A 55,140-nucleotide genomic window follows, 5' to 3' on the forward strand; every position below is an offset into this window, starting at 1 on the left:
CTTTTGGCAATACAGTGTAGCTAACTACCTGCGACTTACTAACACCAATGGTGCTGTTCATGTTGCCTTTGTATTCAGCAAGGCAAGAGTTGCTCCATTAAAGCCTGTTACTATCCCTAGGCTAGTGCTTGCAGCTGCTGTCCTTGCAGCACATGTTGACAGGATGCTTAAGAGAGAGCTTGAAATCACACTCATGGTCTCAGTTTTCTGGAAAGATAGTACATCTGTTTTAAAGTACATCTTTAATGACACAACACGATTCAAGACATACGTTGCAAATAGAGTCTGCAAAATATGTGATTTGTTTGAGAAATCTCAGTGGCATTATGTGAACGGCTCACTAAACCCTGCAGATGATGCATCACATGGCCTGTTGGTTAATTCCTCTCTTGGTTCTGACAGATGGTTGAATGGTACAGAATTTCTGTCACTATCTGAATTATACTAGCCCAGTTTTCCTGAGAAACAAATGAAAATTTCTAGCGATGACTTGGAGGTAAGGAAAGAGGCTATGGCCTTCACTACAGCTCTGACAAGAGACTTTGATCCTGTCAACAAATTCATTGAGCACTCTTCATGTGACAGACTTAAAAGGGCTACTGCCTGGATCCTGAAGTTCAAGAAAGTGCTTTTGTTGTTGAGCAGAAAGCGAAAAGAAGCCCATTCTATTCTCCATTCACAGAATCCTGACCCCAACCATTTTGGACAGTTTGATGACAGGATAATTGAAGTTAAAACTTGACTCGGAGATGAAGAGCTTTCAGTCGAGGACCTTACACATGCAGAGAAGGCGTTAGTATGCTTTGTCCAGCAGTAACCCTTCCCATCTGAAATTATGTCACTGAAGAAAGGACATACTGTTAAGAAAACTAGCAGTGTCTGCAGGCTTGACCCTCGTCTCATGGACGGAATCTTGAGAGTTGGCGGAGGCTGCATAAAATTGCATTGCCTGAAGATTTAAAACACCAATCCATCTTGCCAAAGAACAGTCACCTGTCCACATTACTTTTAAATCATATTCATCAGAATATGCTCGGCCACACCCTGCTCGCCACAAAGCCCAGCGAGTGTTAATATGCAGAAGTTCGAGAAATGATATCAGACAATAGAACAAATTATGTGGGAGCAGAGTGAGAATTAAGAGAATGTCTTGCTCACCTGAATCACATTAAGATCAAGCATGCAGTGCTGAACGAGGGAATCAAATGGAGTTTCAATCCTCCCTCAGGAGCTCATCACGGAGGATGATATCACATAGGAAAGGCTTATCTGTACCATCAAGAAGGCTCTGTATTCTGTCCTTAAGCTACAGGCTTTAGGTGAAGAGGGACTACAGACAGCTCTCTGTAAGGTAGAGGCTATAGTCAACGATCGTCCTTTTACTACCTTATCTGATGACACCAATGATCCTGAGCCTCTCACACCTAATCATCTCCTACAGCTGAAAGGAAATCCTATTCTGCCACCTGGATTGTTCCAAAAAGAGGACTCCTATTCAAGATGAAGATGGAGACAAGTCCAGTAGATCTGTGATCTCTTTTGTAAGAGGTGGACTAGAGAAAACCTGCCATTAATTCAAGAAAGGCAGAAATGGCATGAAGTTAGAAGAAATCTTAAGCCGGACGATATACTCCTTGTCATATACGACACCTCACCAAGGAACTCCTAAAAGGAGTCTTTTATGGAGTTTATAAACTCTATCGACCATTTTTGCTGTTTTTCAATATTTTTCAGTGGATTACTTTTGAACTCTTCAATTTTGTCATTGGATTCTTTTTTCTGTGGATTATGTATTTTTTATTTATTTTTTTATTTTTTTATTATTATTGATTCTTATACAGAATACAAAATAAAACAATATAAATGAACAGAATCAGCTATTATCCCTTTTAAACCCCCATTATCCCCCCCCCTTCTAAAAAGGCTAAATAGCTGCCCCATTTTTTATTAAATAACTCTAGTATATATAATATATATAATAATTCTATATGACATCTATTCAAATGTCGCTATCCTGCCCATCTCTGTGTGCCATTCTTAAAATGAGGGCGCTCCAGCCGACTTCTATCCCCTAAAAATGACGTGTCTGCTGATCATAACACTGGCTAGGATCCAATTTTTATATATTTATCCCCTATATTAATGACCGCTCCATCGCCTAAAATACAAAGTCTGGGGCAAAATGAAATTTGAGTGCCCAATATGTCACACATAAATCTCTGAACCCTCAACCTAAATTCTTGGATCTTAACACACCATAAAAAAACATGGGTTGAATCCTCATCTTCTGATTGGCATCGCCAGCAGGTGGGTGTGTCTTTAAGACCAAGCCTATACAATCTAGAGGGGGTCCAATAGAATCGATATAAAATATTAAATTGCATAAGGCGCACCCTTGCATCTCTAGATGTAGACTTGATGTTTTTTAGAATCCTAGCCCACACTCCCTCCTCCAATACCAAGTTTAAATCTTTCTCCCATAATCTCTTGAGACGAATAATAAATAATAAACAGGGGGCCTGGGTAGCTCAGTGGTAAAGACGCTGGCTACTACCCCTGGAATTCGCTAGTTCGAATCCCAGGGCATGCTGAGTGACTCCAGCCAAGTCTCCTAAGCAACCAAATTGGCCCGGTTGCTAGGGAAGGTAGAGTCACATGGGGTAACCTCCTCGTGATCGCTATAATGTGGTTCGTTCTCAGTGGGGCGCGTGGTGAGTTGAGCATGGATGCCGCGGTGGATGGCGTGAAGCCTCCACATACGCTATGTCTCCATGGCAACGCGCTCAACAAGCCATATGATAAGATGCGTGGGTTGACAATCTCAGACACGGAGGCAGCTGGGATTCGTCCTCTGCCACCCAGATTGAGGCGAATCACTACATGACCACAAGGACTTAAAAGCACATTGGGAATTGGCCATCCCAAATTGGGAGAAAAAGGGGGGGGGGGAATAAAACAAATTATAATAATAAATAATAAAATATCATCTGCGTAAAGCAAAAGCTTATGCGTTCCCGCCACGACCCCTGGAAAATCAACCTCTTTTCTTATCGTGGCTGCTAATGGTTCCAGGGCAAGACAGAACAATAATGGGGAAAGAGGGAAACCCTGACAGGTGCTCCTATCCAGAGAAAAATAATCTGAAACTAATCCATTTGTTTGTACCACTGCTACCGGGTGTCTATAAAGTAATTTAATCCATCCATTAAAAGTATTCCCGAACCATACATTTCCAAAATCTTAAAAAGATAATCCCATGAGAACATGGACACCATGCGATGTTCGGATGTGTGAGCGGCAAGCTCTGTTAGTTTTGACACTACTAATATCATAAACCGGTGAGATTCGATACACTGTGTTCCATAACTGTTCTAGGAGGATAATATGTCAAAGAATTCAAAATCCTCAGGCTCTGGAGACATTAAAAGACACTTACGTGCTCAAGCTGACACCCCCAAGCAGCAGGCTCAGAGACAGGACTCGATTTGGTCGGGGAAGTGCGGGAAATTTGGCAAGAAATGTTGACATGACGGCAGTGCTGACATAGGTCGTTGCTGACTTGGAGGATCTTGCTGTAATACATCGATCGATCACTGCCATGGAGACGAAATTCACTGAGATGGTTACAAGAGTGGGGGATGTCAAGAAACGGATTGATTATCTGGAGTCATTGGAGAGGGAATTATCTGCTAATCCGCTAACGACTAAGGTGGATTTGGAGCATGTCTGGGAGAAGTTGGAGGAATTGGAGAAGTGTAACCGGTGGAATAACACCCGTATTGTTGGAATTCCTGAGGCCGAAGAGGGTCAGGATATGGTGAAATTCCTGGACGGGCTCTTTCAGAGTCTGCTCAACATAACAGGCCATAAGCTGTTATGCTTGGCGATCCGCTGAGGGAGACAGGCCCAGATCAATTATGGCCAAAGTAAAGGAAGTCTTTCTTGGAAGAACCACAGCATTTTCTTGTTCCCAGACTTTGCGAATTTGACAAGAGAGAAACGTGATTGATTCAAGGAATGCAAGAAACAAGTCACGTGGTGCCATGCGAGGGTCAGATGTGTGAACGGCGAGCTCTGCACACTTTGCTAGTTTTTAATTATTTTTGTATCATAAACCAGTGAGATTTAATACACCCTGCTACATAACTGTTCTAAGAGGTCAACATGTCAAAGAATTCAAAATCCTTGGGCTCTGGAGATATTAAATACACTTACGTGCTCAAGCTGATACTTCAGACAGGCCCGCAGACCAGGGACTCAGTTTGGACGGTGTGGTGGTAGAAATTCAACACCAGCTGTCCAACATGTCTGTAATGCTGATGAAAGTTGTAGCGGACCTGGAAGTTCTTGCTGTAATACATCAATCGATTATGGCAATGGAGGCGAAATTCTCTGAGTTGGTTACAAGAATCGGGGACGTCGAAAAATAGATCGATTGTCTGGAGTCATCGGAGAGGGAATTAGCTGCTAATCCGCTAGCAACCAAGACAGACTTGGAACGCATTTGGGAAAACTGGAGGATTTGGAGAATCATAATCAGCGAAACAATGTCTGAATTGTTGGAATTCCTAGATGAGCTCTTTCTGAGTCTGCTCAATTAAACAGGCCATAAGCTGGAAATCGAGCGAGCTCACAGAGTCCCTGCTCGTAGATCCCTGGAGGGAGACAGGCCCCGATAAATTCTGGCCAAATTTCTGAGATCATCCGATAAAGATCTCGTGTTACGCGAGGCGAAGAGCAAAGGAAACCTTTCTTGGAAGAACCACAACATTTTCTTATTCCCAGATTTTTCAAATTCGACAAGAGAGAAACATGATCGATTCAAGGAATGCAAGAAACTCTTACATCAATGGAAGGTTACTTTTGCGCTGATGTTCCCGGCCAAATTGAGAATAGATACTAAGGATGGCCGCAAAGTATTTACATGTCCACAGCAAGCATTGACTTTCATAGAGACAGTAAACCATTTGATGTTTCTTATGTGGCCCCCAAGTGAGCTTGACTCGTTGAACATATACTTGACTGTCTGAGGAAGCTGGTTGCCTTTTTTTGTTTCTTGTTGTGCTGGTTCCACCTAGCGGCTGGAGCTTGTTTTGTGGAATAACACTCCTTCAGGACAGTTGTGGATGAATCTGCTCATTCTTTGTGCTTATGCCTCCTATTGGCTGGAGTTTGTTTTGTGCAGTATTTTTTGCAGGACATTGGAAGGATTAGGGCATCTGCTGCACTCATGAACAGCCGGCTCACTAAACATTCATTTGACTGTCTGAGGATGCTGAAGGTTTGTTATTTATTATTTATTTATTTTTTATTTATATATATATTTTTTTTTTATTTGTGTGTGTGTGTGTGTGTGTGTGTGTGTGTTGTGTGTGTGTGTGTGTGTGTTGGTTCCACTAGAGGCTGGAGCTTGTTTTGGAGAGGAACACACCTTCGGGACAGTATGTGGATTAATCTACTCGTTCTTTGTGTTTATTCTGCCTATTGGATGGAGTTTGTTTTATAGATTTTATTCTGTTTCACAAAATTTGTATAGAAGCACCGGACTTGAGCAATCCGATGGCAAAGCTGTCGTGGGGGCTCTCATAGGTGTACATGGACTGTTTAAGTTTAGAGCGATGGACGTCAGTTGGCACTGTCATTCGGGGGTTTCGCACATTTTTCTTTTTTCTGTTTGTTTGGTTGGTTGTTTGATTGTTGCACTAATGTTGCAATGTGGTCTTTATTATCTTGTTTTTGACACACAATCTATTTTTTCTAATATGTCAAATGTTAATATGAGTGGATTGTCTCTCTCCATGTGGAATGTGAATGGGTTGGGACACCCCATAAAAAGAAGGAAGGTTATTACTTTTCTTAAACGTAAGAAATATGATATTGTGTTTCTTCAAGAAACGCATCTTTCTCCACAGGAAGCTGAAAAATTTGGGAAAATATGGGGTGGGCATGTTTTCTTTAGTGCTGGCTCAAGTAAGAGCAGGGGAGTCATTACATTGGTAAGTAAGCATCTACAATTCAAATGTCTCAAACAGATTAAAGATAAATTAGGAAGAGTCATTATTGTTTTAGCAGAAATTTAGGGGCAACGGTTGTTTTTGGCTAATATTTACGCACCTAACGCTGATGATCAGGGCTTTTTTATAGATCTTGAAGGGATGTTGCAAGCCGCTAACACCCCTCATGATATAATATTGGGAGGAGACTTTAATCTTTTGATGGACTCAGTGCTTGATCATAGTAAAGCAAAAGTGCACAAGCCCCCTAGAGCAACACTGACATTTCACAGGATGAGTAAAAATATTGGTCTTACAGATATTTGGAGATTTTGAATCCATCTGCTAGGGACTATACATTTTTTTCATCAGTCCATAAGATTTATTCTAGAATAGATTTTTTTTTAAATATCTAAGTCCCTCATTTCAACTGTTGTGGATTGCTCAATTGGAAACATTTTAGTCTCAGATCCCGCCCAGGTGAGTTTAGAGGTGTTGCCACATATGGAGAAAAGGAAGTCATATAGTTGGCACTTTAATGTATACCTTTTGCAAAATCCTGAATTCCAACAAATGTTAAAGGCTGAAATCAGTGTTTATATGGAGACCAACTGGTCCTCAGTATCCTCAGTGGCCATGGCTTGGGAGGCACTTAAGGTGTTCTTAGGGGCCGGATCATACAGTATGCCTCATTCACTAAAAAATCCAAAGCACAAGAGCACGTGGAGTTGGAAGGGAACATTAAAAGTGCCGAGGCAGAGCTGAAGCGGCAAATGTCGTCTGATGGCCTCAGAGAATTGACCCATATTGAAATACAGATATAATACTGTTTTGTCACGGAAGGTGAGTTTTGGCAATTCAGGGAAAGACAGTCATACTTTGAGTCAGGGGACAAGGCAGGAAAACTTCTGGCTAGAAATGTAAAACAGAGAGAGTCTTTTTCTAACATTCCCTCAGTGAAATCTGCTGGTGGTGAAATATTTACCTCAGCCATTGATATTAATAATGCTTTTAAAGAATTCTATCTTGATCTCTATAGTTCCACGTCTTCGTCTACTGATGAGGATATTAGAAACTTTGTGGAACAATTAGAACTCCCTAAACTGACGGCTGAGCAAAAAAAAATTTCTTGATTCTGAGATAAACTTGGAGGAGGTTGGCAAGGTAATTAAGGCCTTGCCTACAAGCAAGGCTTCCGGGGCCAGATGGCTTTGCCGCTGAATTTTTTAGATCTTATGCTACAGAATTGGCTCCACTTTTGCTAGAAGTTTATACGGAATCATTAAAGAATGGAAAGCTTCCCCCAACCATGACGCAAGCCCAGATCAGTCTGATTTTTAAAAAAGGACAAAGATCCAAGTGAGTGTAAGAGTTACCATCCAATTTCCCTGATCCAGCTAGACGTTAAAATATTGTCAAATTTTGGCTAACCGATTAAGTAAAGTTGACATCTCGGTAACACTTTATTTTGATGGTCCCAAGTAGATATTTAACTGACTATAAGTGACTTATCAACTGGCTTGCTATAGCTAGTAAACAGTGTTTCAACAAACATTCAGTAGACTATCAATAGCCTGTATAACAGCAGCAAAATAATAGCTTATCGACTGACTTGCTATAGCTAGTAAGCAGTGTTTCAACAAACATTCAGTAGACTTTCAGTAGCCTGTATATAGATCTCTATTAATGACCTACTTACATTATTGTTGAGAACATCAGTTCATTAAAAAGTGAATCTTATTGATTCATATAGATAACAAAGAAAAACAAAACAAATATACATAGAATCAATGAGCTCATGCAGAGGAAGTGATGTTGTTTTCATTTCCTCATTTCCACATCTAGAAATGTACAAATGAGATCATTTTATCTCAGTTCCCATTTACACTATAAAATGATATGACTTATCATGTGCAAGTCAATTTCAGACAGATTTGTCTAAAACAATGACAACTTTAACTAGATTTTTGACATTTTCTGAGGAAAATGTGAGTTGGTTTGCCTGTGCAAAACTCGCTGCCCAATGCTGGGATGTTCTGGGTGCTTGATAGGGTGCACAGGTTGCTAGGGTACTCGGGGTGGTTGATAGGGTGTTCTGGGTAGTTGCTAGGGTGTTCTGGGTGGTTAATAGCATGTTCTGGCTGATTGCTAGTGTTTTGGGTGGTTGCTAGAATTTTCTGGGTAGTAGCTAGGGTGTTCTGGGTAGTCGCTAGGGTATTCTGACTGATTGCTAGTGTTTTGGGTGGTTGCTAGAGTTTTCTTGGTGATTGCTAGTGTTTTGGGTGGTTGCAAGAATGTTCTGTGTGGTAGCTAGGGTGTTCTGGGTGATTGATAGAGTGTTCTGGGTAGCTGCTAGGGTGTTCTGGCTGATTGCTAGTGTTCCGGGTGGTTGCTAGAGTTTTCTGGGTGGTTGCTAGGGTGTTCTGGGTAGTCGCTAGGATGTTCTGGCTGATTGCTAGTGTTTTGGGTAGTTGCTAGCGTGTTCTGTGTGGTTTCTAGGGTGTTCTGGATAGTCACTAGGTTGTTCTGGCTGATTGCTAGTGTTTTAGGTGGTTGTTAGAGTGTTCTGGGTTGTTGCTAGGGTGTTCGGGGTGGATGCTGGGGTGTTCTGTGTAGTCGCTAGGGTGTTCTGGGTGGTTGCTAGAGTGTTCTAGGTTGTTGCTAGGGCATTCTGGGGGGTTTATAGGGTGTTCTGGGTAGTTGCTAGGGTGTTCTGTGTGGTTGAAATGGTGTTATTGTTGGTGATTGCTGTAGTGTTCTGGGTGGTTGATAGGGTGTTCTGGGTAGTTGCTAGGGTGTTCTGGGTGGTTAATAGTGTGTTCTGGCTGATTGCTAATGTTTTGGGTGGTTGCTAGAATTTTCTGGGTGGATGCTAGGGTGTTCGGAGTGGTTGCTAGGGTGTTCTGACTGATTGCTAGTGTTTTGGGTGGTTGCTAGAGTTTTCTGGGTGATTGCTAGTGTTTTGGGTGGTTGCAAGAATGTTCTGTGTGGTTGCTAGGGTGTTCTGGGTGGTTGATAGGATGTTCTGGGTAGCTGCTAGGGTGTTCTGGCTGATTGCTAGTGCTCCGGGTGGTTGCAAGAATGTTCTGTGTGGTTGCTAGGGTGTTCTGGGTAGTTGTTAGGGTGTTCTGAGTCTGACTGATTGCTAGTGTTTTAGGTGGTTGCAAGAGTGTTCTGTGTAGTTGCTAGGGTGTTCGAGGTTTTTGCTAGGGTTTTCTGGCTGATTGCTAGTGTTATAGGTGGTTGCTAGAGTGTTCTGGGGTTGTTGCTAGGGTGTTCTGGGTGATTGCTAGAGTGTTCTAGGTGATTGCTAGGGTGTTATTATGGGTGGTTGCTGGGGTGTTATTATGGGTGATTGCTAGGTTGTTCTGGGTGGTTGCTAGGGTGTTCTGACTGATTGCTAGTGTTTTGGGTGTTTGCAAGAGAGTTCTATGTGGTTACTAGGGTGTTATGGGTGGTTGATAGGGTGTTTTTGGTGGTTGCTAGGGTGTTCAGGGTGATTGATAGGGTTTTCTGGGTAGTTGTTAGGGTGTTCTGACTGATTGCAACTGTTCTGTGTAGTTGCTTGGGTGTTATGTGTGATTTCTAGAGTGTTTTGGGTGCTTGATAGGGTGTTCTGGGTAGTTGCTAGGGTGTTATGGGTGATTGCTAGATTGTTTTGGGTGGTTGCTAGGATGTCTGGGTGGTTGCTTACAAGCTCCAATTAATAGAGCCCACACCCAAATCTCTATGATATTCTGGTCCCTACATGTGGACCAAGTGTCTCTTTCAAAATAAATCTTTGAAATATTTTTGTCTGCCATACTGAAAATTGTAAGTCCGATCACTTAGAAAAGTAATCGCATACCTCTCCTCAACAAACTGCACAATTAAAGGCATGGTTTATGATGGTTTATACGCCTATGTTTAAAACTTATGAGCAATAATAATAATAGAGATGCCTGCCTTAACAAGCAACACAAATGTTTTGACAGTTTCATTGAGTGCTGAAGCAATGCAAAATTCTATGTATTCATGAGCAAACTGTGTGAAAGAACTTAATCATGGCTAGACCTTACAATACTTGAATTGTCACCATTAAACAAGGAAATGAAGACTTGATAGTTATAGAAAAGTGTGCAGAGAGAAGTGGTGGGAGGGAATGGTGTTCTAAATGGAATATATTTAGCCAAAACGGCAGAGGGGGAGGTGCTATTAAGAGTTTACTTCAGTGCGGTTTGTAGACACTGACTGTGAAAAAGAGAGAAGGAAAAACTGTGATGTATAAACAGTAGTAGGGATCTGATGTAACATATTGCAATAGGGCCACACACACACACACACACACACACACACACACACACACACACACACACACACACATTCGTACATACTGTAATTGCTGCAAATTAAAAAATGCTCACACTGATTTTACACATAACGAGCAACATAAAGAGAAATAAACACTTGGCAGCTGTAAATTCGATACTATTAATGGCTGTACAGAGCATGCAATGTACGCAACAGTAACGGTTAATACCCTGAGGACTCTACAAGCCGTCAGAGTGCTACAGAGTGCAGCAGCCACAGTGACGCCATTGTGGTTCAAAACGCACTTCCTGTCTGCTGCCACAATGTTTGTGTTTCATGTTGCCATAGCAACTGCCAACACATAAATACCAGTGAAAAGAGAGAGAGAGAGAAACAGAGAAAATCGAGGACAAACCCATATGACTAGCTGGAATGAAAAAGCAAATACATTCAAACTGGCTTTGTGTGTGTGTGTTTGTGTGTGTGTGTGCATGGATTAGCAGTGGCCCCTGAATAATAGTAGGACTACCTGTATTTTCCATAGGGTTTTACTGCCAATACCAAAAAACTCCAATAAATATATACAGTATAACTTTTTATATGTAAATGTTACTTCGCTTCACGTTTAACTATGAATAGCATTTTGTAAATTGATAAACACTAGTCATGTAAGGTGTACACCTGGGCCAACCTGTGCAAGGTATAAATCCATAAGGGTGTATCAACTGGCCACACCTTAACATTCAATCTTTATGAATCTTGCAAGTAATGGGAATTATATTGTTACATGCAGAATGTATACAATATAATTTTTCAGAAGCAGCATCAGTATAAAAAGTAGCAAAAGTGTATAGTAAAATATAGTATATTAAAGTATAGTATAATATAGAATGGTACATTATGGTATGTTACAGTGGGGTGTATTGTATAGTATAGTATAGTATAGTATAGTATAGTAAAGTATTTTGGAAATGAGTATACCACATGGTAGTATAGTATCTAGAATGTTATAATACAGCAAAGTACTATAGCAGTGCCTATTGTATAGTATATTATAGTACAATATAGCACTATAGTAATGTATATTGTACAGCATAAAGTATTGTTTATGCTATAGAATAATATAGCACTGCAGTAGTATATATATATATATATTTGTATATTATAGTAGTATATATTGAATAGCATATAGTATAGTACAGTATAGCACTATATTAGTACGTATTGTACAGTATAGTATTATAGTATTATATAATTTAGTGCAGAAGGACAAAGACAGTATATTCATTTATAGTAAATTTTAGTGTAGTACAGTACATTGTTGTCTATCTTTTTCTATAGTGTTAAATGGTATAGTATAGTATAGTATAGTATAGTATAGTATAGTATAGTATAGTATAGTATAGTATAGTATATTTGATACACTTACAAAGAGAGAGACCAAACACACCAGACAGAGGGGTGAGACACTGACTGGAAGAGCTCTTAAAATGAAACAGGAATAAAGAGCTAGATGTGTGTACGTGTTCGCGTGTGTGTGTCTGTGTGTGTGTGGATGTGTGTGTTAGGAGGAAAAAAGTCTCTCTCTTTTATGAGCTGTTGTGCAGTGTAATTGCTCTGCGTCTTCCTGTCTTTCAGACTCATAGAGTGAAGGCAGGCTCAACATCTGACGTTATACAAATAGGAATTCCCTTCACTGGTCTCTCTCGCTGTGCGTTCATTCACTCTCACCCTGTCTGGCCCCCAGACGAACTCTCTCTCTCTCTCTCTCTCTCTCTCTCTCTGTCTCCTATATAAACACTCTTAGCGTCTATACTGGAGTCGGGCACTCCCTCTGAGAAACAACTGCTGGAAGGTTCAACCTAGGCTTTATACGGATGAATGAAAGAAATATAACAAACCATTCAGGTAAGAGGCCAGGGTAACTATTCTTAGCTGTACACAACATCTGTGTGGGGCTTCAACAGTATCTATTACTGGTTTTAAAATTTGTGAGCTGTTTTTTTTTTTTTTCTTATTCAGCTTTCTGAAGATGTTCCTGACCTGAACTGTGCAGGAACTGTGTTGTAGTGGGTGATGGTAGCAAACTGAATGTTAAGAATGACTTTGAGTGTAGCCAGACAAGTGATCCACTTAAGTGTCCAGAGGAAAGGTCGCCCCTTGCCCGTAAATAGTTTTATTGAATGGGCCGTCTGTGTGTCTGTCTGAGCGATTGTGTGACATCTGTCATCCAGACATGAGTTTGGCGAGTGTGAAACAGAGGTCATAAAATCCTCTCAAAACAAGGAGTGTGGAGATGAGGCCATGGAGAAAAGCTCCAGCATTCTTCTCATTGTTCTCAAGTCTCGGAAGACTGCGCCAGACACAGCACAGCCAAAACAACTTTCAGAAGAAAGAGGGAGAAAAATGTGTGACAAAAACAGAAAGGCCAAAGCCGAGAGTGTCAGGAGAAGTGTCCGAGCCGGAGTAAGTGTGGAACTCCATGGAGAGAATGAGAGAGATGTGTAGATCAATACAGGAGAAGAACCCGCTGAGGTGATTATTCAAGTCATCATGTGCTGGTTAAGCCTCAGAATGAGAAAACGAAAGTGTTTAGTCAAATGCCTGTAACTATATTATACAGTGTAGTGTATAATATTGCAAAGTTGAGTAAAGTACATTATTGCATTAAATAGTGTATAGCAGGCTCAGTCAGAAATGTGATTTTGCCACTGAAAGTGACAAAAATGCCCCGGATATTTGTATGTGGGGGCAGAAAATGCTGCTGTAGTGAATTTCTTTGTTTTGATCTTTTATTTAGTCTATCAAGTTGCCACTGACATTTTGAACATAAATGAACAACACAGTATGTTTTATATGTTGGGGGGAAAAGGTTGCCTCCAAAAAGTAAAACTGCCCCACTAAATCATTCTCATCTGGCACATACGGCCCCTTAGAAAAACTTTAATTGCTGACACTGTAACCAAGAGTCAATTACATTTTTTAATCAATCTTATAATATTTTGCAGATCAGTGCATACTTGTTTTGTCATCTGGCTATAAGTATAATATAGTAAAGTACAATACAAAGTATATTGTAAATAGTATACTAAAGTGTGTTTTGTTGCAAAGTCTATAGTATAGTATAGTATAGTATAGTATAGTATAGCATTGTAAAATATAGTGCATACTGAATATAAAATATATTCTATGCAATTTATACTATAGACAATGGTATATTATAATGTTGTAAAGTATTGCAAAGAATATAGTAGTGTAGTAGAGTATAGCACTGCAAAATACAGTTCATCTTATATATGATATATACTATACATTACATACTATAGACAATTATATATATATTGTAAAGAGTATAGTACAGTATAGTATAGTATAGTATTGTAAAAATACAGTGGATTCCATATTTATATATAGTATAGTATAGTATAGTATAGTATAGTATAGTATAGTATAGTATAGTATAGTATAGTATAGAATAGACAAGGAACCCACTGATGTTCGTCTCAGGATGTGCTCATTAAGCATCTGGATGAAAAAACAAGACAGACATAGAAACTACAGAGACACAGTGCAGGTTCGGCTCCAGAAAGCTGCCTGTCCTACTTTTCAGTAAGTACAGGAGTACTCAAGACTGGTACATAAATTAGGAAACAGTGCACTAGTGGAACATGTTTGATGGATTCCTGTATTTGCTGCGTCCTCAAGTGTGTGTGTTCTCTGCGGCCTCCGTGCTGAAGTTAATGGCTACTGCTTTGGATTTGGCGTAATAGTATCTGGAGTTAGATTACAAACACATTACAGAGAGATGGAAAGATGATGACTTGTGAATATCTGCCCTATTTAAAACAGAATGAGCGTTTTTCTCCATAACTGTGAAACTACCATTTCAGATTTTCTGTTTGGTGTCATCCAAATTGCTTTTGAATAAAACAAACAAATGAAACATACATATTCCCATGGACTGGGTGGAGAACTACATGCATATTACTGAATTCTATTTAAAAGCTTCCTATTGTGTTTTGCGCTATTTTTGCTGAGTCATTAATTACTCTTAATCTGTATCTGTTTTACCGTTCTAATGGCAAACAACACATTTTGCTATTTAACAAAAATATATATATAAAAAAAAAAATAAAAATGGTGTTGAGTTTATCTTATAATATGCAACAAGATCATTAATTAAATGTATCTATAAAATCCTGGAAATAAAAGATCGATAGTGTAGATTATTTATGTATCAGTTTTAATTTAATCTATAGATGTTCTGTTTAAATATATAAATATTTATTGTATTAAAAAAATGTTGTGCTCTGTTACATGCTTAGGCCGAGCAAAAGTCACAAGTGTGCACATCCTGTTTGTGTATAAAGTAATTAATTAAAAAAACAAAAGTACTAAAAAGCAAAAACACAATTTGTCAAAACAATAATATTAGACCACTATGCCTGAAAGCAGCTGCTAAATGGTTAAATATAAATGTAATTAATAATTTCTTTGAATATTGAAATGATCTTAAACATCTCTAAGCGTTCCATCAGACCCCATATTCACTCAAACCTACGGGTATGTGGTTGAAAATCTTCATGCACACTCAACTGAATAAATACTGCAAATTTACAAAATATGTGTCATATGTGACTATGTCGGCCTGAATTGGTCATTACAAAAGATGTGCATCCATTCCTGTGTTAAAAAAGAAAAGAAACCATATCACATTACCCTAAATGGAAAAATGCTACAGAAAGTCAAATTTGCTGGTACACTGGCAGCTAAAGGTCTGGTGTGAGCAGAGCAAATTGGATATTACAGATATTTTTTCTCAGATCCCTAAAATTAGCTGTAACACTTCAGAATGAAAGTGTGACTTATCATGAGGACAGACGTAAAACTAATTCCTGCTCTTTTCATCTGTGAGTTGTAACCGCATCCACTGTATAAAGCCAGACAGTGTCATTAGCAAGAGGAAAGACTGAGATCATTGGAAGGAGAATAACTGTGTTTCAATTTAGGAAAAAAAGGAGAAAGGAAAGGTCTGATGGAAAGTATTAATGGCTAGAGGAAAAAAGTGAGAAGATCTTCCCATTTGCGAGGCATCACTCCATCAGGTCTAGATTCAAATTGATGATTTCAAGAACTCGTGAATATCAGGAAAACACATCAGAGCTCTTTTAACAATTGCGATGCCACTAATTAGCTTCAAAAGCAATATTCAGGCTCTGTTCCAAAACCTAGTAAGCTGCCTTGCTGTCTACTGCCTTCATAGGCAGCTCCCTTCTAAGGCAGCATCCTTACTAAAATTTAACCTCATAAGTAATATGGGAAGTAACTCTGTATGTCATAAAATAGAGCTCTGCCGTAGGAGACTCAACTTGCTAACTTTGTGCTATGCAAATACAGGTGTGGAGCATTTTGCTTCTTCAATCCTGGACACAACGCCCATCTAGCTGCTAAAATGTAGGATGTCTTGATTTCAGCCAAAACATGTGACGTACTGGCTAACACTGGACAGTTTGGAACCCTACTTTCAATAGAGTTTAGTGTTAGCATGTTGCTAAGCTACCAAGCAGTACTCACATAAGCATAAAAACATAACACAAACAAATATTGGGTACAACATTAAATTTCGGATTTTGTTTTTATTGATAATCATCAGTATTGAATGAATTATATCCACGATTGTGATGCTACCTTACATTTTAATATACATATTCACACAGCATGGTATGATGGTAAAGCATTTAACTCTCTTTGTAAGGTGCTGTCTTCACAAAAGTTTCGCTCGTTGCCATATTCTCCATTATTTACGATTGTTTTGCCAGAGCAGCATCGCTTATGGTAACTCCACCACTTCCGCTATGTACGGCAAGCTATGTAAGTGCACAAAGTGTCCAACATTCCACACTCCGTTTTGACGGTTGAAAACTGCATCATCCGGGTACTCGTAGTACACTTCTTTTTGTTGAATTTTCAGTGTAAACATACTACTCGCACTACTTACACTACAAAATGGCTTAGAATAGTGCATAAGTGTGTGGTTTTGGACGCACCTCTATTTTCAATAGAGTTTGGTGTTAGCATGCTGCTAAGCAAATAGCGCAATACTCAAATAAGCATAAAAAATAAGGGATGTCTTAATTCCGGCCGAAATATAGGATGTCCCGGTTAATACGACAAAGTTGGACACCTTGCTTTAAGTAGATTTTGATGTTAGCATGTTGCTAAGCTAATACTGTAATAATCAAATAAGTATTAAAATACAGAACATCTTAATTTCAGCCAAAGTATATGATGTCCAGGGTATTACGGGACACCTTGCAACCCTACTTTCAATAGAGTTGAGTGTTAGCATGTTGCTAAGCTAACAATGAATCTCTAAAATAAGCATAAAAACATGGCACAAACAAATATTGGGTACAATATACAATTTTTAGATCTTTAGAAATATTTTTTATCTTATGGAACACATCTCAGAGGTGTGCCTATGATGCCTTAAAATGATGCCTTGAAGGCAACAAAGCCGTTCTGTCATAATGCATCATTTCAGTTGCGACTGCACTTGGCAAGGCTAGTTTGAGAGAGTGGAAAATGTATAATGATTTATCATGGAAATGTATTTATTTATTTAAAAAAAATATATTTTTGCAGCTGTTTTGTTTCTGGTCATTTAAGATACTCTGAGTTGGATGTTGTAAAGATGCTACATAAGAACGACAGCACACATCCACTGCATCTAAATGACTGTCAGTCACACTCGACTGCTAAATCTCATCTTGCACGGTTACTTGGGAAAAACCCAGAAAGAATTATCCCACAAACCACTCAGATAGCAGAAAGCACTGGTGGTCTTTGTTTAAAGCATTAGCTCATGATTTAGCTCGTAGCATTATCCTGGATATTCTATGCAAGACGTAAACATAACGCAAAGGGTTTATGTAAACTTGGAGTTCCCCTCAGTCTGGATGCCATGGAGACTGTTTTCAAGACTGACATTTGTAATGACAACTGGAGACACTGTAAGGGACTGGAACGATTGTGTTGATTGGTTACGATGCTGTAAATGTTCTTTCAGAAATGTTTAAAGGGAAAACAGTTTAAAGCGAATGCAAAGTGACAAGTTACAACTGGAAAACATGTTCCTGCTGTATGAGGAACCTACTTAAAAACTCAGAAAAGATGAGTAACTCATAGGAAAGAAAAATCGTATCGTTGATTCTACTAGACAGCAATAAAATTAAATGGAGAGCAAATGGAGACTTCGGCCGATGTCTCCAGATAATTTTTCTCCTGAAAAAAGACCCCAATCTCACATGGGTCTCTTCTATAATTTCAGATGGGATCTCAACAGTGTCTCAAACTGTGCTCAGTTTTGCTATGATACCAAAGTCTGCAGTCTAAAGTTTTCAATATGAACCAACATTTTCTCATTAAATTCTTCCAAAAACAAATTATCTGAACTATGCTCTATACTCTTATTTTAAGATATGCTAGATATTCATGCTAAAACACTCATGCTTTAACTCCACAGGTTTTGTCTGATTTTTGTCACTCTTAAAATTTTACACCAGATGAAAGACGGTGTTTTGAACAGAGCACATATTTTGCGTTTTTTACGGTGCTCAGCAGAACTGCACGTCTTTCTGATCTCATTTCAAGCTGCCACTGAAAGCTATTTTTATGAGTCCACAGGAAGCCCAGTAACCCAGACGTTAGCAGAGGGAGGGTGCCAGATGCAATGACCATGGACTACATGACAAAAAATTAGGTGCTATTTGAACACCCACATTTCGTTCGAAAGCTGACACAAAAGATATTTAGCAGAATGATTGTGCTGCTCTTTTCCATACAATGAAAGCATATAGTGACCAGGGACTGATAAGCTCCAAAAAGGACAAAAAAGCACCATAAATGTTGTTGTGCATCCTTGAAGCACTATTTTGGAAGTCTATATTCAATTTTAATGGGTCTTTTTGGAGCTGCAGCCCCCGGTCACTATATTGTACGTTGGTTATTCATTGTAGGAAAGCAGCGTTGAGAGTCTTCAAAATATTTCCTTTTGTGTTCCAAGGAAGAAAAAAATGTAATTCAATGTAGAACGCCACGAGACTGGGGATGGGAATCATAAGGATTCCTCCAATTCATCTTACTGATTCCAATTCTTTAGCGATTTCATTCATGATTCTTTTAGTACTTTTTACAAACTAAGTACTTTGAAATAAGAAATGTCATTTTTATTGTATTTACTGCCCTCAGCATCCTGTACATAATCATGCGATCATTTCATATTTTAAAGCTGAAGTGTGTAACTTTTTCTGTGTTCAAATACTTTCTCATATCCCAGCTTAATTTGCAGAGACAACTGTAAGGAAGCCATTTGTTGGTTCATTTTCTCAAAAACTGCAAACACTGTGTCTCTGTGGCACTATAAAAAATCCTCTGTCTGTTTTAAGCAACAATCTTAAAACAACCATCCAGTCTGAAACAACACTGACTTAACCAATGACGTAAGTTGGGGGCGGGACTATCGGTTTGTTCGATCAACAGCAGACAGGGAGCGTATTCAGAAAGCTGTTTGAAAACAAACGTTTATTTTTGCAATTCCATTCGGTGGCGCTAGTGGCACAGAAATGACACACTTCAGCTTTAACTGAACAGATTCATACAAAATTTGTATACACATTTTGTAATGAAGACATTTTATTTGTTCATTCAATTTTATAAAATGCCACTAATTACAACAAAACTCATAATGTGTATCTTCTACACTTTACTCTTACTTAAGACTCACAAGTTGGAGGGGGCCTGGGTAGCTCAGAGAGTACTGACGCTGACTACCAGCCCTGGAGTCACAAGTTCAAATCCAGGGTGTGCTGAGTGACTCCAGCCAGGTCTCCTAAGCAATCAAATTGGCCCGGTTGCTAGGGAGGGTAGAGTCACATGGGGTAACCTCCTCGTTGTCGCAATTAGTGGTTCTCACTCTCAATGGGACACATGGTAAGTTGTGCGTGGATCGCGGAGAGTAGCATGAGCCTCCACATGCTGGGAGTCTCCGCGGTGTCATGCACAACAAGCTACATGATAAGATGTGCGGATTGACTATCTCAGAAGCAGAAGCAACTGAGACTTGTCCTCCGACACCTGGATTGAGGTGAGTAACCATGCAACCACGAGGACCTACTAAGTAGTGGGAATTGGGCATTCCAGATTGGGAGAAAAGGGGTTACAGTTGTTAAAAAAAATAATAAAAAAAGACTCACGAGTTGGGCATGGTGAAACAAATTACTTGAATGAGATTTTGAAGATTATAGAAGTGATTTGTTCCAAAGGTAGTGTGTTGTATGTTTTGCAGTGTAGATTCAAATGAACCGAGTCAAAAGTCATTCATTTGGGAACTGGACTACACTAGTCGCACTGTATGTTTTGCACTGTACATTCAAAAGAACCAGCTCATTAGAGTCATTTGTTCGGGAATCACGCTGTAGATTCAGGAGTGGTAAACAGAGCTGCATGAAACGCTGATTGAGTATTTTAGTGCAGTGTTCCATCCGCAGGCAGAAGCATGCTCATTTGAGAACCGTTAATGGAACCGAAAGTCACAAAAATAATAATACAATTCCGGTGTTGTGCCGAAATCTGACTGCTCGCCAGATTCTGACTCCCTGCTACCTGACTGGCCCTTATCCCTAAAGCCCACCCCTAACCCTAACCTTAATTAGTCCTGACCCCTAAACCCCATCCCTACACCTACCCCTAAACATAAGGTTACTAGTAAGTCAGTCGGTACAGCACTACCATCATTTGATAGAAACAACTGAAATCGTTCTGAATGAGAAGGTTCTCGCTTCCCAAATCTACACCGGTCTGAGTAAATGATGACAGATTTGTAATTTTTTGGGTGAACTCACCCTTTAAAGTTTGTTCCAGCTCTTTGCTATCTTTCTGCCGTTTTGCTATGTTGTTTGCCAACCCTACTGGATTTCTTACAGTGTGCGATGGATGATGTGTTAGGACAGATATAGAATTGAAGGACACCATCTCAGACAGAATGACTTAAGCCCTTGTCCACCTCTTCTGCTTGCCAGGGGAATTCCTGGCAGAGTGATTTTTAAACCTAATGATTGAATCACATTGCCAGGGATTTCCAATGGCTTGTGTGAGGGACGCAACCTCAAGACGGCAGACACGGCAAATATTGCTGCACAGACACACTCATACCTGAACACACAAGACGTTAATCCTGAAGGAATGTGGTCGCATAGCAAACAGACACACATACACACACGTGAAAATAGTGACTGGAGTATTTATGCAAATGTATGTAGACTTCTACAGTATGTGATTTCTACATGGTTGTGCAGTGCCAGGACTTAATCCATATGTGAACAGTGCATTGAACATTCATGTTCACAGTGGTTAAGTTCTGCCACCCTGGGACCAAAATCAGCACAGGAGGCCAAAGAAATAGACCTGGCAACAATATGTTCAAACTGAGCATTGGGAATGCTGTTACTTTTACTCTCTTTTTTTTACGGAACACTTACAAAAGGAACGTGCAAGGGGATATTGTGTTGTTAGTTCTTTATGTAAGACATATCTGTTACAGATTTGTAGTTAACATGTTTCAGATCTTGGATGAACTGCTCTAAAGATGTTTTTCATGTTTGATTCTTGACTCTTGATGGCCTGTGAGGTTCCTCTGGGAACTGGTGCTTGTAAATAACAAATGATTGTTGTATATCTTTCTATGCATGTTGAGTTCTTTTTGAGCAATATTCAACATGGTATACAAAGAAAAAGCTGTTACTTTTAAAATAAAGGTCCCTTGATTAAAATACATTTTAACGTTACAGTTTTGTTATTTCATTTATGTCTTCTTATTTCACTTTGTTACTTTATGTTTTTTATTCTGTCCCATCTGATACAATTAGATCTTATTTAAAGAACTTCCTCTTCTGTGTCTGTGTATTGTTTGTTGTATATTTTCAGTAGATCAATGATGAATATTGTGACCATGACTTTATCAACTAATATATATAAAATAAAATAAAAATATGGCCTGTTTTTAAGATGTACGCATTTCCATTTCACAACAAAATTCCATCAAATTGAACTGTGTAATTTTTTTTTAACAAAATTAATATAGTAAAACTTAAAATATTTAGTTTTTTCATTTTATTTTATTAAAGATTATTCAGTTCAGTTTTATAGAATTTTGTTATGAAATTGTAATGCGTAAATGTAAGAAATATTTGGTATATATATATATATATATATATATATATATATATATATATATATATATATATATATATATATACTAATTATGTAATTTGTTCAATTAATGGCAAAGCAAATGTAGTTACTTTGCCATTAACCAAACTGTATTGATTAAAACTTGTACATTTTATTTACTAAGTTATAAAAGTTCATACTTTTCAACAATGTAGTATGCTACATTCAGTACATTTATTCAGAATTTGTAATATGTACACCATTTAAACATTACACAGTTTTATGGAATATTTTATGTAATTAAAATGAGTAAATCTTATAAACAGACTTATATATTTATAATTTTACCAAGCAGTTCCTGGACCAAAATTCCTGTCAATTCCTAACACTATCTCTAACCCTAACCCTAATTTAACTACCCCTAAAATCAGAGTGAAATTACATTTTAAAGATCTTTAAAGCCTTAAGAGTGGTTGATAGGAACGTTGGTCAAGTACCAAGAAAAGGAACACATCCAACACTCAAAATATTGATCATGATTTACACATTTCAATTTCATACCAAATTTCCATTAGACTGAATTGAGTATTCTTTAACTAAATGAAATGACTAAAAAAAAAAAACGTAGTTATTTTAAGTTTTATTAATTTAATTTTGCTCAAGATTACACAATTCAGTTTGATGGAAATCAGTTATGAAATTGAACTGCGTAAATCGTATAAATAGGCTTCATTTGTTTTAGTGAACTTGGCATATTTATAATCATGCACTGTAAAATAAAAATATTTTGCCTTTAATTATTGTAATTTAAAATGTAGTGTTAGAATAACAGCTCTGGACTGATTTTGTTGAGATAACTTAATTATCCAAGTTTTTGTTTTATCTGGATAACTTTTGATAAGATATTGAACTTAGAAAAACTATTCAGCTGAAATCAAATGTATGTCAACAGAACTACACACATCACGCTCACATATTCAGATTCCCAGCATGCTCTGCGGCATGAATAAATTATGCAAATTGAAATGTTACTGTCTAACTTTTCATTGTTTTACTGTTTGCTGCTTTTATTTATGCTGTTGATTGTTGTGTTTGTTGTTACTTTTGTTTCTTTTTACACAATGATGTGTTTGATGATTGTCACCATCACTGTGATTTGTGTGTGAAGTATTGAATCCCATGTGTGTCTCTTTGATGATTTTAGTTCTGAATATGATAGAGGGATCAAACACTGGATTGTCTCTGATCATCAACTGACCTTTTACCATCAAATGGAAGTTTATTTAATCTCTGACAACTGGGTTGCCCTAACTACTTATATAGTTATCATTAGTAATATTACTGTTAATGATAATAGAAGTGATTGAACATTTGTATTCACTTAGAATTGAATTAGAATTAAGGCAACTGAACTAAGAACGTCAAGTTTACTTAAAACGATATTAAGCTCATTTAACAAGTTATTTTGATTTAAGTCAACTTTATGTTCTGTTTAAACAACTTTCCCTCTTAAGTTGACACAACTTAACATTTTATGCCAACACGAACACTTACTTTTTTAGTTAAAAACCTAAAACATAACACTTAATGGCACACATTCCCAAAAAAGAGTCTAAGTAAAAACCTGTAGGTTCTCCATATTATCTAAAATATTACATGTGTTTTCGCTTAATTAAATTTGCAACTGTTAATCTTGCCAGTGGACCGACAAAGACAGAATAATGTGTGCATTGAAGTGAAATGTTTTTGAAAAATTGCACTTTAATATTGGAACTGCCAAAGTAACATGGTGCAACTAACAGCGTTTCAAGAGGCCAAACTGTTGGTGCCAGAACTGAAGGTGCAATAGTAAGCTGTCTCATAATGATGAAAGTATGATGTATTTAAGCAAAGCAGGAACAGTGATCATGTCAACGCTCAGCAACAGGGATGTAAGAACTCTTCTCAGGACATTTGCTGACCACAAATGTCCAAACTGCTCAAATGTGCACCTCAAAAAGATGGGATTTATCGCAGAATAGCCGAGTAAACTCACATGGTCAAATGAGTAATCTTTTACCGTATCTCCTGCATCTGCATGGGTTTACTGTACTTACGAGAATGCATGCCTGCAGGCGTCTTGTGGAAGTCATTAGGTAATTGTTCTGCAGGATCGTGTAACAGCTGCCCAAGGTCATGAACGCTGCTCAGCCATTATAGTCCCATATTCACAAGTAGAATTCAAGAATTGAATGGACCTTTGGATTCAATCCATGATTTGCCATGCCATTTCACCAGAACATCGTCAAACCATTATGACAAATTTTGAAGAATATAGTGCAAAAGAGATTGCCAACTCTTTACATTCTCAAAGAACTGAAGATGTTCTTGGTGAAGAACAGAGCAATATTCAATACCAACAGCAAAACTGGAAGTACTGAAGCTATTCTGAAGCAAATCGTAATTAAGGTCTTGATATTATTATAGTTTTAGGTGTTTCCAATTGTTAGGATTTCAGTCTGTCTGTTTCTGTTAATGGTAAACATTGTTGCTAATTTGGTTGGCTTCTTTATGACAATTTGAATTTTTCCTTATATGAAAGTCACTTTGGATAAAAGTATACACTAAATAAATAAATATACATCGGTAAATCTCACGAAATTAGTCAAGAATATGTCCAAGTCTTATACCAACACATCCATATTTCCATTAAGAAGGTAAAGCCTTTATAGGACTGCATTGTGACATTAATTTCATAGTAATTATACAATAACTCCCTCCCTCTTTTATGACCGTAATGAGAAAACAAACTTAAAAAAAAAACTAAAAAAAAAAAAAAAAAAAAAAAATATATATATATATATATATATATATATATAATGTATTTATTATTTAAATTGTAAATATATATATATATATATATATATATATATATATATATATATATATAATGTATTTATTATTTAAATTGTAAATATATATATATATATATATATATATATATATATATATATATATATATATATATTTACAATTTAAATAATAAATACATTATATATATATATATATATATATATATAATGTATTTATTATTTAAATTGTAAATATATATATATATATATATATATATATATATATATATATATATATATATATAATGGCAGTATTTGTTGTACTGCCTAATTTATGAAGATTTAAATGAAAAACAAAATTCTATTATAGTATTGATTTAATGTATAAGCAAAAAGAACCACCATTGAGGATGATGAGAATTACAAAAAATAAATAAATAAAAAAAATAAAAAATGTCCAGACAATTCAGTAATGATATTTTTGGTAGGACATTTTCTCAATTGTCATTAAAAAATAATCCGTATTTGCCTTTTAATTTTCTTCGTGCAAAATATAATCTCTTATTTCTTTCTTTCAATTAATTTCTTTTGCTAATATTGTTAGCTCTTTGTTGGCTTCTTAATGACAAATTGCATGTTGCTTTGGATAAAAGCATCTGCTAAATTATGAATTTTTTAGTTGATGTCTGGGTCATATTTCACCCCAAAATCAAAATAAAGAAATAAGAAAATTAAGCCTTTAGGACAACATTGCATATATATATACATACTGTATACTTTTTCCATAATTTGCAACACAAACTCTACAAAGACAGCGTAGCCACAACAAATGAGTAGGGAGTGGATTTTTTAAAATTGGAAGGGGCTCCATGACAAATTTAATAAAACAATGAAGCGACACAGCGCTAAAAGTGGCGGTCCACAGAGAGAAAAACCTGCATTATTGGCTTTACTTGTGGCTGAAACAGTACGATAAAAACTGTGACATCACCAAGGGCAAGGGTTACCTCCCCCTCATCCCCCTGGAATCTACGCCCATTTGGGGAATGAGTGATGACAGCAGATTAGGCACCGCCCCCTCCCGTCTCACCGGGAAATCAATAAAAGGGCAATGGATAATAGAAAAAGCAATAGGCAAATTAAAAATACAATTATCAATCACTCCGTAATCACACATTAACAATAAAAAAACGATTTCATCACAAATTCAATATTATAAATTGTTAAATTGAATATTGCATTTTTAATTAGTTTATGTATCTGTGTTTTTATTAATTGGTTATTTTTGATTATCAAATTGTTGATTCTTTTTATCTATTTACCCAAATGTATATAATTGATTGCTCAGTTGATTTATTGATTTCTCATTTGTATATTGATTTATCAAATTATCTTTATAAATGATTGCTCAAATGATTTATCGAGTTCTCAATTTATTAATTTATTTATCAATTGATTATTGCTTGTCACATATGGACCCCAGTATGTGCCAAGTTTGGTGGATGTAACTTTTGAAAAGTCCCTAAAGTAAGAGTAACAGTATGTTGGCTTCGTCAAGCCAACATAATAAGAATCACCTTAGAGTAAAACATACGATACAGTAATGAGCATTTTGAGGAAAAAATTTGCTTTAATGTCATGAAAATAATCTCACAATTCAATGGTCCTAAAATGATCTTCAAAATATGCTTTTCATTTCCTTTATGCAAATTAAAATTGTTCATATTTTTCTTTTGATCTTGGGGGTGAAATGTGACCTGAACATTCATTCACACATATTCGCTATGACTGTTTCTGTTCTTTTTCTCAGTCATTCTTTCCTCCTTATTTTGTCATAATTATTGGATCCTCATGTTTGTGTTGTTGTGTCTGTGCTGTTCTCCCTCAGTGGGCTGGTCTCCTGTGCCTGCTGTGCTGATAATCAGTGGATGGCTGCAGCTGGCTCAGTTCAGCAGGAACAGGGGCCTGGTCTTCTCTCTGTGGCCTTCTGCTCCTTCACATACACTGTGATAACACAGAGAGAGGACTTTACATACTGGAGCTGAACAATTCACGTGACAGGTATGAAAACCGTAGGACATAAATCCACAAATGAACTGTTTATAATGCTAAAAACAGAAACTTTCACATTTCCTTTGCTATAAAAATAGTTAAATAATCTGTTAAATTATGTACATTTTTCTATTTTATTTTGTAACTACAGATATTGTCTGTTATAACACTATGGATAAATTATTTTTAGAAATTGTTTGGTGTCTTGCCTACTTGATACACAGTTCAACAATTGTTGCTGACATAACAATAGAGAAAAGAGAATCAAATTCAAAATATATTTTTTGAAATATTTACATATATTTATTAACATAATACATATATTTTTGTATATACTGTATATTTTATATATTTATTATCTATAAATATTTGGCAACCATACAGCTAGTTTGTGAGCCACTCCCACAGCTGTTATGTTTTCACTGATGGCCAAGACTATATATTGTGCATCTTTGTACCGGGGAATTGTACCCTGACGAAGGCTTTCTTAGCCAAAACACGTTGGCCATTTTAGATGTTGTAGCCCGGTTAAATAAAGGCTTTTTAATTCATACCACGTGAGTGCCTTGGATTTTTCTCTTTTTTCAAGAATTTTTGTTACCCCTTTTTCCAGTGAGCACCAGTGGCTATACTTTTTTGATCCCTTTGTAGCACACCTATTTTTTTCTCATTTTTACTTATTTTTTATGCATGTTTATTTACATGTATTTGTATGATTATATTTCTATGATATATATAATAAAAATATACATATTATTGATTTGTAATGAGAATAAAAAATAATGTGTAATAGTGGGTGGTATAGTGTAGTGGTTAACTATCTGGTCTACTATCTAAAAGGCTGCAGGTTAAAGCTACTCAATTATTAATATAAACAAATAAATACAGAACAAATAAAATGTATAATGAATATATTTAATAATATAAATATATTAAAATAAATTATAGTAAAAATACAAGTTTATTATATTATATTATATTAACATGCAATAATGAATGGTGTAGTTAGCCAAAAGACCTGTTGATGCCAATAAATGTGATGATTGGACATTTGAAATGTTCTAGAATTTTTTTAAAAGAAACAAACTGCCCTCCCCACAGCTTCTAGAGACATTCAAAGGTGAATCTCACAAAACTTGTAAAGAACATCTGGGTCATATTACCCATCAAAATCAGAAGAAATAAGAATTGAAGAAAATGAAGCCTAAAGCTTAATTACTGTTTTACACCAATGAGAATCACTATGAGAATAAAGAGAATTAAAAACATCTGTATGCACCTTAATAGTCATAATATATACATATGTTCTTTTGATTTTGAAACGTGAAATTCTTTTTGAAATGTGACCTGGATGTGTTTTAGTAAGATTTACCCTTAAGGGTTTATAATCACAGCGTACTATTCCCTTTTTTTACAGTAAAAAACAACAACAAAAAAACAGCTTTGAATTGAGACCATGAACTGTGCCATTCAAACCAATTTGGTTAAAAGTTTAATTTTCTATTTTTTGTGTAATTATCAAGTGGGAATGCAGTATCCTAATGGACAAACTGTACTGCTGGACAACCTTTCAGTGACAGTAGGCCTATGAAACTTATTTAGGTATTTGCATCCCAGAGAATATTGCATTGCTTAATTTGGACTACACTTAGAAAAGAAGGTTTTTTTTTATGAAACTTCAGGCCACCTGTGCCTTGCATTTGTTTATCTTTTCTTCTGCGTTGTCATGTTCCATTGTGTGAAATTCCCCATATGGTAAATACTCAAATGTGTCAGACAGCTTTAGCATTTTTTTAGTTGTGTGACCAAGAACCAAACAATTGGAAAATACAGCAAGTGACCATGGAAACACAAATACATAGACATTTGAATGTTTGATAGCCAAACCACAAGAGGAGCCGGTTTGAGTTGGTTTTGAAATCAATTCTGAGAAAAATCCTTCAGTTAAAAAGTGTTAGAGATACAGCGGCCTGTGACGTTATGCTGAAAGCATTAACAAATAATTCCTAATACTGCAAAGGTTTCAAACATTACAAAACAATTTTGTAAAAATGTAATATATATATATATATATATATATATATATATATATATATATATATATATATATATATATATATATATAAACATTTAAAAACTTAAATGTGGCTTACATTCCAAATGTTTTTTGGCTTTTTATTTTTGTAATTAATGAATATTTGAAAATAAATTAATATAAATATTTAACATAAAAATTCTATTTAAAATATGAATGACAATATATACATTAATAAAAAAAATAATAAAAAAAATAATGCATATTCCTAAAGTCTAGGCCTCCTGATGTAATTCAACAAATTGACAAAAAGTGGCTTTTAATTGCAGATAATTCCTAATACTGCAAGGTGTCGGCCTATTTCATGTTCTGCTAAAAGATTTCAAAGTACATTAAAAAGCAATTTTGTAAAAATGTAAAAAAATAAAATAAAAAATACAAACATTTAAAAACTTAAATTTGGCTTAAATTCGAAATGTTTTTTTTGTTTGTTTGTTTGTTTGTTTTTTATATGTAAATGAATAATAATTTAATATAAACATTTCACATATTAAAAATATAAAATGTTATAAAATATTAATGAAAATATATTAATTCCTATTTAAAAAAATAAAATAAAATAAAAAATACAAAAAAACCTAAATAATGTAAATTCTTAAATCTAGGCCTCCTTCTAATGAAAGAGTCCAAATCGACAAAAAGTGGCTTTCAATTGTAAATAATTTCTAGTACTGCAAGGTTTATAAAAATACTCATTTTGATACTTGTATTAAAAAAAAAGTGCAAAAAAATAGGTTAATAATAATAATAAATAAATATTTATTTATATTTTTATTTATTTTTTGTATGGATATCTATACCTAAATTAAATTCTATAACCTATTATTAGATATTCTATAAAGACTAAAATTCTGTTTAAAGATTAAATCTTGCAAAGGAGAAATCGAGGCTTTACGTCTATTGGTTTATTCATGTGAGTGTGTGTAGTCCAGGTGTGGACAGTTCTAATGTAAATCAAGCTGCTGATGATGATAATGGGGACCGCAGGATGTTTGCTTACACCAAAGACGTCTCCATAGCAACGAATAGACCCTTCAGCGACAGCAGATGGCTGCGTCACTGTTAGACCTGACATCACTGTACTTCCTGTTTCTAAGACGACAGCCGAGGGTACTGCTCTCTTTATTTCTAAGTCGACTGAAAGTCACCATGCAGACGTCTCACCTTCTTTTCACATTTCACGGATTTACTCCCACGGTGTCTTTTGCTTGCCAACGGACTTACACCTTTACAGGTTTATGACAGATATAAATTGTTGGGGTGGTTACCATGGCAACATAACAGGTAAACAGAGAGTGAGATAAGATAATGAGGTGACTGCTCATTTATAGCCTCCACACACACACACACACACACACACACACACACACAGGGCGGACTGGCCATATGGAGAACCGGGACTTTTCCGGTGGGCCGGCCGCGAAACGGGGCCGAACAGTCGGCGTTCGGCTCCCCTTTTGGGCCGGTTTCTATGTAAAATCCAGGGACGATTTCCCTTCCCAGTCCGCCCCTGCACGCGCGCACACACACACACAAAATCAACAAGACTGGACAGATTAACTCCACCCCACAGCTGAAGAACACTGAACTTTTCACCTTTACTATTTCATGGTTCATCACCATTTCAGCAAAGTGAAGTTTATTGTACATAAAGATAAACAGAGCTTTTGTCCTACATGACATCCGTGCATACATGACATCTTACAATTGAGTTTAATATTTAAGAATAATAATAATAATAATAATTGGAATAAAAATTGTATGAATAATTATATAATAATATACTACTATGACTAATTGTATATATTAAATCAAAAACAATTTGCATATACAATTATTAAATATTTTAATTTATATATATATATATATATATATATATATATATATATATATATATATATATCTAAAGTGCATTCAGAAAGTATTCAGACCCCTTAATGTTTATTTATTTTTTTGTGTGTGTATTTTATGTTGTAGCCTTCTGCTAAAATGCTTTAAATTATTATATTTTCACATCAGTCTACACTCCATACCCCATAATGACAAAGCAAAAAACTGATTTTTGATAACTTTTATTTGACACTGATATAAGTATTCCGACCCTTAACTCAGTACTTAGTTGAAGCACCTTTGGCAACGATTACAGCCTCGTCTTTTTGAATATGATGCGACAAGCTTTGCACACCTGGATTTTGGGATTATCTGCCATTCTTCTCTGCAGATCCTCTCAAGCTCTGCCAGGTTGGATGGGGACCGATGGTGTACAGCCATTTTCAGGTCTCTCCAGAGATGTTCGATTGGGTTCAAGTCTGGGCTCTGGCTGGGCCACTCAAGGACATTCACAGAGTTGTCCCAAAGCCACTCTTGTGTTGTATTGGCTGTGTGCTTAGGGTCATTGTCCTGTTGGAAGGTGAACCTTCAGCCCAGTCTGAGGTCCAGAGCGCTCTGGACCAGGTTTTCATTAAGGATATCTCTGTATTTTTCTGCATTCAGCTTTCCTTCAACCCTGACCAATCCCCCAGTCACTGCCGCTGAACAACACCCCCACAGCATGATGCTGCCACCACCATGCTTCACCGTTGGGATGGCGTTGCGCAGGTGATGAGCAGTGCCTGGTTTCCTCCAGAAATGATGCTTGGAATTGAGGCCAAACAGTTCAAGCCTTGTTTTATCAGACCAAAGAATCTTGTTTCTCACAGTACGAGAGTCCTTTAGGGTGTTTTTTTTTCTGTCTTCTGTCTGGCCACTCTGCCATAAAGCCCAGATCGGTGGAGTGTTGCAGTGATGGTTGTCCTTCTGCAAGTTTCTCCCATCTCCACACATGATCTCTGGAGCTCAACCAGAGTGACCATCGGGTTCTTGGTCACCTCTCTTACCAAGACCCTTCTCCCCCGATTGCTCAATTTAGCCAGGCGGCCAGCTCTAGGAAGAATCCTGGTTGTTCCAAACTTCCATTTAAGAATTATGGAGGCCACTGTGCTCTTAAGAACCTTCAATGCAGCCGAAATGTTTTTTCGATATGTGCCTCAACACAATCCTGTCTCTGAGCTCTGCAGACAGTTCCTTTGACCTCATGGCTTGGTTTTTGCTCTGATATGCATTTTCAGCTGTGAGACCTTAAATAGACAGGTGTGTGCCTTTCCAAATCATGTCCAATCAATTCAATTTGCCACAGGTGGACTCCAATCAAAGTGCAGAAACATCTCAAAGATGATCCAGAGAAATGGGATGCACCTGAGCTAAATTTCAAGTATCAAAGCAAAGGGTCTGAATACTTATGTCAATGTGATATTTGTTTTTCTTTTTCATAAATTTGCAAAGTTATCAAAAATGTGGTTTTTGCTCTGTCATTATGGGGTATGGGGTATGGGGTGTAGATTGATGTGAAAAAATAATTTAAAGCATTTTAGGATAAGGCTGCAACATAAAATGTGAAACAAATGAAGGGATGTGAATAATTTATGAATGCAGTATATAACTTAAACTATATTTTTAAGGCAAAAAAATTCATTTAATTTTATTATTTCCCTTTTTACAAATGCAAAGAGTTCAAATAGAATGATGGAAATATGGCATGCATATATTTTATCCCACCTTGAAATAAGTTCAAGGGATGATTAACTTCCCTAAAAAACTAACTTCCCTAACTTCCAAAAAATAAAAATCAAACTTCAGTCACCATTCACTTTCATTGCATGGGGAAAAAAAAGATGGTGACTGAAGCTAGTATTCTGCCTAACAATATCCCTTTTGTGTTCCACGTTAGAAACAGTGTCATTCGGGTTTGGAACAACGTTTTCAGGTTGCGCAAATTATTTGACAAACTTTTTATTAACGCTTGAACTAAACCTTTAAGCACACTGAAACAGTTCCTTCTAACACCATGACCACAATTTTGCATATTTAAAAGTTTCAGTTAGACAAAGCATTGCTCATAACAAATCTATTCAGGTGACCTCATGCATGCAACAACGCCCAGAAAACTGACATCCACTCAACAGCAATCTGACCTGTATCAGGATGAGCTGCACGGTAAGACTTCTTGGTAGCAAAATAAGAGTATAAAAATAAGCGAGACAGGACATGCTTTGCATGCAAGTTGAAAACACATTGGTTTCAGATTTGCACCATTTACCTAAGGCGCAGAATACTTATCATTGCAACTTCAAGTATGAGGAGGAAAATTTGAGACTATAATGACAGGGCCAAAATACCATTTGCAATTAGGTCAAAACGTTTGCTTTGCACACCTTGAACATTTTTACTATAGTCAAGCATATGTTCTTGCCATTTTCATGCCCAAGTCTTGACGACTTTCAACAGAGCAGCTGAATAGACTATAAATCGTTTTAATTTCTCGCACCAGTTAAATAAACTGTTACAGTACTATACAGTCAAGCACAAGTAAAATAAATTAACAGAGCCTCTTGTGAATAAATGAAGGATATAAAAAAATAATTTGGTAACCGCTGAACCAAAGACACAACTGCCCTCTGGTGGCCTTAAAGGAATTTTCTGGATTCAATACAAGTTAAGTTCAATCAACAGCGTTTTTGGCATAATGTTGATTACTACAAAAATTTATTTTGACTTGTCCCTCCTTTTCTTAAAAAAAAAAAAAAAAAAAAGAAGAAGCAAAAATCAAGGCTACTACAATGGAAGTGAATGGGGCCAATTTTTGGAATCTGGAGCTTATAATTTTATAAAAGCACACATTAATTCTTCTGTTAAAACTCATGTTTTATTTGAGCTGTAAAGTTGTTTAAATTGTCGTTTTAGTGTTTATAGTGTTACGCTGTCATGGCCAAAAAATTGAAATATTGGCTATAACTTTACATAGAAAAGGTTAGTAAGTGATTTTATCACACTAAAATCATGTTAGAGATAGTTCACCCAAAAATGAAAATTCTCTCATCATTTACTCACCCTCATGCATCCCAGATGCATATGATTCATCTGCTAAACACAAATGAAGATGTTTAGATCAATTTCTCAGCTCTTTTGATATGAGAGAATTTTCATTTTTGGGTGAACTAGCCCTTTAACAAGCATACTGTTCACATGTTGTGGCTATAATTTTGAAACAGTAAGTATTTTATTAATGTTTACAGACTGGCCCGATTCACTTCCATTGTAAGTGCCTCGTTGTAATCCAGATTTTTGCTGCTGCTTTTTTTAAAAATCAATCTGACAACAAATGCCACAAATGCTGTTGATTGAGCTTAACTTTAAACCTTGTATTGAGCCCGAAATATTCCTTTAAAATTTACAGAACACAATGTTATGCACAATATTTCACAGATAAAACCATACGGAGCAATGTCAGTATATGATCTGATCATTTTCAACATCTTATGAGTTGTTTAATACTGCAAAATGTGCACTTTCATAATGACATTTGCTATGTTTTTTCTCTTTTTTTTTTTCTGAAAACTGATTGAGCATAAATATCCAGATAAAAGTAGCAGACAGAAATGGCACTAAAGCTGATGTGCACAACAATTAAGGATGAAATACATAAAATCAACATTGTCCCTTCTGAAAAATCTACTTCTTTTGAACAGATTTTTACAGGCATTACATAGAAAGACTTAAATGATTGCAAACGGTCACATATAATAAAAGAAACAAAGACGCTAAGCTTGTTTAGATGATCAAGTCAAACATGATGTCATGAATTTAGATGGTGCATTCAAATCAGTTGGACAGATATCAAAAGCAAACAGGAAAAGACAAAGGATGCTACAGAGGTTTAGAAAGAGAAAAGCACCATCAATCACTCTTCTTTTCCTTGATCAGTCTGTTGGCATTGTGTGCAAACGTTTCAGCAACTAAGAGTGGAAATACTATAGAGGCATCTGCATAAACCTGCAGAGAAACAATGACAGTTAACCAGATCATCATCATATCATCGTAATTCATCACATTAACTTTGGACATGTTCACTAAGGAATCATAAAGAATCTTACCTTTACAGGTGTGGCATCCATGCGGATCTTTCCCCATGAAACAGCTTCATCCGGTCTGGCACCGGAGTCTGAACCATCGAACTCCTGACCAGTGTTGACAAATACAGCAAAATCCGCTCCATTCCTCTGAGAGTGACAAAAAAGGATGAGAACATCAGTTAATATTTTATGTTCAATGTCAAGACCTTTCTGGTTTCTTTTGGGTCCATGTGATTACCATGAGATTAGCATTGGCGATATGATGTTTGACGAGACCTCCCCCGAGAATAATCATCCCTGTGCTTTTGGCAAACACGGCTTTGCTGTTTAACCTCCGAATATCTGCAGTATCCAAAATTACCATTATGAAATTACTATCTTGACTGTAGAAGTTCTCCAGACTCATTCATACCAAATCTTGTGCAACTCACCCTCCACAATGTCAAGCACCAGTCCAGGGTTCTTGTATGAATGGAAATAGATCATATCACCCAATGAGCCATCAGTGAGGGCAGGGCTAAACACAGGGATGTCATTCTGAAAAACAAGGTTAAAGGTTGTTTTTGATGGTTGTTTTTTGATCCATTAGGAGATGCTACATTTGAGAAAAGATTATTAGATGTGACTTGTGTGTCTTTAATTAAATACCTTATAGGCCCAGTAATAAACAGAATCTGGGTTGTTTATTTCTTTGCCGAGTCGGTGGATCATTTTCGAGGGTGTCCAGTGTGTGCCCTGATGTACATTCAACAATACTTCACATATTTAACTCACAAAATAAAACCTCAAAATGTAAGCCAAATACATGACTTCATGATTACATATTTATTGCACCATCGAAAAACATTTATTTTATCACACACACATAAACTATCAATGAGAAAAATCAATATGTAAAAGTTTCAACACAGACCCTGGGAGGAAAAACAAAGCACAAAACAAAAGCAAAAAATAAAATAAATAAATAAAAACAAAAAAAATCAAAACACAACCAAACAAAAACAAAACAAACATGCACACACACACAGCAAAATAAAATTGAAACAAACAAAACAAAATAAATAAATAAATAAAGGACTGCATGAGTATATACAGTATATACATACAATTTCAATACAAACCCTGGGAGGGAAAACAAAACAAAAAACAAATCAAAACACAACCAAACAAAACAAACACAAAACAATCAAAACTGAAAATAAAATTAAATAAAAATTAAACAAAAAAACAAATACATGACTACTTGAGTAAATATTGATATTTCCTGGGAGGAAAAACAAAACAAAAAAAACAAAAACAAAACAAAAAACACAACCAAACAAAACAATAAAAAAAAATAGCAAAATAGAAATGAAACAAATACATGACTGCATGAGTAAATATTGATTACACTAACAATAAACAATTTGAAATTAATCCCTTTCATAAAATGTAGCTAAAAAAAAAAAATAAAAAAAACGTGAAAATTTCAACACAAACCCTGACAGGAAAAACAAATCATAAAACAAAACAAAAAATGACACAAAACAAAAAAATATAACAAACAAAAAAAAATTACATGACTGCATGAGTAGATATTGATTGCACCGTCAATAAACACATTTAAATTGATCCCCTCATAAAACCTCAATAATAATAAAAAAAACAATATTTTAAAATTTCAAACACAAAACATGGGAGGAAAAAATAAATAAAAATTAAAACAAACAAAAAACAAAAATCAAACAAAACAACAAATACATTAAAAAAAACAACTCAAAACGAAACAGAAGAAAAAAAAAAGACAAAAAAAAAAACCACAAATACTTGAAAATGGTATCAAACTTCTCACCTCTGTTTTCTGTTCCAGAACCATTTGGTCCAGAATAGGCATCAGCCAGTCTTCAAACTTACAGTAATTATCATTTGGTACCAGGAGATTCCCTATTCTATGACAAAAAATAGAAATATATCTTGATGCACAGAATTCTATAAGCATTAAAAAGATCTAACCAGGAACTGTTCTTTTACCTATTAATGCCTTGCTGTCGTAGTTCTTTGCCTTTCAGACTGAACTCTCCAAGGTAAGTGGGTGCTAAACATTTTATAAGGTCCTCTTCAATCCCTCCTGCTGTGGTTACTATCACATCTACCTACAAAAACATGAAAATATATACATGTAAACACATTATTTGCGTTATAGAAGAAAAAAACAGACAACGCTACATTTGAAAAAATAAAATCGAGACAAATTCAAAACATTTGCGGACAATAATAGTGCTGCAAACAAAGTCACAGGTGTGGTCGTACCATTTTGTGCTGTGCAAGGTAGCGAATGCTCTCTCGCACACCTGAGCTGATCAGGTTGGAGGTGTAGCCCAGGAAGATGGTGCATCCTGAAGCAGAGTGATGAGAATCGCTGCCCTCATGTCCCACCTGCTCCTCCTGCAACGACTCTAAACGCTTCTCTATCTACTCCAAACGCAGAGACATCATACAGAGCACAAGCAACGGTAGTCAGGTTAATGTAATGTACACTGCAAAAAGCAAAAAGATGAGACTCAACATGAGATAAGAGCTTAGATTTTGATGTTGATTTGTGGCTATGCAAACATCCTGCAATGCCCCCTTTCTTAACTCATCTAAACATTTCTTAAATATATTAATATATTAAATATATTTACATTTCTTAAACATTTTTTATGTTCTTTTTTTAATTAATTAACAACAGGATAACACATGCGACATTTATTCATAAGTCATTAATATTCAATTATGTTCATATGAACATACATACATATATATATACACACACACACACACACACACACACACACACACACACACACACACACACACACACACACACACACTGGTGGCCAAAAGTTTGGAATAATGTACAGATTTTGCTCTTATGGAAAGAAATTGGTACTTTTATTCACCAAAGTGGCATTCAACTGATCACAATGTATAGTCAGGACATTAATAATGTGAAAAATTACTATAACAATTTGAAATAAATGTTCCGAACTTCTTAAACTACTTCAAAGAGTTCTCATCAAAACATCCTCCACGTGCAGCAATGACAGCTTTGCAGATTCTTGGCATTCTAGCTGTCAGTTTGTCCAGATACTCAGGTGACATTTCACACATGCTTCCTGTAGCACTTGCCATAGATGTGGCTGTCTTGTTGGGCACTTATCACGCACCTTACAGTCTAGCTGATCCCACAAAAGCTCAATGGGGTTAAGATCCATAACACTCTTTTCCAATTATCTGTTGTCCAATGTCTGTGTTTCTTTTCCCACTCTAACCTTTTCTTTTTGTTTTTCTGTTTCAAAAGTGGCTTTTTCTTTGCAATTCTTCCCATAAGACCTGCACCCCTGAGTCTTCTCTTTACTGTTGTACATGAAACTGGTGTTGAGCGGGTAGAATTTAATGAAGCTGTCAGCTGAGGACATGAGAGGTGTCTATTTCTCAAACTAGAGACTCTGATGTACTTATCCTCTTGTTTAGTTGTACATCTGGCCTTCCACATCTCTTTCTGTCCTATTAGAGCCAGTTGTTCTTTGTCTTTGAAGATTGTAGTGTACACCTGTGCATGAAATCTTCAGTTTTTTGGCAATTTCAAGCATTGTATATCCTTCATTCCTCAAAACAATGATTGGCTGACGAGTTTCTAGAGAAAGCTGTTTCTTTTTTGCCATTTTTGACCTAATATTGACCTTAAGACATGCCAGTCTATTGCATACTGTAGCAACTCAAAAACAAACACAAAGACAATGTTAAGCTTCATTTAATGAACCAAATAGCTTTCAACTGTGTTTGATATAATGGCAAGTGATTTTCTAGTACCAAATTATCAATTTAGCATGATTGCTCAAGGATAAGGTGTTGGAGTGATGGCTGCTGGAAATGGGGCCTGTCTAGAAAATGACTTTTTTCAAATAGTGATGGTGCTGTTTTTTACATCAGTAATGTCCTGACTATACTTTTGTGATCAGATGAATGCCACTTTGGTGAATTAAAGTACCAATTTCCTTTTGAAACAGCAAAATCTGTACATTATTCCAAACTTCTGGCCACCAGTGTATATGTATATATATATATATATATATATATATATATATATATATAAAACTATCCCTTTAAGACATTATAAACTGCAAACTCCATCATGCACACAGCAGTTTGCTTTATTTTTTAAATCACTCACCATTTTATTGATCTCCTGCACGGCCTGGGCAAAGCTGCTGGCCTGGAAGCCCGTGGTGAGGTAGGACTGCAGCAGGGCTTTGTGGTCCACACCCTGATTGAAGTCATAACCTTTAATCCGGGGCAACTCCTCTGGCAGAGGGCAGCTCTCCTTTAACACTGCGTCCCTCGCCACCGAGGGAGCCTGATGTGCCATTATCACCCTGATCTGTAACTACAACATGCAATAGTAATGAATAGAAGTGTCAGTAAGAACAGGATATATTGCCAACTCTTAAGTACTGTGGAAATGCCATGGTAAAGTGATGGTATAAGATGGTAATACCATCGTATTTTGATATACAGTATACCATATTACTGAATGATTACCACATTCCTCCTATACCATGATATGTACAGTATATGGTACATCAAAGTACTTTAAAGAATACCATGGCACCACCAAAGTATATTATCAACAGCATTTTTAAACAAGAGTTAGAGACATTTTCTGCAACAGTATTTATTTATTTGTTGTTGTTTTTTTTTTTCAACAAATAGTGTTTATGTGATGTAAATAATGTGAAAATTATACTAGCAGAGTCTGTCAATAATTCATCGTGTTATATATTTAATCTAACGCGCAGTTTTAAAGAAGCATCTTATTTTTTCCAAAGAAAATCTCTTAAACTAATATTCTACTCACCCCTGTGGGTTTGTATGTAATGTCCGGCTTGTTAATGTAGTTTAACGCGGATCTCACTCACTAGACGGCACACTTGAACACACGTGTTCAAAACAAGTACGGCGAGCGCAATGGTACAAACTTAAAACAGACTCCTCAAAACGCGTTGAGTCTATATATGGATCTGTGACACGCCAAGTGGACTCATGTGTATTATATACAGGTTAAGGGTTTACAATATAAACCGAATGGCTTTTGGCTGAATGTTGTCGTTATTTTTGCGCAAATAAGGCGGAAAAATAACTCAAACATTAAGTTTAATGAATTAAGAGACCACTGCAAAATTATCAGTTTCTCTAAATTTACTATTTATAGGTATGTGTTTGAGTAAATTGAACAATTTTGTTTTATTCTATAAACTGCTGACAACATTTGTCCCAAATTCCAGATAAAAATATTGTAATTTAAAGCATTTATTTGCAGAAAATGACAACTGGTCAAAATAACAAAAAAGTTGCAGTGTTTTCAGACCCCCGATAATGCAAAGAAAACAAGTTCATATTCATTTTTAAACAACACAATACTAATGTTTTAACTTAGGAAGAGTTCAGAAATCAATATTTGGTAGAATAACCCTGATTTTCAATCACAGCTTTCATGTGTCTTGGCATGCTCTCTGCCAGTCTTTCACATTGATGTTGGGTGACCTTATGTCACTCCTGGTGCAAAAATTCAAGCTGTGTGGCATGGAGCATTGTCCTGCTGAAAAAACCCAATCCTCAGATTTGGGGAACATTGTCAGAGCAAAAGGAAGCAAGTTTTCTTCCAGGATAACCTTGTACGTGATTCCAGCCTTGCTGAAGCACCCCCAGATCATCACCGATCCTCCACCAAATTTCACAGTGGGTGCGAGACACTGTGGCTTGAAGGCCTCTCCAGGTCTCCGTCTAACCATTAGATGACCTGGTGGAGGACTGGTGATGATCTGGAGGTGTTCAGCAAGGCTGGAATTGGGCAGATTTGTCTTTGTGAAGAACACATGAATCAAGCCACATACAAGGTTATCCTGGAAGAAAACTTGCTTCCTTCTGCTCTGACAATGATCCCCAACTCTGAGGATTGGTTTTTCCAGCAGGACAATGCTCCATGCCACACAACCAGGTCATTCAAGGTGTGGATGGAGGACCACTGGATCAAGACCCTGTCATGGCCAGCCCAATCTCCAGACCTGAACCCCATTGAAAACCTCTGGAATGTGATCAAGAGGAAGACGAATGGCCTCAAGCCATCAAACAAAGCAGAGCTGCTTGAATTTTTGCACCAGGAGTGGCATAAAGTCACCCAACAGCAATGTGAAAGGCTGGTAGAGAGCATGCCAAGACACATGAAAGCTGTGATTGAAAATCAGGGTTATTCCACCAGATGAACTCTTCTTAAGTTAAAACATTAGTATTGTGTTGTTTAAAATGAATATGAACTTGTTTTCTTTGCATTATTTGAGGTCTGAAAACACGGCATCTTTTTGTTATTTTGACCATTTGTCATTTTCTGCAAATAAATGCTCTAAATGACACAATCTTTATTTGGAATTTGGGAGAAATGTTTTCAGTACTTTATAGAATAAAAAAAAAGTTCATTTTACTCAAACACATACCTATAAATATTAAATCCAGTGAAACTGATAATTTTGCAGTGGTCTCTTAATTTTTCCCCAGAACTATACACACACTGAATATATAGCCTATATACTCACTATATACCTTATATTAAGTTAAGCCTATATATTAAATAATATACACATACCTGCATTATATATGATTGAATAAGATGTTCTATATATATTTAGGTTAAATAAATAGGCAAAACACACACAAGCATGGTTTATTAAACAGGTGAAGCAGTGATGTAAACAACAGATGAGGCAATCCAGAAACAGATATGAAGCAGACAGCAGGTGAGTAAAATTCAAACAGGGAAATATAGTGATGTGCAGATGAAAGGTTAAATCACAACAGTCTTTTGATATATGCAGGAAACCTAAACACAGGAGAGTCCAAGCACTGGGGAACGGAGGATGAACCAACACAAAACTCTGATGAGGGGAACAATAACAGGGTAAGTATATACACGGGAAAGTCTAGATAAAACTAGGGAGTCCGTAGTCTCTGGGAAAACAATGACAAGAAGTTGGTTGAGAAAATGTCAAGAGTACATGTCTGCAAATTCTACGCAAATGGTGACTACTTTGAAGATGCTCAAATATAACACAGTTTTTATTTATTTTGGATTTTGTTTAGTTACAACATAATTCCCATAGTTCCATTTATGTTATTCCATAGTTTTCATGACTTTACTATTATTCTAAAATGTGAAGAAAAAAAATAATTATCATAAAGAATGAGTAAGTGACCCTAAACTTTTGACCGGTAGTGTATGTATATATACATTACATCTCAAAACAATGACTTTATTTCTTGTCATTGCGAGTTTATTTCCTGTAATTGCGACTTTATTTCTCAAAATTGTGACATTCTATCTCGAAATTGTAAATGTATTTAATGTAATTGTGACTTTGTATTTAAAAAACTTTATTTTTTTTAATTGTGACTTTATTTCTCATAACTGTGACTTTATATCTCACAACTGCGACTTTAAATCTTTATACTGAATCTTGTAATTAGGAAATATATAGCCGCAATTACGAGAAAAAGTCACAATTGCGAGATCTACATTCAGAATTACCATTTTAAATTGTATTTCTGTGGTAGGATCAAGGCATAAGAAACACTTAAGTATCAGAGAGCTACCACATAACTTCTTTTTTTAAATAAAAGTGACAAATTAAAGTATAATGCATCAACAAATTCCCAGAATGTTAAAGAGTAGCGATTTGAAGTGTACAGTATGACATAATTGTCAGATGACAAACTGATTGGGTGTTTTTTCCTCAGGATCTGGATCTCCAAACCTCCACATTCATGTCACCAGAAGCGATGACCAGTATTCCTGCCTCAATGCTTAACTGAGAAGATAGAGAAACCTGATGAGCCTTTACTTACCTGAAGCAGATAACCGATAGATAAGAGTTATACTGGTATCATTAAACAGAACTATTTATGAGATATCAGAATGTGACATGGTAAAACGTGCAGTTAACTTTACTTCCTTTCAAACTTGCAGCTTAGCACTGCAGTATATACAGTGCAACAGCAGAAATGGTAGTGCATGGTGCTAGTAACGCCAAGGTCGTAATGCAACGGTAAAAGCAACGGTAGATTTTTGGGTAGATTTTGATTGCCCACTATGGAAAAACCATAATGCTGATCAGTTAGAAAATTCAACGCACACTAAGTCAGAGAAGTCAGAACTTGGTACAGTCTGTACCAAGTTTGGTGGGTGTAGCTAGAAAGCTGTAGGAGGAGTTACATTTAATAGTTTTGAACTTTGTTTAGGAAAAACCCTAATAAGCTTAAAGTATAGAACAGTATGTTGGACTACCAATATAGAGATAAATTAATGTAACAAATGTAAACATACTCCATTAACCCCTGCCTGATGGTGAAGTGTCCACAGTGTCTTGGATGGAGCACATGGGAGGTGAACCTGAACCTCTCATCAAACAAGAGATGCTAAATACAGAAACCTTGGATAAAAGGACAACAAAAACATTTCTTAATGGATGGGAAGCCTCACCTTGATGGTGCAGTCAGAGGAGCATGTGAACAGAGTACCAGGAGAGTAATGTACACCTGTGACCAGTGAAGTGTGGATATTAAACTGGGATATGGGCATGAGGGAGCTGTTGTGCAAGGAGAAGGTGTGGACGAGTCCACGGTTATCTCCGGCCCACACCTCCCGACCGCTGTAGGACAGTGACAGCAGGTAGGAACTCAGCTATACACATTTCAAGAGTTAAAAAAACCCCATGAGCAGCTTGTTACATACCTACAGATGGCGTTTATTCACATTTTTTAGGTTCAGGTGTGCTGTGTGCTTACCTGGACTTTCTGCAAAAGTTTTCAAGCCCTGCAGTCAAACAGAGCGACGGTTTGGTCTTTACTGCCAGATAAGATGTAGTGGTCATCGGAGGCGAGGCACAACACAGCATCACTATGAAGACGAAGACTCCTGACCAATGGATCAGCAGCTATATCACAAAAAATTATAAATGCCAGGTTTTGTTTAAACACTATAGACTGCAAGATTAGAGATCGATTAGGGATAGAAATTTTTACACTTTTCTGCTTAATCAGGTTTTTTAAAATATACAATCTACCAATAAATGGAACCATCTAGTGGTTGTGTAAGATTGCATATTTTTAGTAGCCTTGGTTCTGGAAGTATTTTTTCCCATTCATGTCCTCAATTGACATTTATATATATAAAAAAATCTTCAATAAAGAGCTATAACTCGTAATCCAAACAAACCAATTCCAAGATGAATCAAAACATTACAACATTTAATTCCAAGCAAATTAATATGTGAAAAGTTAATAAAAATTCTCTTATAATTTACTCAACCTCATGTCGTTCCAAATCCGACTTTCTTTTTTTTATTTTATTATCCCCTTTTCTCCCAATTTGGAAAGCCCAATTCCCACTACTTAGTAGGTCCTCGGGGTGGCGTGGTTACTCACCTCAATCTGGGTGGCAGAGGACAAGTCTCAGTTGCCTGTGCATGACACCGCGGAGACTCACAGCATGTGGAGGCTCATGCTACTCTCCATGATACACACACAACTTACCATGCACCCTACCGAGCACGAGAACCCCTAATCGTGACCACAAGGAGGTTACCCCATGTGACTCTACCCTCCCTAGCAACTGGGCCAATTTGGTTGCTTAGGAGACCTGGCTGGAATCACTCTGCACACCCTGGATACGAACTCGTGACTCCAGGGGTGGTAGTCAGCGTCAATACTCGCTGAGCTACCCAGGCCCCCTCCGACTTTCTTTTTTATACAGAACGCAAAAGGATATTTTTTTATGAATATTGCGAGTCGTCTTTTTATTACAATGGCAGTTGACAGTGACTCACTTTAAAGCTAAAAAAAAAAGGTTCAGTATAAAAAGTACTGAACATTTACTCCCAAAAACAAGTCTTGTACTATATGAAGAATAATATGTGTTTTACAGTTGGTTTCATGTCTCTAGGTCAAACGGTCATTGAGTTTAATGGAATTAGAATATTACAAACATTTACACTACTATGTTTATTTAAAAAATAAATAAATAGCATGTAAATTCCACAAACAGAGCCTTGTGTCATGAAAGGGATATTTTTAAGAACATTTAATATTTTTTATGATGTCATAATATCAAATGGTTAAACTGTTTAATTGTTTTATAGGGCTAATATAATTTATATGGAAAAAAAATATATATCTTTTAAAATTCAGCTTTGTGCTAGGCAAAGAAAACCTATTCATGCATGTCCAAGTTGGTTTGGCTTGAAAATGTGATTTGCACGGAGAGTTTAATTGGTATTGTCGCGAATGTCAAACGAATGTAAAATATAAAACTAACTTTACTGCACTGAAACCATTTTATAGAGACTAGCATGAAAGGGTTTCAGGTCAAGGTATACCTTTGTATAAAACTAACCACTAATTTAACCATTATTAAATATTGTAGCCTAACCATAGTTTCTGACATAATACTGAAGAAGGGACACACACATTACATTGTTATTTCATATTACATGTTTGCTTTTCTTCTGCAATATTCAAATGCACTTCTCCCCATTGAATAGGACAATAACTAAGCATCAGTGGTGAATATATCCTGCAAATGTCTGGGAAGGATAACTGTTTTCATTTATTCAGGTCATCGTGTAATGTCGAGCAGAACTGAGACATATGCAACTGAGCTGTATTTATTTATTTATTTATTTACTTTCTTGAGACATATGCAACTGAGCTGTATTTATTTACTTTCTTGAGACATATGCAACTGAGCTGTATTTATTTATTTATTTACTTTCTTGAGACATATGCAACTGAGCTGTATTTATTTATTTATTTTCACGATTCTCCTAATGGAAGGGAATTCCAGCACTGAATTTCAGCGGTTCAGATACTGTGATGTCACCACAGTTACAAACTTCAGGGTATAGGGTGGATTAGGGTAATGTTGGACACTGACTAATGTGGGACACCTAAGCTCCAGTGCATTTATCTCTTCTTTTACAACATTAAAGTGAACATGATTGGTGTTGAATCTTTGTAATTTAGAAAAAAGAAATGGAGAGATGTCTTCAGTAAACAAACTACTAATAAACAATACAGTGTCGGAGGATCATATGGAGATATCCCAACATGTTACTCAATTTTATAAATGTCTCTACACCTCTAATTTCGTTAACTCTGATTTTAATAAATTTTTGAATAATATTTTTGGAAAGCAAAAACCATTAGAAATGACTTCAAATTATTGTGTGATGAAGAGATAAAACTGGAAGAAATTAAGGAATGTATTGGGTATTTAAAAAATTATCGATCTCCAGATAACGATGGACTTCTTAGTGAATTTTACAAAGTCCTCAAAGATAAATTATCTACATTTTTGCTTGCTGTATATAAAGAATCTATAGAAAAGGAGAATTGCCAGACTCGTTAAGGCAAGGTGTCATTACATTAATTCCAAAACCAAATAAAAATATTTTTCACTTAGAAAATTGGAGGCCTATTAGTCTTTTAAATAATGATGCCAAAGTGTTTGCCCATATATTTGCTAAAAGATTGAAACAAGGATTAGATGACATTATTGATGAAGAACAGACTGGATTTATTCAATGACGGCATATTAGTAATAATATTAGATTGATATTAGATATGGTAGGTTATCATTTTGGGTAATAGTTTTATGTTATTCATTGATTTTAGTGCCACGCTGCAACAGTTGGCTGATCAGATCACAGACACGGAACAACAATATCCGGACTCAGTTATTATTATTCTTGGGGATTTTAACAAAGCAAATCTCACATATGAACTGCCCAAATACAAACAGCACATTACATGCCCAACCAGAGACAGGAACATACTGGATCACTGCTACACAACAATAAAGGATGCATATCGCTCTGTCCCTAGAGCAGCTTTGGGACTTTCTGATCACTGTCTGGTTCAACTTCTTACAGCCTACAGGCAGAAATTAAAATCAGCCAAGCCTGTTGTAAGGACTGTAAAGATTTGGACCAGTGAAGCAGAGCTGGAACTACAAGCCTGCTTTGATTGCACGGATTAAAGTGTTTTTGAGGCTGCAGCCACCGACCTGGATGAGTTCACAGATACTGTTACATCATATATCAGTTTTTGTGAGGATATATGCATTCCTACTAGGACTTATTTAACATTCAACAATAACAAACCATGGTTTACAGCAGAGCTCAGGCAGCTTCATCAGGCCAGATAGGATGCTTATAGGGGTGGGGATAAAGTCTTGTACAATCAGGCCAGGAACACACTGAACAGGGAAATCAGAGTGGCTAAAAGAAGATACTCTGAGAAGCTGAAAAACAAGTTTTCAGCTAACAGTGTGGAGTGGCATGAAACAACTCACAAATTACAGGACTCCTACCCCCAACCCTGTGATGGACCAACAACTGTCTGATGACCTGAATGTGTTCTACTGTAGATTTGAAAGGCCCAATCTCACACCCCACACCCGCTCTGATCTTCACTTCACACAAACACCAACACCTCCTGCAACCCCCCTCCTGTTACTCAACCTGCACTTAAGATCTGTGAAGAAGAGGTGTGCCATGTCTTTCAGAAACAAAAGACTAGGAAAGCTTCAGAACCAGATGGTGTTTCACCTGCGTGTCTTAGATCCTGTGCTAACCAGCTGGCCCCCATCTTCACACAGATCTTCAATAGATCACTGGAGCAGTGTGAAGTCCCATGCTGCTTCAAATGCTCAATCATCATTCCTGTCCCAAAGAAACCAAAAATCAAAGGACTTAATGACTACAGACCTGTCACCCTGATGTCTGTGGTCATGAAATCATTTGAGAGACTGGTGTTGGCCCCTTTCCAACACCACTGGACCCTTTCTAGATCCCCTTCAATTTGCTTATCGAGCAAACAGGTCTTTGGAGGATGCAGTCAACATGGGACTGCATCATATCCTGCAACATCTGGATAGACCAGGGACATATGCACGGATCCTTTTTGTGGACTTCAATTCAGCTTTCAACACCATCATCCCAGCTATACTCCAGACTAAACTACACCAGCTCTCTGTTCCCACGTCTATCTGTCAGTGGATTACCAGCTTTCTGACGGACAGGCAGCAGCTTGTGAGACAGGGGAAATTCACTTTCAGCACCTGTACAATCAGCACTGGTGCCCCCCAGGGATGTGTGCTCTCCCCACTACTCCCTCTACACCAATGACTGCATCACCAAGGACCCCTCTATCAAGCTCCTGAAGTTTGCAGACGTCACCACTGTCATTGGCCTCATCCGAGATGACGATGAGTCTGCATACAGAAGGGAGGTTAAACAGCTGGCTGTCTGGTGCCATCAAAACAACCTTGAGCTGAACACGCTCAAAACAGTGGAGATGATTGTGGACTTTAGGAGGAACACACCAACACTGACCCCCCTCACCATTCTAAAGAGCACTGTGGCAGCAGTGGAGTCATTCAGGTTCCTGGGCACTACCATCTCACAGGACCTGAAGTGGGAGACCCACATTGACTTTTTCATTATGAAAAAGGCTCAGCAGAGGTTGTACTTCCTTCGTCAGTTGAAGAAGTTCAACCTGCCACAGGCGCTGCTGATACAGTTCTACTCAGCAGTCACTGAGTCTGTTCTCAGCACTTCAATAACTGTCTGGTTTGGTTCAGCTACAAAATCAGATATCAGAACACTACAAAGGACAGTTCGGACTGCTGAGAGGATTATTGGTTCCCCTCTGCCCTCCCTTCAAGAACTGTACACTTCCAGAGTGAGGAAAAAGGCTGGAAAAATCACTCTGGATGCTTCAGAGCTCTGAGCGCCAGAACCGTCAGGCACAGGAACAGTATTTTCCCTCAGGCTATCCATCTCATGAACAGTTAAAATTGCTCCATTGAGCAATAATTATGTGAAATACACAGTTTAGTCTTTTTATATTTATCCAACACATCCAGCCTCTTCTGCCATTACATTCCCTTGCACTGTATATAACAGATTTATACTAGATTTGCACTACATATGTGTATGTGTGTATGTATGTATGTGTGTGTCTGTGTGTATGTATATGTGTGTATATATGTGTGTATATATATATATATTGTCTTATTGTGTATTCTATATATACTTTATTTTCTATTAAATTATTTATTTATTTATTATTATTATTATCTTTTTTCCTTCTTTCAATTTTTATTTATCTATGTCTTGTTGCTGTTTTGTATTGTTTGTGCACTGTAAGCTTCTGTCACCAAGACAAATTCCATGTATGTGTAAGCATACTTGGCAATAAAGCTGATTCTGATTCTGATTTTCATAAGGCGTTCGACACCATAGAACATGATTTTTTGTTTAAAGCAATTAATATTTTTTGGATTTGGCAAGTATTTTTTGAAAGCTGTTAAAACATTATATAAAGGATGCACTAGTTCGGTGAAATTGGCCCAGGGAACATCTAATAGATTTGAAATTGGCAGAGGGGTAAGACAAGGTTGTCCAATTTCTTCCTTTTTATTTTTGTTAGCATCCCAAATAATGGCTCTTCATTTAAAGAATGGATATTTTCAAGGTATTACAGCTTTGGGAAAAGAGTTTAAGTTGTGTCAGTTTGCGGATGACAACACTGTTTCTGAAAGATGAACATGAAGTTCATAAAGCTGTTACTGTATTAAAGATTTGTCAGATATATCAGGATTACGAATGAATATGAGTAAATCGTTTCTTTTTCCCTTGAACAACAGTAATTTATCAGATATATATGGTATTCCAATCAAAAACAGTGTGACTTATATTGGAGTAATTATATGTAAAGTTGAGAATATGCACAGTGATTTAAGTTTTGATTTAATCATTAAAAAAACCAACAATAGATTTAATATGTGGTTACAAAGGGATTTGTCATTACAAGGGAGGATCCTTTTGTTCAAGGCTGAAGGAATCTCCAGATCAGTTTATGTTTCCTTATCACTTGATATGCCTCCTAAAGTTGTTAAAAAGTTGGACAAATTACTTTTTGACTTTATTGGAAAAGAAAACCACATTATTTGAGAAAAGAGGAATTGTGCAATTCGAAGGATAATGGGGGCCTAGAGGTACTAAGTTATGATACATTAAATAATGTATTCAAAATTAATTGGATTAAACAGTACTTAAAAATAGAAAGATAATATGTGGAACACCTTTCCCAACTTCCTGTTTAAGTTAGTCGGTGGCCTTGAATTCTTGTTAAAATGTAATTATTCTATTGACAAAATTCCAGTGAAACTTGCAAGGTTTCATCAACAAGCTCTCATGGCATGGACATCGGCCTATAAATATAATTTTTTCCCCTAGAAGATACTATATTTGGAATAATAAGGATATTTTATACAAACACAAATCTCTGTTTTTTAATATATGGTTTGATAATAACATTGTATTGGTTAGTCAGTTAATGAACAGTGATGGAGGTTTGTTATCATACACAGAATTTCTTAACAAGTTTAAAATCCCAATTAGACCTAAAGAATTTGCAATTGTGATGGACGCTATATCCAAAAAGGTATTGTTTCTTCACGAGAATGACTGTAGTGAAAACCCTAACCTTGATTATATCAATAATACAAGTTTTATTGGAAATGTTAACATCTTAAAAGACAACGTTTCAAATAATTGCATTAGAAATTTAATAGAAATGTTACAAATCCCCCAGCTACATTTTTTTGGTCATCAATATTTGGAGATGAACAGCTGATAAATTCTTTGTTAATAACAAAATAAAGGAAGTTTCATATAAAATAATGCATAGAATTTAACCTGTGAAACATGTATTGGAACGTTTCAAATTGAAAATTGATTACTCGTGTGAATTCTGTAATAATGAAAAAGAAACCATTTTTCAATTATTCTTTCATTGTATTTACACAAAGATGTTTTGGGTTGATGTTGAAACTTTCATTAAAAGGAAACTCAATATAGATGTAAAACTGGGTGGGACTGATATAATGATATACTATGTTAATGACTGTGGGATAAAAAAGGATAAAGCCTATACCATTCAATTGCTAGTTTTAATGCGAAAGTTTCATATACATAAAATGAAGTGGTCTGGTGCTAAACCAGATTTTGTTTCATTTTATAAATGATTTTAAACAGTACTGCAATATTTTGTATAAGTGTAAATATAAAAAAAATGTCCAGGACTTGTAATATTGTTTGCAAATTCAAAACTGATATATAAATGGCACCTTATCCTTTTGTTTGTTTGTTTTGTTCTATAATACTCTGGCATTTTTATTTTTATTTGTAAAATTTTTCTTTATCTTATTATTTGAATAACTGAACCCTTTGTACCTGAGATGGAATTTTCTCTTGATGTTATGTATGTTAATATGCAGTTTAAAAAAAATAAATAAATAATAAAAAAAAGATTGGTGTTGAATACAAGCAGAATTGTCAAGTGATTGAAATCACGTGACTTTGCGGAAGGGATGCCATATATGTGTGTTTGTTATGTTTGTGATGTATTTGTACGTCAAATGATACAATATTATTGTGAAAATGTGTTAAAGTATTTTCTATTTGAAGCAATCTTTGTCATCCCACTTTAGAAAAGGCTGTTTCGAAAGTGGGACAGCATGTTTTGACTAATGTGGGACAGTCATATATATACTACATTATTCAATTGAGAAAATATGCATTAGGAATGTTAAATGCCCTACATTTATTTTGGTTCAGTTTTTTGGGCTTATAATGCAGGAATATTTTTTGTTTTAAGATCAGGATTCAAAACCTTGTCATGATTTGCCAGTTAGCTAGTTTACGGTTTAGCTAACTAGCTACCTAGATAGCTAAGTCAAAGAAATAGCTTTTAGTCACATTGACATCAAATATAACATGGCACATTTTTTTAATTCCATGCATAGAACAAATTATGGTAATAATTGGAGAGGCAATATTAATTTAATTTAAATTAATTTAATTTGTATGTGTTTATGAGAAACCTTTTACATAAAATGCTCAAAAAGTTCAAAATATCAAAACATTTGGGTAAAAAAATATTTTGTTATAATAACCGGCTGACTGTACATTATTCCACTTACCATTTGACTGCCAAAAAATGATGGTAATAATTAGAAATGTATTAAATGTATTAAATAAATATTAAGTTAAATTCAGTTTGTATGTTTGTGTAGCACCTTTCATACATAAACTGCTCAAATAGGTCAAAATAATTTATAAAATGTTTAGAAAAAAACATTACGGAGAAATAAAACGCTAAAAATTAAAGGAATAGTTTACCCAAAAACTTTAATTCTCTCATCATTTACTGGCCCTCATGCCATCCCAGATGTATATGACTTTCTTTCTTCTGCTGAACGCAAATGAAGATTTTAAGAGGAATAATTCGGCTCTGCATGTCCATCCTTTGCAAATTAATGGCGACCAAAAGTTTGCTCCAGAAAGCACAAAACGTTAGCATAAATGTAATCCATAAGACTCCAGTGGTTAAATCCATGTCTTCAGAAGTGATATGATAAGTGTGGGTGAGAAATATATCAATATTTAAGTCCATTTTTTTCTCTCTCCCCTTTTCTCCCCAATTTGGAATACCCAGTTTCCAGAAGAAAGAAAGTCATACAGAATTTATATCAAATCCATAATATCTCTCTCCATATTGTGAGATCCTTGCCATCAACCTTATCAGATCCTTATCATCTTATTTACCGAAGACATTACAGGGCCCAACGTGTTTCTTATCTTCTTACTCCACTCACTCTGAAATTCACACCGGCGGGACACTTATAACCCAGGGCCAACTGGCAGTACTAGTGATAAGGCTATGATCAGATGAGTAATACGATTAGATGAGTAATCGTAGGTTGTGGTCGAAAATATGTTGCCCCTCCCTGGACTGCTTCCTTTCTGGGTGAGGTTAGTATGTGCAGATTAGCCTGGAGTTGACACAGACAACGGTTAAGCTGAGAAAAGAGTGGAAAAGCCAAGACAAAACATCTTCTGCTGGAATTGAGAGTATGAGGGAGCCATCAACATGAAAAAGCTAAACGACAAGAAGACAACATCTAGAAGGTCTATCATCATGGTTAACTTAAACACTCAATCACTCACTGTACCAGTGGGAATTTTTGCTGACTTTGATCACCTTCAGTCTGGTGGCCTCGGTGGGCCAATTCAACTTTTCCTTCTGGGCTTGGTGCATGTTCACATGGTGCTTCTGTTATTTTATGACTCTACTCATCATTAACCTAGAGTTCACCAGCCTGAACGTCAAGGTGCCCATCTCCTGGGATGACTTCACCATGACTTTTGTCATGTTGGTCACGCTCATTAATCATCTACCCCATGTTTTTGAGTTTGCTGGTTTGTTATGTATGTTTTGTTATTTTCACTCCGCATGACCGGCATTTCCATGGGAGCATTGATTGTTCCCGGGGGAACGCTGATCATGCCACTGATTAGCGTGCCGACAACACCTGTTCTCTTGTAATTCACTCCCTTCTTAAGCCCTTCGTGTTCTCGGTTAAGATGTCCTGTGAACCCCAAGCCGGGCTCCTCCAACCATTGCCTGTCCCTTCTAGACCCTGGTCGCACATAGCCACGGATTTCGTAACTGGTCTCCCCGCCTCCCATGGCAACACAGTCATTTTGACTGTCACAACTTAGCACCCTCAAGCACCCCATAGAACCGGGCCTGGTAACTGTCAAATCAACATAATTAAAGGTGCATATAGTCATTTTTTCCTCATTACAAAGTTTTACTCCTACAAAAATTAACAGTAATTTTGTTTATGTATAACATATGTATAATATTATAATAATCACTAACATGAGATGAAGACTGCAGGTATGGACCTATCAGTAACCTTATTAAAGTTTTTTTTTATTCTGCATGGACAGGGTCTATCTGTCAATTTTGAGTTGTTTTTTTTTTTTTTTTTTTTTTTTTTGGGAGGGGGTGTGGCACAGTAATTAAAAAGGAAATGTGTCAATAGGAAAAATACCTTTTATACTCCCAAACATTACTTTTGCAAATAGAATAGAATAGAATAGAAGAACAGGGAGCCCTGCAACAGATGTCATGGCCCCCACAGAACATCGAGTCTGTCTGAGATTACATAAAGAGACAGAAGTAATTGAGAAGCTTGGAACATCCTATCTGCCAACAACCAAGAAAAACTGTGTCCAGGTGTACCTAGGAGAATTGGTGCTGTTTTGAAGGCATAAGTGTTCACACCGAATATTGATTTAGCTCTTTTTCGGTTTACTGGATGTTGTATGACATTAATTGATTAATGAAAACTATTTATGTCATTATTTTTTTTAAGAAATACTCACTTTGAAAGTTTTTCCACAAGTGCCTAAAACTTTTACACAGTACTGTACATACAATAATATGGTACCATACACGTTTTTATAGGTATAAAATGCAACACTACCTTTTAGACAATATGCAGAGGGGGTCCCTGCTCCTTCTCTCTTCATACCAAGGGGTCCTTGGCCTGAAAATTGTTGAAGACCCCTGAATTACACAGTTCAATTGATGGAATTTTGATATGAAATTGATATGCTGAAATCTTAAAAATAGGCTAAAATAAATTTTTGAGTGTAAGTTAAAGTCCAGCAGCCATATCACCATGCAGCTCTTGCCTGGTTGCCCACTAAAGCTAAGCAAGGTTGAGCACTCTACTCTCTTCTCCTCTCCACCAATAGCTGGTGTGTGGTGGGCGTTCTGGTGCACTGTGGCTGCCGTCACATCATCCAGGTGGATGCTGCACACTGGTGGCAAAATATTAAATATTTTTATTAGAAAAATAGTTCCTTTTTATCTTATATATCACACAGTCTCTTTGCCCTCATTGTTTTAAATGTAAAACACACAAAAAATGTTTTGCCTATTTTTAAAATTTGTGCATTTCTATTTTATAAATTCCATCAAATTGAATTGTGCAATATTTAACAAAATTAAATTAAATTAATAAACGTATAATATTTAGTTTATTTTAATTTATTAAACATTACTCAACAATTCGATGGAATTTTGTTATTAATTTGAAATGAGAAAATCATAAAAGAACATTTTTCGAGTGTATGCTTTTTTTTTACATGATTACACAAGTCAATGTGTAAGAGAAAAACCACTAGAATACGATGGATGAGAGTTTGTTTTAACTAATGTTGGAGAGGAAGTCAAATCAAAACATAAATATGGGCATAAATAAAGCAGGTAACATGCATGTTCAAACTGTTCCAAACAATCCTCGTCTGTCCTTTCATATGATATATAAAACATGAGTAGATCCTATCGCAAAGAATTTGGTTAATCTAATTAAAAATGTTGGCAACATTTTAGAATGAGGTTGTATGCATTAACAATAAGGACATACATTAATGTTAGCAGAACACAATGTAACATACTTTTACAGCATTTATTAATCTTTGTTAATGTTAATTTATACATATACTAATAAATTTTTTGTATTACATGATGTATGCGTAACATTACTAACATTTTTATGTTACAACTTAAAATTACATTTTAGTTCATAATGCATGAACTAGCAATGAATGAACACTAGTATATTTATAAATGACCACTTAATTAACCAAGCTTAAAAATGGCTGTAAAAATAATCTTTCATTGTCAGTTCATGATACCGAATGCAT

The 55,140-nt window shown here is 36.2% G+C and overlaps 1 protein-coding gene and 1 long non-coding RNA gene across 3 annotated transcripts; one reads left to right on the forward strand and one right to left on the reverse strand.

Annotated features, from left to right (window-relative positions):
• The first annotated feature begins 1,929 nt into the window (after positions 1 to 1,929).
• LOC127450291 (uncharacterized) lies at positions 1,930 to 26,946 on the forward strand. The gene is made up of 2 exons (XR_007898937.1): positions 1,930 to 12,191; positions 26,232 to 26,946. It is a non-coding gene; the product is annotated as an uncharacterized LOC127450291 (long non-coding RNA).
• On the reverse strand, positions 24,704 to 39,401 carry LOC127450258 (deoxyhypusine synthase-like). Of its 2 annotated transcripts, XM_051714212.1 has the most exons (11): positions 39,318 to 39,401; positions 38,634 to 38,846; positions 36,728 to 36,889; positions 36,449 to 36,570; positions 36,270 to 36,366; positions 35,087 to 35,173; positions 34,870 to 34,975; positions 34,677 to 34,780; positions 34,460 to 34,585; positions 34,261 to 34,358; positions 24,704 to 26,347 (listed from the first exon to the last, which is right to left on the reverse strand). In XM_051714212.1, the coding sequence occupies exons 2-10, from the start codon at positions 38,826 to 38,828 to the stop codon at positions 34,263 to 34,265; spliced, it is 1,095 nt and encodes a 364-aa protein (XP_051570172.1). In that variant the 5' UTR covers positions 38,829 to 38,846; positions 39,318 to 39,401; the 3' UTR covers positions 24,704 to 26,347; positions 34,261 to 34,262. The 2 variants fall into 2 exon arrangements, with proteins under 2 accessions (XP_051570172.1, XP_051570171.1); XM_051714211.1 differs by lacking the exon at positions 24,704 to 26,347 and having other exon boundaries at positions 30,129 to 34,358.
• Positions 39,402 to 55,140: the final 15,739 nt, after the last annotated feature.

This window comes from Myxocyprinus asiaticus, chromosome 13, assembly GCF_019703515.2.
Source record: "Myxocyprinus asiaticus isolate MX2 ecotype Aquarium Trade chromosome 13, UBuf_Myxa_2, whole genome shotgun sequence".
Classification (NCBI taxonomy): Eukaryota; Metazoa; Chordata; class Actinopteri; order Cypriniformes; family Catostomidae; genus Myxocyprinus; species Myxocyprinus asiaticus.

What these genes read in the sequence shown, in the direction of transcription:
- LOC127450258 (XM_051714212.1), bottom strand. Translation starts at nt 38,828, where the DNA reads ATGGCACATCAGGCTCCCTCGGTGGCGAGGGACGCAGTGTTAAAGGAG. An exon ending in TTCTGGAACAGAAAACAGAG is followed by an intron (nt 35,174 to 36,269) that starts GTGAGAAGTTTG and finishes AATGTACATCAG; the next exon opens with GGCACACACTGGACACCCTC. An exon ending in TGGATGCCACACCTGTAAAG is followed by an intron (nt 34,359 to 34,459) that starts GTAAGATTCTTT and finishes GTTTCTCTGCAG; the next exon opens with GTTTATGCAGATGCCTCTAT.